Source organism: Chlamydotis macqueenii, chromosome 1, assembly GCF_036417535.1.
Source record: "Chlamydotis macqueenii isolate bChlMac1 chromosome 1, bChlMac1.mat, whole genome shotgun sequence".
Lineage (NCBI taxonomy): Eukaryota > Metazoa > Chordata > Aves > Otidiformes > Otididae > Chlamydotis > Chlamydotis macqueenii.
In genome coordinates this window covers 134,049,134-134,121,222 of record NC_141556.1, presented here as the reverse complement: position 1 = coordinate 134,121,222, position 72,089 = coordinate 134,049,134, and the positions used below count along the sequence as shown (strand labels likewise).

At 43.1% G+C, this 72,089-nt stretch overlaps 1 protein-coding gene across 2 annotated transcripts; it reads left to right on the top strand.

The window, feature by feature from the left end:
* The first annotated feature begins 21,347 nt into the window (after positions 1-21,347).
* On the top strand, positions 21,348-44,259 carry GRPR (gastrin releasing peptide receptor). 2 transcript variants are annotated; one of them, XM_086740297.1, is made up of 5 exons: positions 21,348-21,920; positions 39,263-39,614; positions 40,454-40,467; positions 40,999-41,056; positions 43,230-44,259. In XM_086740297.1, exons 1-5 carry the CDS (start codon positions 21,502-21,504, stop codon positions 43,620-43,622), a joined length of 1,236 nt encoding a protein of 411 aa, XP_086596423.1. In that variant the 5' UTR covers positions 21,348-21,501; the 3' UTR covers positions 43,623-44,259. The 2 variants fall into 2 exon arrangements, with proteins under 2 accessions (XP_086596423.1, XP_010122916.1); XM_010124614.2 differs by lacking the exons at positions 40,454-40,467; positions 40,999-41,056.
* Positions 44,260-72,089: the final 27,830 nt, after the last annotated feature.

Sequence of the window (72,089 nt, the reverse complement as noted above, 5' to 3'; positions counted from 1 at the left end):
AATTGCACACAAAACTGACCTCAATTCTCAATAATTAATTAGGTCATTAACCAGATAAAAGAAATGCATTACTAAGAATATCCATCTTTGTCTGTTTACTTCTCTTGTTCTCTCTCTTAGCAAAATTTGAGCTCTGCTGTATTTTTGAGGCTCCAATGCCATTCTCTAAAAGCTGTATTGTGGAATTGCTCCTTCCATTGTGCTTATTTTTTTCAGGCTCTCTTGGAGCTTTAGATTCACACCTCTTTGTTATAGTTAACTCTGATGCAAAATACAAAGCCAGCACATAATGCAACACCAGTGCTGGAGAGAAGCAGAAGTGCTCTACTAACCAACTCTTTGTGTCAAGGACATCTCTAGGGTGAACAGTACAGAAACATAGAGAAGCTTTGGCAAAATGATGAATGAGCCAACATAAAGGAAGATGCCTAAGAAATTTGGCCATGATATGCTGAAAGAGGACACTTTTTAAATGCCCTGCATCAAAGCAGCAAAAATGTTCAGAAAAGGGAGAGACACTCGAAGGGAAAGCATCACCTAATACATGAAGGGAGTGCACAAATAGCATAAGAGATTGAGTGAGCCAGTAGGAAGGACACACACCAGAAGGAGGGCTAGAGAGATAGCAGGTCAAACATAGCTTTTTTTTTTTTAAAAAAAGGAGGGTTCAGACGAAGCATTTGCAACACATTCTTACCTAATGCATTACACAAGAGAAAGGATGACACAGATGAAAAGTCTCCCTTTGGAAAGGGCAAAAGAAGTAGCAATTTTGGGCAAACGTCAAAGGGTGTAATTGCTGTTTATACTGAATGAAAAATGTTCTGCAAATGAGCCAATTTACATAATGTGGATGCATTTAGTATGATTTATAGCCCTGCTTTAAAGGCAACAGAGTGAAAAAAGCTGTTGTTAGAAAAACCTGCTTTTTATCAGAACAATAATTGCTGTTGGAAAAGAAACTTCAAGGAACATCCAGAGCTTAGAGACCTGGGAGAAGCTACAAGCGGCCATATGTTTTTGGACAGTTAGACAGGAGGCTGCAAGGACACCTTTCCCTCGCTACTGCTGTGGGGCTCAGCAGGAAAGCATCTCACAGCTAGGGTCAGAGCATACAAGGCACTGAAAATACGCTTTCCGACAGTGCTCCAGTGCATGGTATAGGGATGGTGGTGTACCCTCCATCTTCGGCACAAACTTGCAATCCCCTGCCCTGCTGACTCCCCCTAAGCTGCCTGCCTGCCTGTGCTCTGGCTCACCTGTAGTATCTCACTTGGTAATTTCCACCTCCAAACCAAGGGTTGAGTCATGGGATGGGGAGTCGTAGGATGGAGAAGCCAAGATAGTGCTGGGGTCAGTGGAGAGAATACACCGTCAGTCATCCGGTCAGGTGTTGGAGGCTTTCCTACAGTTCAGAAAGTGGGAATATCTTTTCCTTCCTTTCCTTTCCCAGTGGCACTGCCAGCCTCAGGGCTTACACTGCCCTCCTCACGGTATCCCAGCAAACCCTCTCCGAGCTCATAACAGGAGGCAGCAGTCTTGGCTTATAACTTACCACTTACAGAGTACCTGGTAGCTCCGACACACACTGAGGATCGGCATGGATTGCTGACAGATCCTGGGCCCTGTTTTGTAGCAGGAGGCAAACTTTGACCCAATGGGCCTGATCCTTTACCCCGCTGCAGTGCCCGGTGGGTGAGGAAGGTCTGCCCCATCCTCCCACAGCATGCAGCTTACCCATTGAAGTCTCTCCAGCTCCAATTGCCTTCCCTGGCCACAGCTGGGAGCTAATCTGGATTTTTAAAAGTGTTTCTTCATTTCTTGCTGCTCCCATTGTCAGCTGGACCTGCTTCTCGAGGCTGCCCAGGTGTGTGAGTGCTCATGGAAGCACAAAGGCGGACATGGAAAATGCATTGACCTCCCTTTTGACAGCTTTCTCCCCACTTTTTGCAGCTTGCAGCAGTTGCGACAAAACAGCTTTGTTCACCAGAGACCTCAGTGGTGAAAAGAGCTACATCAGTGAGAGGTACAAGGCTTGATATTATATCAGGCTCCAACTGTAACACAGCTTTCTGACCCCAATCAAATTACACTCAAGTGAAGTGGAGAGAAAGTGTAGATAACTCAGAGCAGGCCCCATTACATAGGGGTAACAGGGCTGCCTGAAGTTCATGGCAGAAGAAACCTGGTATGGAAGATCTGGCAGAGCTTTAAGAAAGAGCTCGCCACAGATACATTTCCAGCTCTCCATGGGCTGGGCTGCTCCCCGCCTGCCTGTGCACTCAGAGCATACGCTCAGGGATGAGTCCTTGCTGCTGGGTGTCTTTAGGCTGTTGTAAACCAACTTTGCTGCTGGTAGCAACGGCATATTTATTCTCAGGTTATCTGTGGCCTGTGCTTTGCCCTGGCAAAGGGACCACTTTTCCTGGGAAGCTACTATGGTCGCATTCACATTGTCATTGCTCTCTGCACCGATCCTGCTGTCCTCCTGTTCTGCAGCTCCAGAAGGAAGGCAGCATTAGCTCTTTGTGACTTGCATGAGCCTGATGCCCTGAGTTCTGCATGGCCTGCGAAATGGCTTCCCCTCAGAGCAGAGCCGACCTGCAGCCCTGCTCACCTTCCAGCTAAGGTGGACTTGGTCACATGCTTCTTCTGCTTTGGATCAAAAAAGGTGATCATCTTTTGATTTGCCAGTGGTTACTATTTAGTCCAGGCTTTTAAAGGGGAGACTTTTTGCTTTATTCTGCAAGATGTTGAGTGCTCTTAAATCTTTCTGATTTACATGAAAAATCATAATCCCCTGCACAACAAGGGAATTCTCTTGAACATGTTCTGGTGACAGTCACAGATAAATGAGTGAAACCTAGAACTAAATGTTCTTCTTTTCAAAGTTATCATACTATTTACTTGCCTGAAAATGCAAGGATTAAGTTTCTTCAGCTGAGTGCAAAATAATTTCTGCCAAACCACTGCTTATGGAAGAAAGTTGTTCATGTGTTTTTTTGAGAGGGATAAAAAAAGAATGAGAAAATTTTTGTGAAAATTGCCACAAATAATGTTTTACTGTTTACTTTTGAAAAAAAATCAACCTTAAGCTGAAGACTCTAGGTCTCACAGTGCCAAGAGTTTCTGCTAACTGTGAGTTAGTCCATAGATAGTGCATGTAAAATCAATACCAGATAACTTAATTGTTGACTAATCTTGATTCACACGTTCCTAAGGAAAAATGTCCTATAAAGCCTGCTGTGACTTTTATCTTGTTTGGTTAATGAAAAAAGAAAGATTCCTTATACCCAGACTGTTAATTTTATAGATTGTCCTGTGAAAAAATACTACTCTGCAGAAGTGAGAAGAGAGGAATCACACATCTGATACAAAAGGCAGCTGGGTAATTAATAATTTGAGCCCCCTTTGTAAATATTTTAGCTTTTATAAATGTAGAAAAAGATTTACCTTCACACACACAATCTGACTCATTATCCCTGTCTGGTACTATAGTCTCCCCACTTGTCGTCTAAGCACTATTTAAATAATTTAAACTCATTAGGGACATAATACCATCACTTACAGGGAGCAACATCTTACATTACGTGTAGTCTCACTGATCTCACCTATGGAATAAGGTGTTGACTAACATCAGTACAGATAGTGCAGCAGGGTCCCAGGTGCAATGCTAGCTATAGCAGAAAGAGCAATAAAATATCAAGATATTACTATGTCAGCATGAAAGATCTTATTGTTCCCAGTCCAATTCTCTTTAGTCCTGAACATGTTCCTGTCACACACTTGCTGTGGCATATTCAGGCTATTTCAGAGTATCTATGACTCAGTTATAAATCTTCATGAACACAAACTATTGTCAGCATGGGCACAAGTGAATTCAGCATTTCCACAGAGAAATAAACAGCTATTAATAAGCATACTTCTCATTTCACATGTCAACTCAAATATTGTCTCACATCAGTCAGATAGTTTAGAACCTGTCCAGAGAGAGACTATGGCTGCTCAATGAGCTGGAATGGAATCACTGGAAAACGGATAGATGGGATGTCACTGGGCACAAAACCTGGCAAAGAGACACACGATGCAGTATGACTGCATGAGAGTTTTGGCAGAGCTCATATTGTGTTAATGGCTTACAGGTATTGGGTATTTTTAAGGAGAAGAATCTTTCTTTCCAGAGTGGTTAAGAGTTTTATTTATGAATTCATTCTATTCACTGTACAACCTCACTTCACTCCTATTTTTTTTTCTTTTAATCCCTCGGACAATATGCATTGCTGCTTTGAACAAGCATTTCTGCCAAAGGTCACACACTTAAATTTGGTAATTGTCTTGCAGAGTGATGGGTTAGATTTCAGCTTTCTCTCAGTCCATCCTCATTGTCTGCCTCATACTTCACAGGGCTTTGCTCCAACGGCCATGAAATTGCTGGATGATGACACTGATAAGGAGTTGCTTATCTGGTTGAGGCTGGTATTTCTGTAAACCATTAGTAAATATCAGCAATTCCAGAATGAAACATTTCTCCTCCTTTGTCTGATAAGAATTGCATCTGTAGGGAAGTTACTCAACTTTCAGGGCATAACCCATTAGCAAACAGATGTTTACCTCTTTATTTATAGGCTTGGATGCCTGAATCTAAAAGGAAGCATCGACCCACCTTAGACCAAAAAGAAAATTACATAAAGGAACATACATCATATCCTGCTTCTCTCCCCATGCTTCAGGTGCAGGGCCTGTGACCTTAATCTAAAAATCTGAAATCCTTTCCTTTATGTATAACAAATAATGAATTTGAGGGAGATGAGGGGTAATTTTTTGAATCCCGTTACCTATTACAGAAAAGTACTTCATCTCTGACAGGTATCTGCGGAGAGTTTGCCAGCGCACCAATTCCTCTTGATTAGAATCATTTGGGCCAACCCCAGTGAAAATGTTAATGACTCTATTGAACCAACTACAGGAAGGATAAGACGAGGGAAATTATTATTGATGGGTTGGTTGGAGCAATGGCTGCTGCATTCAGGGAAGGTGCAGAGCCAAAGGTGTTAACAGAGAGTGCAGGGCTCAAGAACGGGAAGAAGATGAAAAGCCAGGGTGAGAAACGTAAGGATGTCCACCCACGGCACTGTGTGGGTGCTCTGCGCCCTGGGAGTGAAATGGGAGCCCTGCCTGCCAACACATGCTGACCTTCCCCATCTTCCCACTTGTTCATTTCTTCAGTGTGCTGAACAAAAGCTGCAGAAACATCTTTATTTTCTGTAATCACACAGAGCTTTCCACTCCAGACCACAGGAGTGAAACCCTGGTTGTGCTGAAGTCAGTGTGCATTTTAGTGTTCGTTTCTGTAGGTCCAGATTCTTACCAGCCATGCTTATTTCCAAAATTTAGCAATCATCGCTGATCGTTCCCTGGGGGCTAAGGTGGGAAGCCACATTTTTCAGAAGGGCAGAGCTTACAGGTGAGGAAGTCTCTCAGAAAGTGTTGCAACTCCATCACTGATGAGCTTGGAGGCATTTAGGGATCCCGCAGCTGCTGCTGGGACCTGCATCTGTTCTTAGGGCTCAGGCGGGTGGACCTGGCCCCTTGGGAATCCTGCAGTTTTGTGAGCCTAATTTGCTGAAGTTACACATTTCAGACTAAAGTTTACAGGTTTGGAAACACTGACAAACATATACTGAAACCCTAAGCAAATTTCCTACAGCTCTAAGAGTCTTTGAACTCCACAGACAAGCTGATACATGAGTTCTCAGAGAGGAAGGCTTTTGCTCATAGCTTTTTATTGTGGGTTAGTTTATCCTCATGAAATACTGAATAAGCACTGTTAATAACCGTTTTGAGTGAAAGAAAAGCTTGGGCAGCAAGGTGAAGTGCCCCCACCTGCTATGTTAGCCCAGATAAAAAGAACACTTCAAATGGCCTTTACACACACAGACGCCACTGTCAAAAAAAAAGGTACTTTCGTCTATCAGCTCCCTCACAGAGATTGAATAATAATATTTTCTAGCTTTTCTGGTACTTTAGTCTCAAATTAGAGCTGTTCAGATGGGAAATGTAGGGTGTCTTTCTGTGTACAACTAACTTGATACTCTTTAGTCTCCAGTTTAGGCAGGGTTTTCATGGCAGGAAAACGGCTGTGGTTAGACATTGGCAGAGAGTGTTCGCAGTTCAGCCTACCAGCATTAATGGAAAATCTCCTATTTGAATACTGTGAGTTTGAAAAAGAGCCACGAAGTCTGTACTGAGTTTTTAGATCTGGTTGAAGCTTTACAGTTGTGTTGGGTTGAGTCTGTCTGAAAATTGGTTTAGATGATAGTGCCATGGACATGGTGTAATTTTACCTGCATCACATTTAATATGCTGGAAACGGTCCATTTGCATTATACATTACAGAGAGCAGCCTGAACAATTACTGCTGTAAAATGTCTTCTTAGTACTAGTGATTTTTTTTCATCTAAGGAACTGAATGTTTTTTTAGATTTCGAGGGCAAAGCATTTAATTATTTCTACTCTTCCTCTAGCATTTTTCACATTGGTATGATCCCTGTATTTTGGCACACTCAGAAGATCAGACTAGATTAGACTGAAAGTATAACCTGACAGAAGGAAAGTGAAGGATGCTCTTGTTCTCAGTCATTAATCATTTCCTAAAATAAGATTTGCTGTGTGGCAGCTTAACTGGTGTGTTACAGATGTTAGTAATTCTGATGACTTTCTTCTGTGTGTGAAGCACCCTACCAGAACAGTAATTTTTCTGAGGGTGGCTATTCTCCTTTACTTTTCTTAAAAATATCTTTCTAAAATAAATACCTGCTGAAATTCTTGTCTTTCCTGTCAGATTTTTTTAGATGGAAGCTGAAGACCCACATGTTCTTCATGGAGTTCACAAAGTGTTCATATTGTGTAAGATTTTAACTCCTGTGCCCAAAAATAAGTTAATAACTTAGCCTCAGCTGTATATCAGCCAGACCTAATACTGGTATTTGAGTGTGCATCAGTCAAGAATTTCTGCAGCTTAATTTAATTTTAACAAAAAGACACATGCAGTCATTTTGGGACAATGAGTATTTATGGTTGATAATGTGCCGCTCATGAGTGTGCAAGATCATTTTTTTGGTTCTCTAGTGTTATCTGTACTGCTCCTAGTCTGCAAAGTGGTTTCGGACTGCCAGTTTTCAAAGAGTCTCACCCTTGCTGTTCAAGCCCACCCTGCACAGGTTGGCTGATGCATCCACACTGTACCACACGGGATACAGGCCTCCTCTGGGTCCCAGCTCACAGCCCAGTACTCACATACTTTGTCATGTGTTTTCTCACTTCACAGTGTCTGAAGTACATGAAGATCTGTGCCGCAGTCCAAAGAATGGTGTTTTTATAGCGGGTCACCAAGACCACGTAGAACATACTTTGGGATGTGGTGGCATGAGAACATTTGTAGAATACATAAGAGTGTCAGACCCACACAAATAGTGTTGGAGGACTCTGTTGGGTTAAAGGAGGCAAACCTCATGAAGTCTACTCACTCACTGACTGTTGAGAATGGTCTCTGGTTTTGTTTGGGAGGAAAACAATTGATTCAGCCTTGGGGTCATGTTTTATGCAGCATGGACAATCAGTGGACCAGAATCCAGGAATGAACTGGAGAGCTGTATTTTGGCTGTATAAACGAACTTTACATCTTTATTGTATTATCTAGCACAGCATATTGTATCCAAATTAGCAATTCAGACAAACTAGAAGTAGACTAATAAGTAGATTGCATGGTGGATGAAAATCGCTCCGAAGTAAGTAAATGTCCTTCGCACACATATCCCAAGAAAAGGGATCAAAGCAAAGGAGTAAAGGTGTAACAAAACTACAGCTCCAGTTTAATGATTGCATAGAAGCATTTCTTGGTAAAGGATCCTCAAAGCATTTGTCAGATGCTTTTGTCTTTTGTTTTATTCAAAGTTTCACTGAACTTCCAGGGTGATATATTCACTTTGTATTTGAATTCCTGTCTTTTCTAATATTGCAGTCTGACAGATAATAGGATTACTTCCATGAAATATAGAAAAAAGCAATAGTTATACTTGTTGCATTTTATCAGAAGCCACTTATTTGGGATTTCTATGAATAGGATGGCACAGTGCTATGCTGAGGAAATTATTCCAAAAGTCATTTATTTTCCACCCTCTTGTCTGTCTGCCCAGAAACCTAATAATTTGTTTATTCAGTTAAATAAGATGGCAACACTGACTTGCCAAAACTTAGAAATGAGTGTTGAGAGCTGTCAATACATACATGAATACAGATAGTGTTTTATGTTGAATTTAATGTAATTTTAGCTGAGGATTTATGCATCTTTCTGAAAGATTTTTTTCCCTATGGCATTCACAGTGAGGCATTACAGCTGCTGCTAGGGCTGTAAACTCCAGGAGTCTACCATCTCTCTTGTTTCATATAGCATAGGATATAGCCCTGACTCAGGGCTGGCTTTTCCAAGTGCACACGTAGGACTGCATGTCAATCTTGTCTCTCTCTGCAGTTGCTATAAATGCAGAACTGAATTTGCTGAACATTGTTATGTGCATTTTTGTGGTAAATCAAGAGAGTAAACCACTGAATTCAGGGAAATTATGCCCCAGTTAGAAAAACAGTGTGATATCAGAATTGGCTCTCTGTCTCATTGCAAGCAAAGCTATGCTCCAAATAAGACAAAGCTTGACCAATTTCACAGTTTCAGGTTCCCTTCTGATGCAATATCTATTCTGGGAATAAAAGCTCAGTTATTTCAGCCTGGTAATTCTATTTCAAAGCCTTCACCTTTCCCTATGTCTTCATTGTAGCTAATCTCATTGCTTGTTGCAAATGATTGATTTTCCCCATTTTTTTTTCTTCATGAGTTCACCATAGGTTAGATGCTCAGAGATATCACAAGACTGTTTTGAATATCTTTCAACCCATGTGTTTTCAAAAGCTGTTTATATGAAGCACTCCTCTGAATACAACATCTCCTTGGCCGGTTAGCCTTGCCTTCCTCTAACAAAGTCTGTTCCTCAGTTGAAACCACAGAGCCTGGAGCAAGGCTGCAGTTTCACATGGGGAAGGCTGCAGAAGACGTCCTGGTATGAGGAGATCCCACCCAGTCCCCAGGTGCTTGCCCAGCACTGTACCGGTGCGTGTTGCACTTTTTACTGGTCCGTTTTTCTCTTCCTTCTAAGCATGGAGGAAACATTCTTGCTAGTTTTAATTTGCAGAAAGTCCAAAGTCCTCTATAATTTCCTGTCACCTTGTGGTCTTCATTCATTAATGGAGCCCACTGAAACCAGCAGATCTTTAGCTGCAAATTTCTTTGACAGTTCTGCTGTAAGATCCACTCATCTATGGAATTATGATCTGGGATGGTCATGATCTATTTCCTTCAACTGTTCATAAAATGATAAAATCATAGTTTGTTGCAAGCTACATTTAAATAAGCTAGAAAGCAACCCAAGAGTCCGTTCATTTCTTTTGCATTAGTCAGTTTAGCTTTTTTTTTCAGGGGATGATGTCCTAGCTTTATTTATTTGAGTCTGAATCTTCTTCCCCTTCAAGAGCAGAATGATGACCATGCAGTCTACAGGGACAAGGACAGCACAGCATACATGGCACACTACAGGGGCTCTTGTGGGTTTTGTAAGAATGACTTTTTGACTGAAAACACAAAATCAAGTTTCCCATTAGGAAATACCAAATTAAGTCTTTAGATCTGGGTTGGTTCAAACTGGAATCCTCCATTTTTCTGAATAGGTTAGAAATGTCTCATTCAGCATCAATTATTAAAAAAAAATTAAATTACATGTGTATCAATCTGCTCCTGCATAGAGCTGTAATTTATGGCTCTATTCTTTTTTATGGATCCAGTTGTATTTTTCAGAGTGCAAATGTGTTTTTTCTTGTGAAGTCAATGATGTGGGTCATCATAGAGGATGTGGTAAAATTTGGCTTCCACTAGAAAGTTATGACAGTTGGCTCCCTCAATAAAACTGTCACACAGTAATGTCACAAAATGGGAAAAGCAATCACTTATTCAGCTGAATTTAAACCAATTAATTTGAATTTGTTGGAGAGCACTGAAATGAAATGTTTCGAGTTGTCCTTGTTTGGGTTGAAAAAAAAGATTGAGCCTTCCCAGTTTATGATGGGAATCTGAGATTTCATTCAGGGGAACTGAATATGAAACTAAAAGCATGGTTCCTTTCACATAAACCCATATTTGTCTGAAATTGTAGTTTCCTTTCATTGCCTTTCTGTCTAGCTAATTAGATCATCTAATAATGGTGTTAGCAGATGCTGACTTTTAATTTTTTATTTCTAATATTCTAACTTCTTAAACTTACGGCACCTCTAGCAGCGGATGCAAACTTCACTGATGAGCAGAGCTGTGGAGCTCTTTCAGGTGTCACTAAGGTGGTGATTACATCAAACCTCAACTCTCTCCTCTGAGCCCAAGAAAGAGTATTGATTGTAACCTTCATCTCAGCTTGGTTTCTCACAATATTGGGATATTCTTGACAGTGATGCATTGGTTAACACATCAGCAGAGCCTAGGGCTCATATCTTTTCTTTGTAGATGAAATACGAGTGTCCATTGGAGGATGTAAGCCTTGGATATGTCAATATGTTAATTACCACAAGAATGTCAAGAGCACTCAAAGATCATTATTTAAAATTTAATCCATATTTTGTCAGATCTCTTGATCTTTAGTCAATGCATAAGAAGTCGGCTGCAGATGCTGGATTCACAAAGCATTTATGTACTTAACTCCCAGTGGTCACTCTTGGACTTATATTCCTAAATCCACGTTTTTGTGGATCTGGGCCAAAGGCGGTTATTTGTCTTTATGATCAGTCTGCAGATGACTTCTGGAGGTATGGATGATAATGTCCATGGTTTTGGTAGCACATCACTGGTTTCTCAGTATAGGACAATGTAAGTACTTACGTTCAAAAACATGAAAAACTAAAGATTGCCAGCCAATACTTCAGCATTGTCCAGTTTTCTGCTGTCTCAGCAGCCTCAGACACTACCATGTGATAACTGCTGGCAAATGCAGATTAAAGCATGTCACGCCACGCAGAGCAGTTCCCATTCTTTAATGTAATTATTGCTACAGATTGTAAGGGACAGGAAGCCCAGGCATTAAAATAAATGACTCGTTCCCTCCTTATCCCTTCATCGCTCATTCCTCGTTGTTTACCTTTAGGTCTGTCTGCATTGAGCTGATGTTTTCAGAGAATTAATGACAGTGATTCCAAGGTTGTTTTTCTTACTGGAAACAGGGTGTTTAGATCCTATCAAATATGAGTATGATTAGTTGAAGTCATTTATTCCCATGAGTATTACATTGTGTTTCTTGTAATTTATTGTCCGTCCCCTCAACCCAAAGACCAAATTTTCTGTCAGTCTTAGCAACCAGCTTTCCTTGTTACTGCCTTGAGCAACTCAGGAATACCAACAGACTTTGGTCCCTCACAGCTTGCTCCCTTTTCCAGATCACTTCTGAATATTTTGGCCTGCACAGAGTGCAGGACTGCTTCCCAGAGCACCCTAGTTGCCTTTCTGCTTGGCAAAGAGTGACTCATTCCTACTCTTGGTTTCCTATTCTGTAACCTTTATTAAACCATAAGTTTCTGAAAACTTTCAGATAGTCCAAGCACACATGTATCATCTTATTACCCATATCTACAACCTCACTGATGCCTAGCTTAAATAGCATTATGTTCTTCAACTATGACTTCTCTCTATGAATATTGTGTTGATTTTTCCCCAACACCATGTATTTCTCCACATAGCCACTGATTTTATTTTTTATTATACTGTCTTCTTCAGACACCAGAAGCAAGATGTCTGTCCTGCAGCACCCTAGTTCTCTCTCTACATTTTTTTGGACATCTCTGTGACACTTGCACCACCTTTCCTTCTGCTACCCTTTGCCAGAGCAAACTCATTTCTTGGCACAAAACCCAGAACTGCCAAATTCGTGGCAGATGTTTTAAGAAACTAGACTACACTGGTGGAAGGTTTTGCTTTCTAGAAAACCCCAGTCTTCCCTTGCTCCTCAGACATGCTCCAATCTTAAACTTAGCTGGAGTTAAGCAATAAGGATGGAGCCAGTCAGACAGATGCTTTGTTGACAGGCAAAGCCACTAAAATGAATCCTACAAATGGGTGGTATGGATAAGTGCCCACAGCCCACAAAATTAAACCCAGAGTTAAATTAAACTGAGATAAGATGGGAAACCATCTAATTTCTACCTCTTTCTCTCACTGCTGTAGGAGGATCCTCCAAATCTGTCACTCATCAGCACAGCTCAGTGGCAGTGGAGTGGTTTGCTGGCATCCCATTTTCCCACTTCTCTGTGTCCTCCCAAGAATGCAGTGACATCCTCTTAGTCATTTCTCTGCCCCAGAAGGTGGACTTGTTTTCAAGGGCTCATGTGGGATGCTTTCCAAACACCTTCGCAACTGGCTCTCCATCCTTCTTACATGGCTTTGTGACCTTATTAAAGATTTTTTTCTGTGTTCTATGGTTTGCTACCTGTTCCTTGCTGGCTTATCTCTCCTGCTGACACACTGACTGCAAAAAAGGGGCAGTCTCTAATTATCCACTCATGCAGTCTCCCCCAGCTCTTGCTACCTGTGGTCAGATTATATTAGGGTTGCTGTCCTGATAAAAGGGACAAGTCCCCATGATTAACACCCGACCCTGTTCTCCAGGACCTTTTCCTCAATAAGAAAATTCATACTCTGCATGGAGCCACGCCAGGGAGTGAGGGGAGCCACCTCCACATCCCACCACCTCTAGCAAGGGGATGTGCCAGCCTGCATGCAGCAGATGTACTGAGAGGGAGCCCAGCAGCCCCAGCCAGCCCTGGAACTCCTCCACAGAGTGGAGCTTAGCCCAGAGCCTGTCTCAGCCCTGCCTTCTAGCAACCATGCTCTTGCATCAGCCGGGGAGGGTGACGAGGGATGTCCAGGGTGCCTCAGCCTCCCCCATGGGATGGAAATGTCCCACCTGCCAGCCCCAGGGAGAAGGGAAGGCATTCCAGCCCTGCTCAGCGGCTTCTGTACAGGCTCCCATTGGATTAGCCTGGATAAATCACAAAGGACTTTCTCAAGCAAAACTCTGCCCTCAACATTGCTGTCATGGTTTGAGTGGGGTATTTTCCCCCGTGGGAAGCCGCTGTGGCACATCACAGGGATGCAGGTCTGAGCTAAGGGGTGCAAGGCAGATGCTGGAATTCACCTGAGGCTTAATCTAGAGCATCATGGGGGACTCGGCTGTGTCTGCTCTCTCTTACTTGTCACAACTGCAGCTATCTTCAGTTTTACCTCAGGAGGAAAATCATTGCTTTTATCTGAGCTCTGCTCTCTTTCTTATGTGAGAAAAGACAACAGAAAGCAATCAGATACTATATGTAGAGAAAAACAATTTGTCCAGAGTTATCATTATTGAATGCTGCTATAGTACGTGATTTTCTTTCTGAAACATCCCTCAAGTACAATATAAAGATGGTGAATGATAATATTACATTGCTGTGTTTCTCCAGTACATTTCTTGGTGATTTTTGCCAGCTAGCTTTGGAAACACTTGTTTGGAAAAAAAGTTTAAACAGTCTTGTTGACAATGAGTTTTACTGTTTTTTTTTTCTTAAAATATGTATTTGATGCTGTGTTTCATTTGTTCCCATCTGCCAGAGTACAATTTTTATTATTAATACTAACAGTATTGCCATTTTTGTCTGTTTTTGTATTAGGTGGGGAATTGTCCTCTCCCAGGACGACTAAGATGAAAATAAAAGAAGTGCATCTTCAGTACATCTTTTCTTGGGAAAAGAGAAAGAATAGCATACATTCAGCAATAATTTATTACACCAGTTGCTTGCCAGTGACAGCACTGGAAGAAAAAAATGTCCCAACCCCAGGAGCCCACAGGAGGGCACTGGGATGTAGCAGGGAAGGGAGCGAAGCTGAAGGCGAAATCATCAGCACAGCTCAGCCCAGGGAAAGAGCTACAAGGGCTGGCAGGTCCTGAATGCTGCTTCTGCATGCCGGGGCCAGGAGGGGAGATTTAGTCTTCTTCAGTCAGCACCTACAAATGCTTGCGAAGTGATACAGCTAAGGGCTGATGCTCTCAATTCGAGGTCTCAACACAGATCTTACGGCCTTTAGCATTCCTGTCTGGCCTTGCCAGAGTTGATATTTGAATAAACACTCAGACTGACTCTGTCCAAATTTCACCTACCAAGTAAAGTCTTTAAAATTGATACTGAGGTAAGCCCTAACAGTCCCAGCAGAGTTCAGGGCTCTCTGGCAGTAGGTCCTGAAAAAAAAGTGTTTATAGGATGAGTTTGTAGCACTGAGGTTGCCGTTACAGGCCTGTTTTGCAGCATGTTCTGTGCTCTGCTCTCCTCGACCGTCTCTCCAGGGAAATACTTCTACAACCCTGCTAGGGGCCAGAAACCAGAGGGAAGTGCTGGCTCCACTGACAGCAGAGAACAGGAGATGTACACCTTCCAGGAACTTTTAACCAAAGTGCCTGGCTATAAAATACCCTTCAGGAAGAATTAGTAAACTGAGGACAAGCTCGTTTTCCTTGCCTTTTCTAATGCTGCTGCCCCCAACCTCCTTGTAGTCAGCTTTTGGATTTTTCCCTCTTACCTGGAAAACAGAATTTACATGGAAGAAGAACATCTTCTTTTCCAGCTCCAGCCTAGACTTTTAATCTGGCTTCCTCCCTGTCCACTGCACTGAAATGTATTTCACAAAAGTCTTTAATCCTTTCTTTTCAGCCTAATCTAGCCTAAATGGTGCCACTAGCCTCACTCTCCTTGGCCAGGTAGTTACTCAGGATGATATATTTGATCATACACTTAACCCAAAATCTTCACTTGCCCTGCTTTCTTCAGCTGCCCTCTGTTCTTCCGCCCACTTTTTCCCTTCTGCAGGATCTTTGATGGCTTCTTCTAATCTCCCTTCAGCTGTCTATGGGATATTGGGATGCTCTTCCCTTTGTACCCTTCTTTGCCCCTCTGAGCTGTCCCCATCCACAAATTTAAATCTTCTTTTCATGCAGATGACTTTCAAATTTCTTTGACTTTGCTTTGCCTCCATCTAAGGATGGAAATCTCGCCCTGTGATGTTTACTTGAGAATAATCAGTTGCCAGCAGGAGCTCAGCATGGTTAAAGGAGATGTCAATGTTTTCACTGCACCTTTCTTGACAGCTTATCCCTCAAGCCTGCTTTCTGCTTGTTCCTGTCTGCATCCACAGGTCTATCTGTCTTGCAGGTGGGTTCTGTATAAGGTATATGCATTGTAGCTTTTCCTATCCCTTTTATAGCTAAGTTTTCTTGCCCAGATGCCTACTATCTTGCATCTTGCTTGCTGCAACGTTCTTTTCTCTGCTCTCAAAAAAATGCAGTATCGCTCCTCCAATCTGTGTAGAGGGCTGCTGCCAATGTCCTTTTCCTTGCAGTTGGCTCACACCAGCACACTGTGTGCACCTTTTCCAAATCCCGCCTCCTTCAGAGCATCTCATGCAGGCAGCTCTTTTCATTCTCAAGTCCCTTTTCATCCCTCGTTTGCCAGGCACAGGCTAGTTCCCTGCTCATGCTGGCCCACCATGCAACCTTCCTCTCTCGCTGTGTTTTCAGGTGCTGTTATGCCTTTGGTTGTGTTACTCTTCAAGCCTGGCAGGAGATTCCTGTAAGTAAATATCTGCATGGTCTCTCCTTTGAATAGTTCCTTCTTTGTGAGCATGCATCCTAGGTGTTATTCAGTTCAGACATCCCTTTCAGCTGTGTCAGTTTTTGATGACTGTCTGTCATTATGAGATGCTGGGAATGAGTAGGGGATTTATGAAGTTCAATAACAATCTGAAGGAGTTGTCTAATTTAGGATGAATACACTATTTTCAAAGGCACAGTGGGAGTGTTTCACATTGTGTGGCCTGCATCTTCATTTGCAGTACAGGCTCTGGATCAGCAAGGCTGCGTGATGAAGGAGAAAACTTGACAATGCTTCATTTCCATTTTTACGTATGCAAGAAACTAGCACATAATTTCCACTCAGGGAACTTTTACACTGTGAGTTATATTCAGTTCCCTCTCCAGCCTCTCTGACCTCCAGTCATGCAGGTATGAGCCCAGATCACTGCTCAAAACCAAAAAAACCCTATATATTTTAATGTAATTAAGTGTCTGTAAGGCTTTGCTGTAAATCAGATCACTGGAGTGGACTGAGTTAGAAAATTAGCCTTTTGTGAACAGTTATTGTTAACTTTGGTGACTGAAACAGTAGTGAACTGAGACAGAGAGCATGATGTGATCAGGTAGGGGTGACAGCAATAAAGATTAAAAATTTACTTGAAGAGATGACAGGCAGGATGCTTTCCACCACTTTGTTCCCTCTGGGAGATGAACAGTTTGCAGAAGGAGAGTATTTGGTAAATCAGCAGATGTTGCAGTCCACAGGCTTAGCAAGGAGTAACCCCTGGTTCACTGGCTCCTAGCCTCAGTGATCCAGTTATCAGGAAACAGCAGCACCCTGAGTGCAGGGACTTCGCTCCTGACACTGGACTGTGGAAAGGAGTTTATCCATCTCCTCCGAGGAGACACGCAAGAGGCTACTACAAAATAAAGTCATACTGTGGCAAGATAACAAATGTGATACCCTTGGCAAAGAGCCATGCTCTCCAGGAGATGATCCCCATCGCCCCTCCATCACCCAGGTGCCAGAGGTGCCTGCTGTGGAGAACACTGCGTGGGCTGCCCACCCTGGTGCAGCTGGCATGCTCCTGCCCTCCGAGTTGACGGCTCTGCCAGTCTTGACCAGCCTCAGGGTCTGCAGGTGGCCGTAGTGGTGTACTTTGGCTTCCATGGCCAGAGCATCTCCCATGGGATCTCACAGGGGCTCAGAAAACCCCCATTGCACTAGATTCTCAAAAGAAGACCACTTTGGAATGAAAAATAAATGACCAGTGTTTTTCAAAAGATCTCTGTGCACTGGGTGTTTGGGTTCTTTGAAAATCTGCCTGTAGCTGTCGCTGTGGTGGCTGCAGCTCTCCAAGCGCCTTTGAAAAATGAGTCCTTGTGTACTTTTCTCAATGCAGATTGCATTTGTTTGGAACTCTGGCTCCATTCCTGGGAGGTGAGCTCATGAGCAACGTAGGAGCCTAAATTTCGTTGTCTTTCACATAGGTTTAACTGCTTTTGAAAATTTTACCCATTGCACTCTTTTACAAATCTCCTCCAATGTGCACAACTAAAGAGTAAGAAGATTGTCTCTTTGCAGCTGTCACTTAGAGGTTGGACAAAGGTTGAGAGTTGAAAAAAAAGCATCTATTGAAAGTATCTGTGGAATCTCTCGTTGTCCAGCCGAAAACCATTGTAATGCAAGACCAGGCTCTGGAGAACTGCATTATTCAGTTCACAACTCTGCCAACAGTCTGTTAAGTAACTGTGCCAGTCACTTCTTTTTTTTGTGTGCACATAAAGGTTACTCCACTGGTGAAATATGGATATTTATGCTTACCTTCCTTTGGAGAGAGGCTTGGGAGCCTGAAATGAACACTACAGCAGAGGTGTCTGTGGTCATACATATGCCCAGACATTTTACCTGCTCAAGGAAGATAAATGCTGGAGTGACATGATTAAAAAGCTGCACCATTTATAATAAATAAAACCTCTCATATGCAATTTATTACAAGACAAAAACATCTCTATGAAACATCCTCAACATTTCTAAGTTACTTCTGGGGAATGTCTGCAGGTGAGGCAATTGTAAACGAAATCTGGGTCCTTCATGTTGGTGGTAGTCATGTGCCCTGAAACAGCCTATCACATATGACATAAGTAATGAATGTTTTTATAATCTAAACTAAGTTTCAAGCTTCACAGGATCCAGGGTTTTCTTTTTTTTCTTTTCTGCACACTTCTTTCCTCACTCCTCACTCTGCCATGCAGCATTTTGCTCTTCCTCAAATGCATTTTCCCAGAGGTGCCACCAGCTTGGCTGATGGGCTCAGCCACGTCCTATGGTGGGTCCATTGCAGAGTCAGCTGGAACAGGGTCTGTCCAGTACAGGGAAGCCCCCTGGCCTCTTCTCACACAGCACCATCTGTTGGCGGTGGAGCAACTGAGGAAAGAACACCCCAGCTGCCCTCTGCAAGAGCTGCAACCAGGAGGCTTGGTCCCCATATGGAGACAGGGGTGGTTGTGTGGGAACCAGGAGCCCCGACTTCTCTTCAGCTCATCCTCGAGGGGCTCAGCAAGGCTGAGTGGGAGGGAGATGGCAGCTGGGGCAGCAGGGTCAGGAGACACAAGGGCACAGGGACGGGTGGGAGAGGGGGCGAGGGATCTCGGAGGCAGGAAGGGGAAGGTTGGTGGGTGCTAGGGGTACAGGGGCACATCCCTGCAGGCCTCATGGCACTCGGCATGGCTGGCAACCCTGGGGCACCTCTGTGCCCAGCCTGGAGGGTGGCACCTGCCCTGCCCCAGGTGCTCCCCACAGTGGCTGCTCCCTCACCTCAGACTCAGCAACCCTCCCAGGGGTCTGCACTTCTGCCACAGCCCTCATCCAGCCCAGCCTTCCCCTCACTCGTTTCTCTTTTCAGTTTCTCATTCTTTGTGGTCAAAACGTTGTCCTAAAATGTGAAGGGTTTGTCAAAACCAAAAATTAGAAAGCTGTAGCTGTAGCCTTGAAGTGCATCCTGGAACGGAATGTGAGCTTTGCAAAGGTGAAGGTGAAGTGAATCATCCCTGGGGTCATGAGAGCCCCTTCCATCACTGACGGAGACGCCTAGGACACAGTGACCTGCCTACATTCACCTCAAAAGAAAAGAACAGTGATCAACACCACCATCAACTGGAAGATAAGTGGTTCCAGCAATACTTCCATTTCCTTGCTGTGCTCATCCCACATAGTTTGCTATGTAACAGTATGAGAGATTTGACTATAGAACAGTTTATAGTGTGACGAATGATGACTTAGTGGTTCTGTTAAAGGGTTTTTGGGAAACAGACCATTTTGTTGTCCATCTGGAAGAATAAAGGCTCATGATGAGAGCTAGAGCTGTTATGTCTCTTGAGTAGTGGGTTCACAAATCACAGAGTCACCAAGTCATTTGAATGGGAAGGGACCACAGGAGGTCTCAGAGCCCATCTCCTGCTCACAGCAGGTCACCACTGACTGCTAACCAGCCTGCTGGGCATGGGGGTCCATCAAGATTACACTGAGTGGCTGCTCCCACTTCTTCCTCTCGCTTCCAGCAATGTCCTGTCTGCTTTATCCCAAAGCTCTGAAAGCAAAGAGTGGGAAGCGTACATCCCTCTGTCATGCAGCCCCTCTGACCAGACTCCCAGATATCCTGGGGTAGTTCTGGGAGAGGTGTCCCACCACGTGGTGTGGCTGGGCTGCTTCAGTAGCTCCCCAGTGTCTCTCCGTGCCTTCGGCCCATCCTGCTGTACCAAACACAGCACTACCTCCCGCTGGCCTCTACCCAGCCTGCCAGACTTGAGCAGAGCTGGCCCTGACCCACCAAAGCACTTTCGCCCTGATCAGACTGTGCACAGTAGCTCTGTGTCCTCTGCTTTTAACAGTGTCAACCTCAGGTCTATTTTTAAAAACAGGCTTTGGAAGCAAAGGAATACCAGAGAATTTGGCTTCCCCTTTGTTCCCTCAAGCTCTCAGCACAGCACTCTCTTGGGCGTTTGGCTTGAAAAAAATATGTAAGGAGCCCTACTTAAAGTTAAGGGTACACATAAGTCCTTTGTTGACTTAGAGTGAACAACAGCAAAGCAGCTGAAAACAATGACCCAGGTCCCAAGAATGAGGCAGAAAAACAGCTACTGAACTCAGAATCCCACCCTGGGACACAACTGCTGAGAGCCTGGAGATTTTCCAGGTGGTGTCCTGAAATGCTTCCTTTATCTAGAAACCAATGACCACACTAAAATGTCTGACTTGAATTGCCTCCCGCCTCACTTCCAAGTAATTCTAGCAGTTGGTAAAACATTCTTTTGCCTAAAAAAAAAAAAAAAAAGAGCAATTGCAAGGGGAAATGTAAATTACAGCTTCATTTAATTCTGCAGGGTGGTTTCCAAATTAAGTGTATTTCTCCGCAATCCAGAAAGTCCTTGTATGCAATCATAAATAACCTAACTGTTATAAAGCAGTAAGACATCAGTATTAGTTATATCTTAATTAAGCTCTAAGAAAGAGCATTTTCAGACTCTTATAAGCCGAGCAAGTTTCTCTCTGCTGCTTATAGGTGCCAGTATGATCAGTACCTCATAACCAGAAATGATCATATTGAATGGTAAACTTTGTCCCTCATTATTTTTACCTCCAAATTAAAACATTAACAAAAAAATGTGCTGAGTTTTGGCTTCCCTGGTTAACTGCAGGTGCATAGTGCCGGTGCTCATTTGCCTACCTTAGCAATAAGGTTGATTTTTATCTTAATTGGCTTTATTCAGTTCATTTGCCCTGGGGGATGAATTTGTCTTCATATCATTATTCCTTTTCATTGGAACAGCTGAACACCAGAGTGCAAATAAAGTATATGTGCTTTTATTTAAGAGGGTGTGATTGCTTTTCTGATCACATTATTTGCAGTGTGAAACGAAATTATTTTTTTTTTTAGGTGAGGTAGTGGACCTCATATCACAAGCTATAAATGGGCAGATTTTTGATTTTAAAAAAAAAAAATTTTTTTTTTTTTTAATAGTTTTTCTCCCCCCTACCTGAAGAGTTAACGGCGATGTCGGTGGGTTTGTCCCCCCTCTGCCCCGGCAGTGATGAGATTGTCCAGCAGGTGGCTGGCATTCTCCGGCGCTCGCCGGCGGCTCCCCCGGCGTTAGCGCAGCCGTTTCAGCGAGCCGGCTCTCATCCTGGGAAGCAGGGGAAGAATTGACGTCCAGAAGATCCTGCCTATAGGATCCGAGCCGTCAGCGGAGCCCCGCTTTTTCCTGACTTTAAATTCAGCTGGCGAGCGCAGGGCTGAAAGCCGGGAGAGATTGGCAATGCAGCGCGACAGCACCTACCGAAAGTTCTTGCTTTTTGTAATCCCCTCGGTTCGGACTCGGTTCTGCTCCGCAGACCTGAAGCTGGGAATTTAGCAAGCCTGGATTTTGAAAATGCCTCCCACATACTGGTCTTTGAATTTGATAAATGGCCTTCCAGAGCTCAGGAATACCTAACAGCAAGACAAGTCAAGGAGGAAAAGGCAAGTTTCAGGGTTCAAGCTATGCTGAAAGATGTTCTCCTTTCACCTTACGGAAACGGTACTTGTTGAGCAAGCTGCAGTTGCTTTTTGGTTTGTTAGTCATCAAGATGTGTCACAAGGTGGAAATGACTTTTAAACTCTTCTGACTGTTTAAAGACAGCAAGCAGAAGCAAAATTAAAGGAAGCAATTTATTGGAGGATTTTCAAAGAAGAAAACTGTCTTCTGAGAAGAGCAAAGTAGGACAATGGCATCTGGAGAGTGCCTTCTGCTTGACCTAGAAACAGATAACTTCATTCTCTACAACATCTCTGTCAACCAGAGTGCAAACGTCTCCCTCCTCGCTGACGACTGGTTCTACCCAGCGTTCCTCTATGCCATCCCCACCATCTATGGGATCATCATTTTGATAGGCCTTATTGGCAATATAACTTTGATTAAGATCTTCTGTACTGTGAAATCCATGAGAAACGTCCCTAATTTGTTCATCTCCAGTTTGGCTCTGGGAGACCTGCTGCTTTTAGTGACTTGCGTGCCTGTGGATGCCAGCAGGTACCTTGCTGACGAGTGGCTGTTCGGCAGAACTGGATGCAAACTTATCCCCTTCATACAGCTCACTTCTGTAGGGGTGTCAGTCTTTACTCTCACTGCTCTTTCGGCTGACAGGTAAGCTGGCTGCTGTAGCCTTGAAAAGAAGTCTGCGTGTTTACGACTCCATAAAATGCACAGTTATGAATGCATATTTTCAGGTAGCAAGTATATGTTTAACCTAATGAGGGAAAAAGAAGAACTTTGGTTAATTTCTAATGGTTATGAGCACTCAACTTGGGGAGGAGGAGACAGACTGAACACAGGATACTTTTTCTAGGCTAAACTAAATGTTTGTGCGGCTTAGTTAATAGTCCAGCTTAATTAAAAGAAAAACACGAAAGCAGATCAAGCTAAAGACCAGAGAGAGAACATACCATTAATGAAAAAAAACTCTGTTAAAATATAGCATGTTCATGTTTGCCAAAAAGATAATTGATCCATACTTCATGAAGTGCAAAGGCACTGGAGCAGCATTTTAAAGTGCAGTTAGAATCAGTTACTTCTACTGGCTTGCTTCCTTAAGGCTAATCACATAGGTAAGGCAATATTTCATTAAATATGTTCCAAATATTCCAATGAAGATGCCTGAAGCCAGGTATCTCATTTTGCTGTAGCCAGCATATTTCCCTTGATTAAATTGTTTGCCCCTTATCCAGTCAAAACTGATCTGTTGTGTTGGTTCGGAAACTTTGTCTTCCAATAATGTTTGGTAAAAATAACATATGAGAGCTATGCTATCTTAGAATATGTGAAAACAAATTTGACTTTAACAAATGATATGCTTCTAATAAGCCAGCTCTATCTTAGATTTCTGTGAGGCTTTGGAAAACTGTCTCAGAGCATTCAGATTTAAATTAGAAGACATTTTAACTTTAATGTTATTTGGAAGGATGAAGCCTAACTTTCTGAAAAGGTTGTAAGTATTTACTAGACTGTTGGATTTTGTAGAAACTCCTATGTACATCAGAGAAGCCAGGAATTTTGTTTCTAATTTGGATGCTTCAGAAAGAGATTAAGGAACAGTCACCATGATCAAGTTCTAAAATCTCACAGAAGTACTAACATGTCTGATAAGAAAAATTATTTCAGTTTTGTTTTGCTCAAAAAAGACCCGGGGATTGTACTTCTTGGTCACAAAGACGTGAAATTAGGTTTGCTTTAGGTAGTCCCTTTCATGTCACTCTGTGTCTCTCCTCCTCCTATTTTAAAACATCATACTATTTTTGTTCAGTTTTCAAGGTAGTTCATTCACATATTTTAGTATTTGGTCTCCGTGAAAGCAGATGACTCCATAGTGTTTCAGAGACAGAACGGTCAATATGTTTATTAACTCCTCTGTATTGGTGTACACATAAAAATAGCACTGTCTGCCCCAATACCAGATGACAAACAGGCCTATGTGTAGACAAAAGTCTTCAAGCAATTTGCTCTAAAAGAGTTGGGAAAATAGGAAAAGTGCACAAATCTTCTAGTAAAGGACCACCTACACTTTCACTCCTGAGTTTCATGTGGTGGCTGGACGCTCCACTTTCCTGCTCTGAAAAAAAAAAAAATGTTAGGAAAATAGTAAGTATTTATCCAGGAAACTCATCTTTCCAAAGCTGTCATGCAAGTTGTTTTAAGGAGTGTCAGGAAAAGAAAAATGCATCATAAAGATCATGTCAGAGAGATTTGTTGCTATCTGATCACATGCCACATAAAGTAAACATTGCAAATGCTTTTACTGAGCAGCACATCAATAGTGTTTTTTACCTGAAGTGGGCAAACAGAACAGAAAACAGCAGCTGCAGCAAGCTTGAGTTTTGGTGACTTCAAATTCTCAACTGGATCCTGTTAACCACTGTGCTGTGCTGGTAATCAAACTTCACTACACTTTTCAATGCCACTTGGCTATAAGGGAGACAGGCATGCATGTGGGAGAAGACTTTATGTTTTCATTCCCAAGGGATCATTTTACCCTCTTCTAATGCATCTGTTGTCCCTTGTAGCAGAAGATAATAAAAAAAAAAACTTTTACCTTTATTAGATCCATGAATCTTAAATACTGTGCATTGAACCACAAGTGGCCCTTATATATTACATTTACTGAAGTTTCTGTTTTGGTATATTAACAGCAGTGCTGGGATAATTTTGTTACAAAATAATACGCTCTATATTTTGTCAGCGCATGGCCCATGAGTCTATATGTATTTTCTTGAAACTGCCACCCTAAACTCTAGGGCCCATTATTAATCATGTCAGAATCATTAGGAAAATAAAATGTACAGGGAAAACTTCCAAGACACCAGCTGACTGTGACCAGCATGGTGATGCCTGTCTGGGTCTGCAGAGGGACCAACAGCCCAATATCCTGCTGTGGCCCCTGGGGCAGGAAGATGCTGAGCCTGGCATCTGGGGTAGTTTCATAGACAACCACTTCCAAGGTCCAATGTGGCATTGCATGTAGGATGAACAGCAGCTCAGCCCTGCAGAGAAACACCTGCAGAAGACAGGGGCATGGTGGTGAGACTAGGGTAACACAAGAACTCAGGAGTCCAGCAGGTAAGACTGCTGAGGCATGGCTCATCTCACTTGGCTTTTGCTGTCTGAGGTGAGGAGCCACGACAGGTTAGCCAGCAAGGTGTCTGCTAATCTGTGGAAAGAGGCACCTCCAGAGAAGACAGGATAAATCACCATATTAGGATACTTATCTCCTTCTTCGGGTATAGAGGAAGTCTTGCTTCCTTGCCCTTGTTTAGCGTGGGTTAAATGCTCATATTTGAGATTGCTTGTGTTCAGTGACGTGAGCCCTACCTGAGATGCTCACATGAGGCATGTGAACGTCCTTGTTCTCATGAATCAAAGCCATGGACCATGTGAGAGAAAAACACAAACCATCTGCTGTGAATAGCATTGCATGCCACTGTCTCCAAGGAAAGGGAGCCTTGTCAGTGCACTGCAGACCTGTTGTCTATAATTCGTCTTCTACAAAAAATAATAATAAAAACCCCTCAGTTTCAGTCTTCTGCCATTAACATAAGCAAATGGGAACGACTGCCAGCATTACTGAAGGTATTGCGGTGATACCTAGAGAGAGACCTGGCATCTCTGGGATCAGAAATCTGCTGTGTGAAGAAAAGCATTGGAGAGTGATACAACAGGGTCATTTCCAAAGAGGTCACCATCGAAGCACAAGAGGAAAGGCAATGGGTAGGTGTGATGGGTAGATACAGTATGCAAGAGATATATGCTACGTGTTACAACAATTGCACAAATCATCTTGGTTGCTTTGGATCACCTTCTGAAAACAAGGGGTCCGGTTTTGACTGACTTTTGCACAGCCCACATCATGGGCGTAAGGGCATACCTTCCTGAGGCACACTTTTATTCTTTCCCTTTCCACTTGCCCATGTGTTAGGCAGGGTTAATAATAGTGAATCTGTCATCTGCTGGTGACTGCAAACGCTCAGCTAAGTGCCAGCCTCCACCACAGAGTACCTAAAGCTGCTCAGTGGTTTGACCCACCAAGACCCAGTGGTTGTCCAGAGGATTGGCTGCCCACGTGCAAACTTTTCTCAAGTAGAAACAGAGGGACAAACTGCTGATTTTGGCTTCTCCTGCAGCAGGAGGAGAGTTAACAATATTAGGACTACTCCGCTGGCTGCAGGGAGCTTGCATCTCTCTAGCTGCAGTGGGTGCTGTGGGCGAGACCTGTTTTCCTGAGAGCTTGGCAAAATTGCAGAGCAACCAGGAGAGGGTTAAGGCCTATGGTGTGCTTACAGCCACCCTCCCCGAGCGATAAGGCACCAGAGCTGAGTATACAAGAGCAAGGAAACAAGCAGTCGATGCGTGTGTATGTGTGTTTTAGAAGGATTGTAAATGAGGTTGGTGGGGGACAGACATCTGTCTGCCCTGTTGCTCTGCTCATTCGAAGGCAGCAAATTTCTTCAGCTGCTGCTCAGCTCGTCCCTGAAAAGAGGGAGTTTGAGTTGGCCCATCGGCCAGCCCTCCTCCTCCTCAGTGCAAAGGGAAGGAGTATAGAGTTGCCTGTGAGAGCAGCCACACCTGGGCCACTAGCCCAGGCAGAAAAGCCAAGGCTGGCTCAGCAAGTGACAGGAAATTAAGGAAAATCTTTGCACAGTAAGAGGAAAAGCAGCCCATTTAATTGCCCTTGTCATGGGAGATGTCTTTATTTAAATTGACTGTTTCTCCCATGAGTGACAAGGTTTACACATTTGCATTTGAATTACCCAACCTGTCAAGCACTGATCATACTTCTCCACTGTTTTGCTGAGATTGTAAAAAATTGAAATGCCCTGGTGCTCACGTGGTGAAACCTTCCTGAAGTAATGCTGTTTTTACAAGCACACAGCAGAGTAAGTGTAAAGTGTAACTGGGGTTCTCAAGCAGCATCTTTACTTTAAGCACCTTGGATTATCTGGATTTTAGTGCTGGAAAACTGCAGCAATGCCTGCCACCTGGAGCTGCCTTCTGGCCTGTTGGTGGAAGGGAGTGATGGCATAGTGAGACACATGGGGTGACATTACAGGTGAGGTTAGGTGGCTTACCTTGGTAAGACCAGCTGCAGACAGCAGGAATTGCAGTTGCGTGGGAGCTCTGAGACCTGAAATGAAGACATTAGCTTTGGAAATGTTGATCTCAGTGCCTGGATGCAAAGATGGATGCAGGGATGCTGCCGTGCTTCCAGCTGCGCTGGGTCCATTGGAGCAGTTCACAGCCACAACTTCTGATGTTCCTCTGAACTTATATGGCAGTTTGTTTATCTAAGAAATAAAAAACTTCAGACAATCCTCTCTCCCAAAAAAAACCAAACAGTGGTGGAAGGAAAGAAGCAAATCTAGAATTTCTAGATATTTTAAATGTGAAAAATCTTTGTTTAGTAGACTCATCTCTTCTGTGATTCAGAGGTGTTCAGCCCCTACTAGTAATATTATATACAGTACCAAAGGAGGAGTAATATCTACATATCAGTTCATTTGTTTTATTTTACAATCAGTGGATTATATCTCCACAAGAGCATTAAGGGAAGTGTGCCACCCTAAAATAAAGCTATGGAAAGCCAAACTGGATTTCCACTGAGCTGATTTACAGAGTGATACCTATTTTTTTAACACCACCAGTTGTAAAGTGTCAGGTCTGTAGTGGTTATGAATTTATTCTGAGCAGTCTAGTCACAGCATTCATGAAATCCCTTCAGGTCACTAAGGCACTGTTTTGGGGCAGTTTACTTGTGCTATAATTTACTGCACAGCCTCAGGAAGGTTTCAAAAGGGTGGCGGAAAAAGCCACTCTGAAATACCAAGACAGCCCCTAATCTGTCTGATGTGAGTTGGCAGAATGAAACTCACACATGTACGTTTTGGATACACTGACATGATCTCAACCAGAACATCAGTCCTTCCAAGCCAGGGAAGAAAAATGGAGAGGCTTCAGATCCCAGCCCAAAGCCCTCCTTCCCACTGAGGCACCGGGCAGCCCCTCCTTGACCCTCACCGCTGGCATGGTGTCCATGCCACTGCTCTTTCTGTGCTGATGGCACAAGGTACATGCAGAGAGATACACGTATCTCTCTCAGCCCATGCACAGTCTCAGATCCTGTGTTGTTGGCCACTGTGTCAATACAATATAAACACTCCTAACACCATTGGGTTTAGCTCAGCCCCTGCATCAATCTACGCTGAGAGAAACAGATAAAACAGCACAGACTTTCTGAATATCTTTATTAGCTGGAGCAGATGGCCAAAACACAATAGATACACTTCTATAACCAGGAGCATTAGAGCACCTATTTATATCACTGGGACTGCTGCGCAAATCCGAGGTTAGAGTCAGTGCTAATGTGCTGGAGACTGTCAATATTTAAGCAATCAAAAGGAAGAAAAGTTGGATTACCTATTGTTTACATTTCAGTAAAAACCTAAAAACCCCAATCAGTTGTCATGGTCTCACAGTACGAGGTGCTGTACACGCCTTTAATAAGGAAAGCGACTGGCCACGGAGAATTTGCCAGCTGTATGCCAGATTGGATGCGGTGGGGTAGGATGCCAGTATTGCTGTAGCAAGCCCACAGTGGTCCCATCGGCTCAGGTGTTGGTATTCAGATGTGGACAACTGCCTGGCCAAAAAGAGTAGAAGGGAGCTGAGCTGAAGAAGAAGAAGCAGGCACAGCCTGTTCCATATATGCAGTGAAAAAAAACAATAGCTGCTTTGCTCGCAGACAGCCCTTGCAATAATCTGATTTCCTTTTTTTTTGAAAAGAGACTCCAGCGCTAGCCCTGCCAAGTCCCCTCGCCTTGTTTCTCACCAGTTCTGCACCCACGTGCCCACTTCACCTCATACCGCGTAAGACACTAGGGGCCATGAGATCCTGTGTGAGCTCCTGTTCGCAGCGGGCTCTTTCATTTTTCCCCACACTGCCTACTGCGTAGGACCTCAAGTGCAGCGGGGGATTTCGGCATCCAGAAGACCAACCAGTGCCCTAGGGCAGAAACCGAGGATGGTGCCTGGCCCCCTCACAGTGCTGAGGCACCAAAAAGCATCAAGCCAATTGCTGTGTTGTAGAGAAAAGCAGAAAGATGGAGTTCCTTGCAGGAAATTCTCCTCTTGATGCCAGGGTAGTGATCAGTTTAACCCATGTGTAGAAGACTGTGGAGGGTCAAAGACAGCAGCATTGTCCTCGCCTGCCCTCCTGCTACAGCCAGTTTCTGCAGCTCTGTGGAAAGGCACGAGAGAAAAAAGGGCCATAACACCCTGAGAGGACAAACCGTTTCTTCATACCTGCAGATAGCCCTGAAGCATGAGATTTAGATATAAATGGTTGAATGAGCTGGAAGAACCAGAGATGCAGATGCTGGACTAGCAGCAACTGCACTAGGCATCCAGTTCAGCAGCATTTCTTGCCTGCACCTGTGCATGGAGGCTGCTGCACCGGATTTGGATTAAAAGAGGTATTTCAGGGACACTAAGGCAACTTTCTGAGTATTCAGACTAAAGGTGCACATATCACCCTGTCCCTCTCATGTGTCTCCAGTATCCTGTTATCTTTACTGCTTAGAAATTATGTCATATTTCGAATTGAAATTTGTCTGACCTCTAACCGCTGCATAGTAATCTAACTAGTAGCACAACTGACAAGCTGAGAGAGTTGGAGTTGTTCAACCTGGAGAAATGAAGGCTTCAAGGAGACCTTATTGTGACCTTTATATATATATATATATAAAAGAAAGAGACATTTTATGAAGGCCTATAGTGACAGGAAAAGGGGCAACAATTTTAAACTGAAAGAGGGTAGGTTTAGATTGGAAATAAGGAAGAAACCTTTTACGATATGAGTGGTGAAACATTGGCACAGGTTGCCCAGAGAGGTAGCAGATGCCTTATCCTTGGAAACATTCAACGCCAGGTTGGACAGGGTTCTGAGCAACCTGGTCTGGTTGGAGATGTCCCTGCTCCTTGCAGGGGGGTTGGACTAGATGACCTTTGAAGGTCCCTTCTAACCCAAACCATTCTATGATTCTACGATCTTTACAAATCCCATTTGATCCAAACCATGCTGTGATTCTACGATAAGAGTAGTCAAGGATAGTATTAGATTGTTCAGCCCAAACATGCAGCTGAAAGTTCATATGGTTGTGATGGTTTCTTATGACATCTGTGTTTACTGAAGCCACAGAAAGGACTTAAGCATCAGATAGCTGACTTACTTAACTTTATACTACCTCAGGTACTGAGTACACTAAAGCCATGACACAGTGAGAATGGCACACGATATCTCAGTTTGTCAGGTGCAGAAGAAACACACTAATTTTTTCTCTTGATCTCCTCTTTCCTTCAAAGATCCCAAATTTTTTGGCATCATATGCTCACTTGGGTCCTAGATATACTATTTTACACCTGGCTCAGTTAAAATGGCTTCTGCAAGACTATGGCCTTTTATCCCAATGACTCTACAATATTTTTACAGTCTAGTCAGCCACTGTGTCATCTGCACACTTTCCCAGCAAAGGTTTTATAGCCTGCTCAAGGCAGCTGATATACACAATAAATAACACTGCAGATAGAAGAGGTTCCTAGGATCCAATAGAAATGGCTCCACACACTGCTACCTTTTTACAGGCGTGTTTGAGGACCTACTGGGGAGGTCATGGGGTTTTGGGTTCACATCTAGCCCAACTGCACCTCCCAGATCAGGACTGCTAATTTTAACCCTTGTCTCATGGGACAGGGGCTGGGATTGCATGGACACGGACAGGGGAGGAAGGATTACGTGTGCCTTGGCACGAGCATGTGCATATCCACATGCATGGTCCCCCATGCCAATGTGCCCATGCAAGTTATCCCTCCCTTGCATGCCAGCATGGCCCACACCCTTTTTACATTACCTACAATATTTTGACACAATTGAAAAAAAAAAAAAAACCAACTAAATCTGCCGTACCTTAAACAAGACAGACCTACTAATTATCATCTGTCAGTAGGATTAACCTCTCCATTATTCTATCTACAACTGACCTTGGGCAACCCAAGTACTTGCAGTTTTCTCAGTCACACCTTCCAGCTTTCTGAACTTCACAACTTTGGAGCCACTTCTTGAGAATTTCTCCACTTTTTCAAGATTTGTAAAAAAAAATTAACACCAGTTGTTCCCCAGCTGGTTCTTTTAATATTTCTAGGTGTAAATTAATCAGACCTGCTGATGTGAGAGTGTTTTGTGTTAGCAGATGTTGGCTCATATCTTCTTTAATACAGCTGACACGTTTTCTGCCACATCTAGCATGGCACACGTGGTATAGAGATCTCCTCCACATTTGGTCTTAAAGACAAATATCTAGTCATTGCTTTTCACCTTGTCTCATCATTGTTCATATCTTCACCATGTGTATGCTTGACTTACTGATTGTTTTTGTTCCTGATGTATTTAAAAATGCGTGTTTGTCTGTTACACAGTGACCTTTGATATTTTGTTGGTCCTCCAGCTTCCCTTATCAGTCACCGACATTTTCAGACTCCAATATTTACTGTCATTTACTTTTGCTTTTCTTTCCCATCTGTTGTATATTGATTTTTTTAATTACTTCTTTGAGATTTTAGTGTGACTCCTCATTTTCTCTTATTCAGGGCAGCTTTTTGCCCTGCACAGTTTTTTTCAGGGCAAGGTGGGAGAGACATGGGTTCAACTACTAATATATCATTAGCATTGCCCACTTTACATTTATGTTCCCAGTCAATTGATCTGACAGCTGCTTTTAACTTTAGGAAATCTGCTTCTCTAAAGTTCAATATGTGTATATATATAGCTTTTTTTTTCTTTCCACAAAAGTAAGATAAGCACACCATGGCTGCTATAGCTTAAGCAGCATGACTGCTAATTTTTACGTCAATGATGGACTCTTCTTTGTCTGTCAGAACAAGGCACAGTATTGATTTATTGCATATGGCAGGCAGGACTATTTGGGTTGAGAAACTGTGATTTTTAGAAACTCCAATGAATTTATACAACTGAGTCTGTGAGATATCCAACAATTACATCACGTGTTTAGTTTACCCAGCAATGCTGGTTTCATGCACCAAAGGTGGTGCTTTCAGCAGAAATAGGATTGATTCTCTAGTGAGATGAGGGGTCCATGTCTGAGACCCCAGCTTTATCTGCCCTGGCAAGAGTTCAGTCTGCAGGTGCACCAAGCCCACAGTCCCATGCCAAGCCTGGAGACTTGGGCCAAGACAGCAAAGCCTTGGTTGGAAAGTATCACCAGGGCTTGCTCCTTCGCATGCCTGGTGTCCCAGGGGCCAGCTTCATCGCGCCCAGCCCAGCTCCCGACACACAGTGCATTGCAAACCCAGCACTGGCAAGCTGCTCCACCAGGACATGAGCATGAGCACAGGCACGTCCCTCTGCCTGTACTTGGCACTGAGCATGTAGAAATGTGTGCAGAGATAGCTGGTGCGGAGAAGCTGGGGCATTGGCTGTGTGTGGGAACTCATTGGTTTTGAAGCCAAAGGATGTTTTTAAATGAGTGGATCCCAGCCCTCCATCAGAGAGCAGATCTCACATCCAATTGCAAGGACTGCAACAAACTGTGAGGCTGGCTCCATTGAAATCTTTGACTTGGGATCAGAGTTTTTGTTCAGAGACTTGGCTGAATATATCTACAGGGAATAAATATCCTGGGCATAAAGTGCATCTTTTTAATAAGGAAAGCATCATCCTTGGGATACCCGCTGTTTCCTGCAGCAACCTTTACATCCATTGTTTTCCATATGTATAGTTAATTTCTGAAACATTTTATGCTCTGGATGGTCTTGATTAGCAATAGCACAGTCGCTATCAAATGGTTACTTAAGCTCTCCTTCCCAAATAAATAGTGCGGTTCAGTGGTCTCTAAAACACTCCTCTGTCTCAATTTTGACATTAGTCATTCCTGGACTGAAATTCCCATTCGTCCAGATTCCAGGGTAATGTAGCAGAATGCAGGTATACAGACTGAAATTTGAACATACTCTTCAAAAAGTGAGAACTATGCCACTTCCATCAATGCATCCTTTTTCTTTCCATTTAAATGTTAATTAATAAAAAAAGAAAGAATGTAGGCAGTACCTGCCAATATACCTAAGAATTGCCCATTAGAGATGTCTTTGTGCCCTTATGCAATTTACTAAAGTAAAGATTTTAATAACAGATGTTCAGCCAAGAATCATGCATAATAATTATAATCTTAACTAAGTATGCAGAAGGCAGATAGATCCAGAATAGATTGTTGGAGTGCGTTGATGAGTTAGACAGTCTAGCAATTTTGTGAATTTATTGAATTATTTGTCTTCAGAGCTATAAATATTCATAACATGTATAGTTGAAACAACAAAGAAAGTTTAAGGCATTGCATTTCTTCTAAATTTCTTCAGATATTTAGTAATACTTTTTCTTTGCTTTCCAAGTGGAGCTTCACACTCAACAAGGCTCCATGTGCTTCATTTATGCAGTCTTTGTGTAGCATCAACTTTTTCTCTGTTGCTTGAGGCTTTTTTGCATGATAATTGAGCAAGTCCTTCGTGATATGTGGGCAAAACAATAATATGATGCCAATAGAACATAATTACAAAATTTTAATGAGAAGGTTTTTGTTCAGTCTATTCAAGGGCCAAGACCAGATCAATGTGCGTGCATTAACCTTACAGATGGGAACAGATGATTGGGGATCAGAGGAACTGTGAATAGCACATCTTTTCTCCCTGTTTTGCTTACAGGTGGGAACAGAAGAAATATGGGGACGTGCTGACTGAGAGACAGTTCTTTCACCGTTACAGTGAGAAGTGATGGCAATATCAGGATCTCATTTTCTAGAGCTGGGAAGAACTCAGCATTTTCACTTCACAGCAATTTACATGACTATTTTTGTAAGACATCAGTCCATTCCAACTAATTCTTGTTTCTTCAAATTTGACGTTTGCATTGTCCCAACATCTCAAAATAGAGCTTCTTACTTGAGAGAAAAAACAGAAAGTGGCAATATGGCAAATCTTTCCACCAGCCCAATGCAGACTAAACAGTGGGGTTCATAATGAAGCAAGGGCAGGCAAGCTTCTTGAAATTTTGTTTGAATAGATTTTAATATGCTTCAGTTTTATTAACCATTATACAAATTCAGGAGTGGGGCCCAGGATCTTTTTATGTAAACAGCGTAGGACGCAGTAATGGATGATACTATTTGGAGAAAACCTTCCTTGAAACATAAGTACTCCTGAAAATTCATTTTGGAGGGGCAGTGTCCTATTCCCCTGTAGGAAGGATGGGGAGGATTTTTTTCTTTTCTTATATTTCTTGCAAACATGAGGTTCAGCTGCAGGAAGATAGGTGTGTGATAAGGAAGGGCAGTGATAAGAAAGGGCAGTACTCTGTGGCAGAGCCCCTTCCAGCCATTTTCTCTTACTACACACCTACTGCTGAAAAAGTAAGGAAGAAAGAATTATGAAAGGAACTTAGTGTCCCTTTTCAAGTCAAATTCAGTAGATGAGAGGGATGTAGTGGCCAGTACATAGATGCTATACAATTCTTGCTGTCGTATTTGGTCCTCAGGAACATCTCAGACAGCCACCTACCTGTGTGACCAGATGTCTTCTCTGCCATGAGGAAGGGATGTTTCTTTCCCATCGCCACTGGCAGCAGCTGCAGTCACACACTGGTATGTTGTACTATATGACCCTCAGCTCACGGCCACAAAGGTACTGTTATTACAGAGGACACAAATTATTTTGACTGAAATTAAGACCTACTGTCATACCACTTGTAAAGATACTGCAGAAGGTGATATCTTCCAGCTTAAAAAAAAAAAAAAAGCCTGTCTCTTATTTTTTTTCAGCCCAAGTCTACAATATATGCAATGAGGGCTGTTGTATGGGCCATCTATACTAGTTTTAATTGCTGACGTAAGAGATAGGGGAAAGGCATTAATACAAAGCAAACATAAAACAGGAAAGCAAGCTCGGGCTGCTTACAGCACCAGCTTCCTCGCATAGCATAAAGTTACCTCCATTAAAAAAAAAAAAAAAAAGCCAGACAGTGAGGCACATGGAGATAAATTGATTTAAAATCCCAGGGAAACATCTGATTTTCCTCACGTGCTTTAGTTGTTTTAATTTATTTTTTGTAGCTGTTGTCGCAGGTACAATTAAGTGAATGAAGGTGGCAGGAAAAAAGCATGAGAGATGCACTGAAGTTGCTGCCTTAAGGATAAGGTCCTTTCTTCCCCAGTGTGAGAGCAAAATTGCAACCCTTCATATCTCTATGCTTAGGAATGTATAGGCAATATGACTTTGAAGGCAAAGCCTGTTTATACTTCAGCTGGTGTGTATTTTCTTGGCTCAGCTGAAGAGCACAAAGGTGGCTAAAATATTTTGCACCAGCAGAGAAACTGTATCTAGGAAACTTTGACATCCATTTGGGGCCTTATTTTGATCTGTGTCTTTAGAGAGTGTATCTGTAACTGTCTTTTTCATGATAAAGCTACTTATGTGTTTATATTTGAAGTTGTGGCTTTGGGGCTAAGTGTATGGTATTAACCAATGTTTGCATAGTCAAAGTTTTAGAGTACATTAGGTGGTGTTATTGTTAACATTATTATTATTAACACAAGGATAATGACACCATTTTCCAGTTTCTCTGGCACATTAACCTTGGTGGGTAAAGAATTTACCACAGAAAAACCTTGTTTGTGTCACATTTCAGCAGCTTATGGTCATTTCAGTAGGTTCACCTGTGAGAAACAATTATTCAGTGAGCACAATAGAGATCCTAAGAGACATGTATAAGACACTTTCCAAGACTCAATGGAGAGGCTCACACTCTGTGGGGTCCTATCAAGCCCAAATGAATTTTGAGGATTTGGTTAAGGAATGATCATCCATTATATGTTATCGAATTTTGGCATTCCGTGTTGAGGCAACACATTCACAAGACTCATCTTGGAGGCTTGGAGACTAGCTGGGAGAAGAGGGACGGCTCCAGAGTCACGGTAGCTGGTGGAGGGGAGGATTACCCTGTGGCATGAATCCTCATAGTGCCTCATGAACAGTGATTATATTAATTGCACTTAAGATAACCCCATATGTAATTTCTTTGTGTGGCTTCTTTGAACAAGACTGCGAGATACGCATCCATGCAGGCCAGAAGGTCATTGGCAGCTGCTGTGCACGAGGCAGGTTGCTGCTTCACAAGCACAGGGGGAACAGAGAAGTTCAAAGACTGAACAGTAGGAAAGGTCAGCTCTCTTTCATATTTCCTATCAGATTGGCAACCCAGTCATTTTCACCTTGGCCGTTTGACAACTGGAGAGAGATTGGAGTTGACAGAAGTTCTTGACTGTATCATTTTTTTATTCAACTGAATCTTCAGAAGGCATATTTTTCTTTTCAAGTTTTAGCCTTTGTTGTAGGGCATGAATCATACCTCTGGTTTTTAATATTTTTTTAAAATCTCTTTAAAAGCAGGTTGGGAAAGGAGCAGCTAAAAAAAAGCACTATCAAACAATAATTAGAGAGACTAAATGTGAGAGCAAGCAAAGGTCCAGGGCCATGTCTGGCTCTACTGCAGAGAAGTTGAGCACACAATGTGGCATGTACTCTCAGAGCCCATGTTACTGCATGGGTTGAAAATAATGCTGTTTTAAGACCTTTGCATGAGGGCTCACTCGGCTGGCCACCTAGGTCCATGGCGTGTTCATCCATGTCCTCTTCAAAGTGGGCTGGATTATTCAAATGCTGAATGTTAAGTATGGGAAAGTTGCGTACCTCAGACTGATGCCGAAGTTTAGCCATCTGAAATTAGCTATGAAACTAGTTGCCTTATTGTGTGGCTTCTGTCTGCAGAAAGCAGAAAGAGGGGCAACGCCAGAGGACTTACTGCCCTCCTCCTCTCAGGTACGTATTTCTGGCCTAGAGGACTCAGCCCCAGAGTCTCCTCTTTCTCTCCACTGACTACAGCAGATGCCTAGGCAGGTGCCCTGCACTTGGGCAGCTGTAGTAGATAAGATGCACGGTACTTCCAAGGCCTCAGGCAGACACAGGGAACTGGATTCAGTTCACTCAGCTTCAGTCGGCCCTTGGGTGGCTGTTCCCACCGTAGCTTTCTACTCTCGGACCGTGCTTTTCACAGAAGACAAAATGAGTGCTATAACATGAACAGAAAGAGTTAAAAGATGCTTGCTGGAGACACAGACGGCATGGACTGGATGTCACTCATGTCCCAAAGGGGTGGCCTACCCTAGCAAACTGGGAGTGTTCATGACTAGATTAGCTGCTGTGAAGCTGATCACAACTGATCTGACAGGCAGAGCGGGAAAACTTGTATTTCAAAACCTATTTTCTAGCTTGTTTTTTTTCTGTTTTACCTTTTTGTGCTTTCAACCTCATGCTTTGGGTCTACCCTGAACACCTTGCAAGCAAAACCTCTCTCAGATCTTCTTTTATATCTGCTGTAGGAGGTTTTAAAATAAACTAAATGCTTGATAATCAGTGCCAGCATTCCTAGCCATTTCTAATTATGTTCTTTCAAAATTATGCTGTTTGGAAATGCCATCTCTAATTAAAATGTACTAATAACTTGAAATTGCATCATTTTCTGACTCTTCTTACTCTATGAATGTTACTAAAAATAAACCAGAATATCTCTCTGTATTCATCAACCCATTCATGTTACTGGACGTCAGTGCTAGAAAATATTCTTTCGGCTGGCTATATTATATAAGAAAATCCCTGAAATAATTATTTAACATGTTATGTTGATAAGCATACAATCAGCCCCTGGAGAAATACGTTTGAATTAACTAAATTTATGAATACCTTGATATGTAATCATTTTCCATTTGCATTTATCTTCCTTAGGATTCACTGATGATATTCAGTTAGCTAGTGTTTCTGTCAATAATCTATAACTGGTAAATCACACTATACTTCGAGCTATTTCAGCTACATTGTTTTAGTAATCTGCCTAGCTTTTGCCTTTTATTACTGCAATAGTCATAACATCATATTGTTTAAGTGCTGTGATTTTCTTCACCTGAGATGATGATCTTGCACTGGAAGATTGTGCTTTGTAGTGTGACACCACTTAATCCCCAGCTTCAGAGTGCAAGTTAAAGAGGTGCTAAGCAAGCCTGAAAAATATTGTGTCTGGCTGCTGCAGCTCTGTAGCTGAAATAAAGGGGAGCCAGAGAGCTTTGAGAATAAGTGGTTAAACAGAAGACTAATAAACAAAGTGTTTGCAGTCCATTAAAGGAAAAGTCACCTACACAAGACACTTGTGGGATGGTATGAAGAAATATCTGCGACAGATGAGATGTCCAGATACAGTCTTTACAAAAATAAATATAAATAAATGTAAATGTAAGTATGTATATACTTATGTATACATGTATATACATGCATATGTATAAATATATGCATACATATATTTATGTGTATGTATATAAAATACACACACACAGATGTACACACATACACACATATACACATACATAGAAGGAAAGGGTAGGCATACTGAACAGGGTATTGCTTATAAGTAGAAGTTGAATGTGTGCTTATCCTGCAAATAAGGCAATTACCCACTTAAACCAGTGCAGAACAGACAGTCCTCTCTGAAATGCTGAGCTTTAGGGTAACACAGGCTATAGTACATAGAGAATCAGTCATATACATGAAGGTCCCTGGTTTGGGCTGCCAGGCTGATGGACCCTGTGGCATGCTCCTTGGTCTCTGGCAAGGTGTTATTCTTGCTACCTCTGCCCCAGCTCCAGTGTCCAATTCAGCTGGCTGAAGGAGCCAGGATCCTGTGAGGAAATTAGAAATGGACTCTGGAGCACTCATGTGGGAATGGGGGATGCCATGCCAAAAGTCAGCTGGGACAGCCTATGACCCATCAGTCAGTCCCCAGAGAGCTGACAGTGGCCAAGGGATGAAATGGGCTCTGGGCAGTGTGAGGTAGATTCTGGGAAAAAAAAATCCAACAGATTATAATTGTTATGATAATGACCCTAAATAATAACTTATGAAATCTGTAGATATTCCTTTCTAATTAACTTTTTTTTCTTCTACTGTTTTCCTTAAACACATATGTGAAATGTGATTTACTTGGAGTGTACACTCCTGCCGGAGCAGGGCTCCAGCAGATACGAAGCTCTTCTGTTTTCCAGTCCTCTCATTACACACATCAGGGCCAAATAAGTTTGCTTCTTTCGTTTTCTTGGATTCTAAAGTAGAATTTCCTGAAATGCTGAAATCATGAAAGACAAAATTACAAATCAAAAAAGTCTTCTAAGTATCTAGCATAGCAAGCAATAATATTTTCTTTCTTCAAGAAAGTCAGCTAGCAGCTCTGACTACTTAGCCTGGGTGCACTGAGTTACGAACTGCTCTTAATTGCCAGCTACACCACCAAACAGCAATTGAAACAGGCAACATACTCTTTGCAGTTGGTGAAAACATAAGATTTGGTTTGCAGGAGGCCAGCATGCTCAGAGCTCAAAAAGAAATGTGTGGCAAAACCTCCATCCAGTTTCCTTCAACACTATACTGTGAAGGGGTGTAAAGTGCCATATGCTTTTGAAGTCTATGATTGCACTTCCTATCTCAATGCTGTTGGGACACGTACATATTAATGTCAGGCAGCACTGTGCTTTGTTGGATCGATTACAAATTAAATGAATTCAGAATCAATACACATGAAACTGAATGGACCCATGACAGTGGCTCTAGTTTAAAATGAGAAATCTATTGAAAATATCAAAATTTAAAACATTAGAAAAAAATTCACAGTCTTGCGTAAAGAAGGATTTTGCTTGGGTTTTTTTTCTTAAATGGAACGGACAAGCAAGAATACAATGCCTGAGGTTTGAGGTCAACAAATTATTTATTTCTTTTTTATTTTTTAGGTATAAAGCTATAGTAAGGCCAATGGAGATCCAAGCATCCCATGCACTGATGAAGATTTGTGTGAGAGCTGCTATAATCTGGATTGTATCCATGTTGCTTGCCATCCCTGAAGCAGTGTTTTCAGATCTGCACCCTTTCCATGACAAAGGGACTAATAAAACCTTCATCAGCTGTGCTCCTTACCCGCATTCTGATGGGCTGCATCCCAAAATTCACTCAATGGCATCATTTCTGATCTTTTATATCATTCCCCTGTCCGTCATTTCAGTATATTATTATTTCATTGCTAAGAATTTGATCCGGAGCGCTTACAACCTCCCCGTGGAAGGAAACGTGCATGTGAAAAAACAGGTAGAGACTTGACTTTCTTCAAAAATCCACATTGCCCTTGAATCTGGGAGTAAAAAGTGCACATCTAGGGAAATTTACACCGGGACAAACTGCATCTGTTGTGCTAAAATTAGCATTAAATCTATCAAAATTAATAGATTAAGTGGGCTAAAAGAATTTAAATGGTTGAAACAAGCCATGGCACTCCACTAAATGGTTAAAGCATCTTCTCCTGTTTCTAAGTTCAGAGACTTTGGCAGGATAGTTACCATGGCAAACACAGCAGGACACCCATGCCAAAGCCAGGGAAGGTATTGACTGGGATGCAGGGAAAGAGGCAGAGCTGGGCATGTGTTTGGAGATTGAAGCTGAAGGATGACACAGCAGAAAATCAAAACGTCCTAAAGTTGCTTTGTCAGAGAGATAAAGCCTTGCTCCGCAAAGCAGTCCCTCTTCACACAGAGGGAAATTCTGGCTCTATAATTCAGTCCACCAGACTGAAAAGCAAACGGGACACAGCAATGGGGGAGCGGAGGTGGGGGAAGCCCCTTCGGTGAGGGCCCCCCAGGGCCAGGAGCACTGGTCAGTCAGGGAGGGAGGTGCACAGCTGCTCTGTGAGAGCGGTGATGCCTCCTGTGCTCACCACGGCTCCGTCTCTCATCTGCTGGTGCTGTGCCATGTTGAGAAACCAGTACAGGCTAGAGAGGAGCTGCGGGACTGCAGACCAGAGGAGAACAGCGGTGGGTGCAGGGTCTGCAGGAGGGAGGACAAAGCAGGAGGACAGTATGGGGTCCTCACAAGTGCACTGAAGTTACGTGCCTTGTGGATGGTGTGATCTTTGCAGTGCGAAATCTCAGGAGAAGAGGAGAGCCCAGTCTTCTTCCCTTAAACCCTTTGGTCACTATAATTGTCCTTCTGAAAAATGTCTCTTTTTCGAGGGCCTCTGGAGGGGAGTGGTGTTGGACAGAACAACCTGCCCACTTGCTATTTGCCCTCTAACAAGCCAAACTGGTCAATATTCTTCTGGTCCAATAGCTAGTAGCCTCAGGTTTCACCTTAAGTCAGTCTTTAGTTTATATAAGTGGGTTATTTACTACAAATAATGCAGTCTTTTAACCTTCCCTTTGTGCCCTTGAAAGCAGAATGGCTTCTGTTACTGTCACTCATGCGTCGGAGTTTTTATAAAACTCTGCACACTGTCCCACTGCGGAGCTTACAGTTGGGCTGGTTCAGTTGAGATCGTGTACTTCAAGTGAGTTTCATGCTGTGGTTGAAAATGTGTGTCTGAAAATGTGACAGTACTGAATGAAGTGAGGGATTTAGCCAGGATTTGGCCAAGCTAACTCCAGCCTTTCAACTGGAGACTGTGTCCTCTTGACTGCTCCTGTTGCAAGCAACTGGAGAGAGTCATCTCCACAGGGACATCAAAATCCCACATGAGCAACTGGGTATTTCAGATCAGTGCTTAAACATGAATGCATCTAAGCCTTAGGTTGTCCCAGTAAGAAAGCAAGAGCAGGGTAACTTGTTTTTAAACAACTTATTTACCTTGATGTATTTACCTTATTTACCTTACCTCTTCCTTTCAACTGAAGTGTGCTTCGACCTAAGCTAAACTGACACAAGCCATTCTTCAGCTGAGCAAATGTCCCTATAATTTGCACCCAGCTGACATCTCCACTGTAGGCTGACCTAACACAATCATCTCATGTAGCCTTCAGGTACTGAAGTGAAACAGTAGGGCTGGAAAGCTGTGTTTTCTGCCCGTTAAATGATGTGTGACCCCTGAAATCTTTATCCTTTTCCCCTTCCGAATGTGTGTAAATCTTTCTTCCTGGCCAGCCATTTTTCTGCTGATTCAATGACTGTTTTGATTAGTGACAATGAAGTGAGTAGTAAAAGCAGCCCTTTCCCCCATCGCTTTTGGGGAGAGAGCTCTAAAGAAAGCAAAAGGCCAGGCTGCAGCCTAGCACCATCAGTCCATCATTCCCGTCCTGCAGAGAATTCAGGAGCTATAGGTCTCCATCTGAGATAACTGGTATCGATTTCTTTATTGCGTTGCTTCCTTTCTTTATAGCGCAGATGTGGCCCCAATAGCCCTATATCAAATTAAGGATACATTTTAAAAGAATATATGGTTTAGCCAAGGAGAGCCCTTTCTCAAAGGATTTAATTTTCAGCCCATTCTCTGGAGACATTATCATCTGGTACGTGTCAGTCCTTCCTAAGCTCAATGGCTGATTTTCCGTCAGTGCCATTAAAGGGGCACAAAATAAACTCAAAATGGGCTTGTCAGGTCTCTCCTGCCTACTCTCTGCTTGCAGCTGTCCTGAGGAAAGATCAGCCTCTGTGAGCTGCTGAGTTTCTGATGTACCTGTGCAGCTCGGAACGGAAGCGTCCCATGCGCCTGGCCAGGCATTGTTGCTGCACCAGGGCAGGAACAATGGCAGCAGGGCTGGGGATAGGGGCAGTTTCAGGCCATTCAGGTCCCACTCAAATACAGTGGGCTGCAACATATTCTCTAGGAGTGCCTGGGCAGAGGTGCAGGGCTTACCAGAGATGAGAACATTACAAAGCCCTGAAAAGTCAGTGGTGTTACACTCTTTCCGTGCCTGCAAAGTCCTGCTGTGCAAACTCTCCCAGGGAGCAGTGTATTTCAGCAGGTCTTTCTGAGCAACTTTCTCTGTCCTCTCCTTTCGGGTGACCTCCATCACAACTCTTGTCTTGGATAGGAAGAAAGATGTGTTTTTCAGTGTTGTTGTTATCTTAGTGTGCAGCACTGCTGGACAAAAGGCAAGGTAGGGTTTACCTCAGCTACCCTTGGTTGAGCAATACCTTTGGGCTGACTCCAAGCTCGTACACCTAAGTAAAACAAAAGTGTGGCTAGTCTGTGTGAAGGTTATACTGTGTGCTGGCTGACATTGTAAAAGCACCTTTCCCTTGCAAAGCTCAAATTATGCTGAGAGAGGTGGTCATCCACCTATTCACCACCTACATCTGCCTTCTACTCGTGGCCCCAGCTCCTTCAGCTGAAGGGTCCACCTCACCGCTGCCTCAGTGTTTCTCCAAGTACAGAGTTTCCCCTCTCGGTTTCTCCAGCTCCTTCAGCCTCTGAGTGCTACACTTGGTCTCTAAGGGCCATAAGCTGTTGGCAGCGCCTTTGTGTACATATACCACATGGCCCCAAGGCAGAGAGTCCTGCCTCTGGGCTCTGTGAAATATCCCAGACCTCTATCCCATAATTAATAATAATAATAGTAATAATAATGTTAATATGTATAAATTACATAAGAACATATGTTTTATATGGGGATAATTAATGCAGGTGTCTGCACTTTTGTTGCCTCAGCTGGGATTTTACGAAGTGAAAGCCATTAGAGTTTTATCCCTAAACAAGAAAGGAAAGACTACTTCCTTACATAATAGATTTTCAGAATTATTTCTTTTTAGGGAAAGAGGATTGAGGACAGACAAGGAGGGTTCTTGACTCTGTGTTTACTTGCAGTCCAGATTGCCCTGCTTTGACCCTGCTGCCTGCCACTTGCTAGCCCCAAAGCTGCAGCACCGGGAACAATAGTTAGCTACTGGTTTCAGCTAGGAATAGCTGCTAATCCACATTTCTCTTTCTTCTTCCAGATTGAATCCCGCAAGCGCCTGGCCAGGACAGTACTCGTCTTTGTGTGCCTCTTTGCCTTCTGCTGGCTTCCCACTCACATCATCTATTTATACCGGTCCTACCACTACTCAGAGGTGGACACCTCAGTGCTGCATTTCATTGCCAGCATCTGTGCTCGGATCCTGGCTTTCACTAACTCTTGTGTCAACCCATTTGCTCTCTACTTGCTCAGTAAGAGCTTTCGGAAACAGTTCAACAACCAGCTGTTCTGCTGCAGAGCTCGCCTCCTTATCCGGTCCCAGAGCATGGCCAGGAGCACCACACGAATGACCTCCCTCAAAAGCACCAACCATTCCCTGGCCACCTTCAGCCTTATCAATGGCAACCACCTCTGCCACGAAGGCTATGTCTAAAGGGCACAGTCAGGGACCACCACATCACGTACCTAGCACAACTGCTTGGTTTTGCTCTGTGGGGATGGTGAATAGCGTGCACACACACACATACACACATCCACGTGTGCATGTGGGGAAGTCTGATGTGCTCAGAGAACTCAGAGGAGCTTGAAGCATCCTACATTTCATCCTGGACTGAGGCGTTGCCAGATCAGTAGGTCGTTGAGCACCAGCCCACCGGGAAGTGCTGCGTTGCTTCAAGACATGCTGCTTTTAATGAGAGCAAAGTGAGCATCTTAAGATCAAACTTTGTTTGGCTCTACAGGTTCTTCATCACTTTCTACTCAATCCCGAACTCGGGCAGACTTGCACAAAATTTATCAGAACAGTGACATCCAGCAGTTCACAGTATAATATATTTTGTCACCAAAATAAATCCATTTAAATAAGGTAAATACTTTTACAAAGGAGTTCAATGTAGGTTATTTACAGACTTTTCAAGTATTTATTAATGTTCTGAGTACAGTATTAATTCATGGTATAAAAGATACCAAGAGTTTACTGGGGCATGTCAGTGGCCCCATCTGAAATGAGCAGTATCTTGCACGACGTCAATGTGAAAGCAGTAACGTGAATAAATGTGAGTTGGAATATGTTTACAGTATTCAAATGTGTGAGGTTTTGCCATGTTGTGGAGGAGACAGCAGGACATTTTCCATGCATTACTGTTTTTCTCTTCCTGCCTTCAAGGTGTGAGATAGTGAATGTTTCATCACCTAAGAGGTACCACAATGTTTGAACTGTGTTTGGCTAAGGGCAGGCAATTAACAGAAAAGGAAACACAGCTATTTTTCATGCAGTAGTGCATTGTAAAACATCCTAATTTTTCAGTAAAAGCAATGCAAGGTCCTGTCTCCAATCCATGGGTTTTTTCCTTCTATCTTCACAGAAACCTGTGGAAACAGAGTGCCAAAACTGGCTAACAGATTGGAGACTCAGGTCTTCTGTAATGTTTACTCCAGAGCAGTTCCTGCGTCAGGTATCAGCTTTTCTGGAAACAGGAGCACAGTGTCCTGCAGATAACAACTCTTGAAGTGCGTGGGCTATAGAACAGGCAAAGAAGCCACACACCTGATAAAGAAAGCTGCTGTGAAATGAGGCCATAAACCAATCACTGTAGCAGAATATTGAGTTTTTAATGGGCCTCATTATCTTTGATGATGACCCTTTTCCTTACCATGGCAAAAGAAAAATGAAAGCTAGTAAAATTTTGTGTTGAACTTGCTCTGTGAATGTAGAAAAAGTCATGTGTGCCATGTAAAAACATTCAGCCCTGCATCTGCAGCTTCCCAGGGATGCTGATGGGAGCTGCTGTCTCCAGGGACTACAAAAGCGCTGCAATGCCAAAGGCAGAGCTCTGAAAACTCTGATTTTGCCTTTGAGAGCAGTTCCTTCTGGGTGAGGTTCAACACACAGGTACGTGATCCCAGGATGTGGCCACACCACCATGCTGATGTGCTGCTAAGGGCAGTTCTGCCCTGTCCCCCCACCATCCCTGACCACCACCACCTGTGTCACCCTCTCCTGCCCCAACACCCCAGTCAGCCTGAAAACTAATGTGATGGGGTTATTTTCCAGCTGAGTCAATTCCCTTTCTTATCTGACTGCGTAGCTATGACGTTAATTTCAATTTACTGGGCTATTTGAGGTCTTCATTTACTAAAATTTTCACCAGGATGACGCTTTCCCTGAGCTTTAACATGAAGCCACACACAGTACCAGAAGCCCAGTCTGTGACCATTTCAGAGAGTTTGGCCGAGTTTCAAGCTGTTTATGACATTTCAAAATGAGAAAAAATTACCTAACCTGAAATATTTTTACTAAAGATTTTCTTCAGCCTTGTAAGAACTTAATGAAAGACAAGCAAGCATTACATACTTCAACAGCAGCCACACCATCTATGCTACACGATGTGTCCTCCAGGTCAGTAACGAACAACAGATTACCGTTGCTCTCCAAGAGTATCCAACAGTTTCTGAGGGAAAGGGGAAAGCACAGCTATGATGTGAGAAAATCGTAAATACAGGGAAAAGAGCATTGCTGTAGCTCCCTCAGGGCTAAGCTGAATACAGACCCTGCCTCCCTGAGAAAGATGCTGTTTTGAACACAGGAGAGTTAGGAAGATGCAGCACTGTGGAATTAAATAAGTGCTATTGCTTTTACCCTATTCTTCCTAGCAGAGTTAGCAACTCCTCTAAGGACAGGAAAGATGGTTTTGGCTCTGATCTGGAAAGTGCTTTCCAGAAATGCAGCTGCAGGTGTCCACACACGTCATAGCCTCACCATTACTTAATTTTCTGAGTATTCCTTTTCTCTTTGTTTTCAGAGACGACAGGCAAAACTCTAGGAAGAGTTCCATATAAAATGTAATCTTTTCATCAGAATCTAAAATGCCTACAACTTCTTTTAATTTTTAGCAACTTAGATCAGACCTTTTCAGATGAAAACTTGAACATAAATTTTCATTAACATTCTTCATTTTATTCAGATCTTCCCCTCCAACCCATTTAATAGCTTTAAGACAATTAGGTGGTTCTTTAGAAAAAAAAAAAATATTGAAAAAAGGTTCCTGGCAAAAAGTGCTCTGGAAAGTATTTCACAAACTTCCACTCATTTTTTTTTTTTATACCATAAAAAGAGCAACTCTGAGGTTGGAATTGTTTCTATTTCATCTCTGTGTTAAAATAATGAAAAAAGCCAATGCAGCAGTTGAGGTCAGGGAAGAGAGAGTTCAAGAAAGTTTTCTTCCATATCCTAGCATGTAATTGAAGTATTTGCAGCTGTAATTGTTTGGGTTTTTTTTCATTTCTCACTCCTTGTCTCATTACCTTGGTTTCAGAAACACGATGTACTTTACACTGCTGCAGCAGTCTAATCCCTTATCTAGAGTTATCGTGATGTTTACTGGCACACCTGCAGCGCTGATTCTTTCAACCTGCAGCGTTGTTTGCAGCGTTTCATGTGTTTGATAAATTTTCAAAGCACCCAAGATAAAACCCCTGCCCCAGCAGGCGACACCAGAGCCGTGTGCTTGGATACTGCCCCGTCCTGGGAAGCTTTGTGGTCCTCAATGGGGAGGGCCCCTGGCTGTGGCCCTGGGGTGGCTCTGCGCCTCGATTCTTAGCTCAGCTCTCTCCACCCAGAACTGGGAGCATTGTGGTGGCATCTGAGGCCATTTTGTTTGGAAAACATTGCATTTCAGGGCTCTGGAAGATGGCGCTCCTGAAATGCCTGGCTCCTGGAAGGCTGAGTAGTTTTCCAGTTCTGGCCCACACAGACCTCCCCCAAAACTGGAAATACATGAAATTCCCCTTGAACCAGACAGCCCTTTGGGTTCTATCTGCTCCGTCCTGGCCAACATGTGGCAGTTGTGTCATGTTCAACCAGCTGCAGGGTGTAGGTGGGGGAAAAATGGTCTCTGGGTCAGGATGCTGTATGTTACACACCGGGGGAGTATTGCTATTTACTACAGTGCAGCTATGTTTTCATCCTGGTCAGAAGTACTACAGGTCAGAGGGTTATTAAAAATATGTAGCTGCTCTTAGATGAATTGGAGTGAAATGCAAAACTAATATTTAACAGGGACATAGTGAGTTATGTCCATGCTTCCTCAGGAGAAATTAAATAGGACAAAACATTTTTCTTCATTAGGAATTTGAATTTTCTGAGATTCCTGAATTCCCTTTGCTCCCATTGAATGTGGTGGGAGGTGAAGATGCTGAGTAAATCACAGCTTTCAGCTGTTACTTTAGTTTAGGATTATTCAGTGCAGTTTAGAAAGTATAGAAACTTTCTAATTCTGACATCAGGTAAAGGTTTCAGAGTTCCTAGTTCTGCCTACATGGGGCATTTGTGTTGTGGTGTTTCCAAGTATTGCTTTTTAGGAGATGTTTAAATATGAAAAATCAAAGGTGCTTGATTCTGCTGCATGGCAACAATAGTTGTAAGCAAGAAAAAATGTCACATGGTGGAAAGGAAGGGTTGTATTGTTGAACACAAATATTTATTTATGGAAATATTTGTTGAACACAAATATTTATTTTATTAAAAAACCACCAAAAATATATAAGGTAATTATTTTTCTTTTTTTAAACAAACAAACAAAAAAAAAATTCAAAGAGCCTCTATTTACCTAACCAGAAAACAGGAAATCTGTTATTGATATGTGTAATCCTGATTCTCCCAATTAGCTTGATTTATATGGAATGAATGTCATAGTTAAAAACTGGAAAGATTACAGTTTTATGCATGGTTTGGCAGAAATAATATACCTTCTTGCTCATTTTTCTGACAAAATACATTTTTTTGACAGCAGAAAACCATCTGTGTGTATTCAGTTGGGACAAAAACTGTATTTCAGCTTTCTTTACAGGCAAGAACTTCAATGCTGCTTATCTGAGCAGTACACAATCCCCTGAATGTTAACTGCATGCCTCTTTGTTAGTGCTAGGCACCACGACGATAAGGGGTAGCTTATCCTCTCCATCCTGGGAAACCATAGCAGGTGATGGGCCTGTATAATTCAAAATATATCATCAGAGATTTCTTCTATTGCCATTTCCAAGAGGAAGAAGGCAGCAGTTCAGGGAGACAAGGAAACAATTATGGCATTATTCAAAATTGAAAGTTTCCTGCACGTTTACTGAAATACTTGTGTTATCCTTACGCCATTTAAATTTTTTTTTCATTTTTATGACACCACCTTTGTACATTATACTATCTTTTAAGCCTGAAAAAAGTAAACGTAAAGAGACAGCTGATTTCGGTCTTCTGTAAAGTGTATTTATTTAGGAACAGAACAGTTGTTGTTGGGCTGTAAAATAAATTTTAACTTGTGTACCTACAGACACCCCTCACAAGAGAGTTCAGCCAGCCTGCAGCTGGGTCTCCACGGCGGATGGTGAGCCAGATGAGCTGCTCCTGCTGCAGCCCTCCCTTGCACATGGCATTTCTTGCACATGGGCTATACAACTCACATGCACAGATCGCAGCCAAATTGCTCCCCCAAAGCCAGTGGCCCTGCGTCAGCTTCATGCCTGCGCATATCTTCTGGGAAGACCACCTTGTACCCAATCCCTCTCTCTTCCCAAAAGAGCTGGCAGGGTTTTGCCCCTACTCATCTGGCATTCAGCTGGGGCTGTAAGAGGCTGGGTAGGAGAAGAGCTGGGATATGCTGAAGGTGGGCACAGCCTCCCATCAGGAGGGAGAGGTGCTGCTCGTCTCCAAATCACGCTTCAAGTATGCCAAGTGCATTTAGCTTGGGTCCATGTTACAGTTCTCCTATAACTTATTTCTTCTCTGTAACAGTTTCCCTAGGAAGCCTGAAGGTTAATTGCACAAACCACCTTGAAAGTCTCAGCACGTTGAAACTGGCGGAGCTGGATAGGGATTCAGGCGTAACCCACGAGTCCTCACTCAGGTGGGGCGTCTGTGTAGGTCATGCCACAAAAGGGATGAAAGAGCCCCCCTTGGAAAGAGTTCCCCTTTGGAAAGTTCATCACTGCTGGCCAGCTGGATGAGTATTTATGTGTCTACCTTGCACTTCATAATAATTGGTCACTGCAATTGCAAAATCTTTTAAGAAGAGAGTCTGAATAGCTCTCTGCTTAATGCTAAGACTATCAATGAAGACTGTATCTAATTTTATATTAAAATCACATCCAAAACTCATTTTAAAAGTGCCTAATTGCTTGTTTATGGAAATACCTACTTCAAATGATTTCTGTGATTAGTTTGACTATTTTACCATAAGTGGATATGAATTAAAGAGAATTGATCATAGAATTCATTAGAAATAAAGAATTTAATCTATCTTAATGTAAATTAATTACACTGAATGGTAAAATGCCTGGATTATGCTGAACATCTCTTTGTAAGTGCTGCTCTGTGTTTTCAAGGCAAGTCAGTCCCTTAGGTCCACCCAGTCTGTTGCTTTGAAGTGGATGGACCTCTGCTTTGTGTCAGCACTTCCAGCTCCTGAGTCAGACACACCACCATCTCCCTGCAGCTGCTTTTCAGCAGGAGGTGGATTTGACACCAGTCTCTGCACCGTGAGGCAGAGAACGATGATTGTAACACCTGCCCATTGAACAAGTCTTCTTGTCCAAAGGGTTTAAGGACTTTTGAAAAAAAAAATGTGGTGTTTCTATCTGTGTTTTGTCACTGGCCTAAAACCAAGCTAAAGGTAGAAATGGGTGGCCTGCTGGTCTTGGAGGTCAGCAACAAAGCTGAGCATAGTCCCGAGGGGTGGGATGCCTCTCTTCTACCTCTTGCCCTGAGAAACCAGGCACCCACCCTCTGCGAGCTGCCATCTTCTCTCCACCATCCATGGAAATGGACAGGCACATCCAGTGCACGTCATACCTCCTGTTTTGGACATCTCCCTTTGCATGAGACACAGCGCCCCATCTCTCACCACCCAGACCAACTCTGGATGACCAGCATAGGCTAGATGCCTAACTTTTAAATGGCTGATGTCTGTCCAGCCCAGTCTCAGCCCAGGGCCCCTCATTGGCCTGTCCTGCCTCCATGCTGGCCAGCAGAAGGGCACATGTGACACCCCATTCTTCTTTTCTTGCTAACTGCTACCTACAGCCCTGTCACCACCTCTGATGCCACGTTAGGCAGGCTGTTAAGATGGTTTAACAAGCAGAAAGAGGCTTTTACTCCTCATGAGTCACCTTAATGAGGAACATAGGAGACCTCTTCAAACAATAGTTCAGGCCTGTGCTCACTTGGGTGGCCCTCTGGGGTGGTCTAGCTCCCTGCTCGCATGATAGAAGGAATTGCTGTGAATACACTTCTAATGGCCACAGTCATCCTTCAGGACAGTTCTAGATACTTTGCTTAAGCTGTGTTAGACCGTAAGTCTAACAGAGCAGTGGCATGTCTTCCCTGTGTCATATGGTTACTCATGTAGCAGACTGAATAGGGGGAAAACTCAGAATAAAATACCTTAGTGCCACAGACTTGTTCGGGAGAAGATAATAAAAAATCCAGAAAATTCTCAGACCAATCTCATGCCTGCAGTGCTTATACTTTTGCTAGCTATGCCAGAGGTCGAAGGTGAAGAACAAGAGCAATGGCTTGTCATGGCACTTGGTCTGATGTACAGTAATATTATATCTGCCATGAAAGGGACAACCTGTGGAAACAACGTAATTTATTGATGTCCAGAAGGAAATGTGATGCTCTTTGGGGAAGTTGGGTGTGTTTCTCCCTGTAAGTGTTGTGTTGCATTTCAGAGAAGAGGTAAACTGTGCTGTACAATCTGAGGGCTTGAGTCTAGGTTGAAAAAGCCTCTAATTTTACAGTTTTAAAACACTTCCCTCACTCAGCAGTTAGGAGTCTCCAAGGGGAACACATCTCATTTCCAAGAAGCAGAGCCCTACAAATAGTAGGTAAGCACTGAACTTCAGAAGGGCATTTCAAGTTCAGTTGGTTGCTCCTAGAGGAAAAATCATTGTGCGCTTCTAGTTGTTCTGAATGTGCATCCAGGACCAGTTCCTGGCAGGCTAGAGCAAGCCAGGAATTGATTCAGGAAGTGTAGCAATCCATTACCATGACATGCACTTAGAAAATATCTTTAAAAGACCACACAGTATTTGTTTTCCGTAAAAACTATGACAGAGAGAAGCCGTTACATATCATAGACTGACTTTACCAGCAGTGCACTCTGAAGACAGCTGAAGACACAACCCACTGCATACCATTTTCCAATTGCATGTGTGCAAAAGCTTAGTTATGGACTACGAGACTGTACATATTTCATAAAGTGTGTGTAAATTTAATATCTCCTATGAATATGACTTATTGCTTTGTAAAGTAATGTATGTATGCATTAAGCCATCTGTATGGAATGCAAATGTCTTGAATTGCTGTGTACAGAGGGAATGCAGTTTATTTTACTTGAAACATGCTTTGTTTCCTCGTTTCCCGAGGCTGTGTAAACTGGTATGAAAACCACTGAAAAGTAATTTCCTTATCGAATGAAAATTTGCATAAATGTTAATGTCTCAGCCCCTTGAAACAGCATTTAGAAGGAAATTCAGAAGAAAAAAGTTAAAAAGTGAAAGCATGTGTTCTCATTTGGGTTTTTTTCTTTGCCTTTGGATATTTTTTCTAATTTTATATGCCATGTTTTTAAAAATGTTCATGAATGGCCTCTATAGAAATATGGACTCAAACTGAACACTCTATCAAAAGGTAAATATTGAATTACACAAAGGTTATGGCTAATAAAGCATGATAGACAAAATAAGAAGGCTTTTGTTGCTTTTTAGTTAGAAAAAAAACCTCAAGTTTCATAAGCATTTTTATTCAATTTGGTTTTTGTCAATTTTCAAGCATTAGAAAATGTTATCTTCCAGCGAGCAAATAGGCAACAGCAGAGGCAATGTCACAAAAAAAAACCCCTAGGAATTCTCTTTTCCTCTGGAATCCCCATTCCAGATCCAGTTTGCTCCTGTGATCAACACTGGACTGACAACAGATGTGCAGACTCTAAGGACTTGGCAGAGGTTTTTTAAGTTTTCAGTACTCCCATTTCTGCCACCACAGTTGTGCAGCAGCAACGGAGGTGCAGATGCAGTGTGAGAGAGCTGTAGATGCAGCAGGGGACAGAGGAGGCCACAGCAAGAGAGAGCAATGAAAAGCTGCAGTCGGTGCCGCCTGTAAAAATAAAAGCCTCAGAGCAACTCGATGAGAATAATTCTATGTGCCTAACAAATTGGTTTGAAACTTAGCTGCATTACGTCGATTAATTACAGGAAAAATACACTAGCTACACTAGCGTCAGTGAGCTCTGCATCTGCCTCACTGGAAAGAAATTTTGAGTGGTTGTCGTAGTTCAGCCCCAACGGGGACCAGACTACGCAGTCTCTCTCTCACTCCCCCCACTCTCCGAGAGAATAGGAGGAGATTTGACAAACAAAAAAAACCAAACACGCGGGTTGAGATTAAACAAAAAGTAAATTTAACAGTAATGACAAGTGATGGAACACAAATACAGTATAATAGCTCACAACAGATCTCTACATCCAGTCTCTTCCAACTAGGAGAGCCTCCCTTCAGCACCCTCCTCACTTATATACTGAGCATGATGTCAGATGGGCTGGAATAGCCCTTTGGCTAATTTGGGTAAATTAACCCCAGCTGTTAGCTAATTAGTTAACTATCCCAGCCATAGGGGCTACCAGCTTCAGTTCTCCACCCAGCTCAGGTAAATATTAACTCTATCCTGGCCAGAACCAGGACATTATCCACCCCTTATTCCATACCATCTACATCATGCCCAGATTCTACACTTTCCAATTAATCATCAAATTTTTCTTCCTTTTATCTACTTGTATGCAGACACACAGATGTAACTCTCTTAGTCCATGGTCCATCCTTTCAAAAGGTCTGTTGAGTTTATCCAGTCCATAACTTTGGGCTCCATCTGTCATAACAGGCTCTCAGCATAGGACAGATGACACAGTGTTTCCTCAGGTAGTCTGTCTGGTGCAAGTGACTTAGCAAGTTCATAGTCCGGAGACTGAAGATCTGTTGGCAGGTGCTAGTAGCAAGAGCCAGTTCTGGTTGCATCACTGCTGCAATTTTTCCTATTTTATTAAAGTTCATTCTTTGTTGGTATAAACGATTTTACTATAATACTTTTGACACAACATAAGTATCTCAGGGCGTGGAGCAGGAAGAAGCAAGGAGGGACACATAATAGCTAGATAATGACATACAGTACTGTATAGTAACCGACATCAAGCACTTCAAATTATTGGCTCTTTTCACCTAAAATTAGATCTCCTTGAGGTACACATCGGACTTTCCCATCCTCCTGCATTACCCACCAAGTACACCCAGGTCCTTGAGCAAAAGCAATCCCATGCATGGGTTTGCCTTTGCCCAAGGGAGAAATGACCCAGACTGTCTTCCCCAGTATATTCCTTACATGCACCACAGGGACTTTATCCCCTTCTACAGTATGTAGAAGTTCAGATTGGGCAGGGCCAGCTCGATTGGTGGACCCCCGAGTGTTGACTAGCCAAGTGGCTTTTGCTAAATGTTTATCCCAATTTTTGAAGGTTCCACCACCCATTGCTTTCAGAGTTGTTTTCAGCAGCCCATTATACCTTTCAATTTTTCCAGAGGCTGGTGCGTGATAGGGGATGTGGTATACCCACTCGATGCCATGCTCTCTGGCCCAGGTATCTATGAGATTGTTTCGGAAGTGGGTACCATTGTCTGATTCAATTCTTTCTGGAGTGCCATGTCGCCATAAGACTTGTTTCTCAAGGCCCAGGATGGTGTTTCGGGCAGTGGCATGGGGTACAGGATATGTTTCCAGCCATCCAGTGGTTGCTTCCACCATTGTAAGTACATAGCGCTTGCCTTGGCGAGTTTGTGGGAGTGTAATGTAATCAATTTGCCAGGCCTCTCCATATTTATACTTCAGCCATCGTCCTCCATACCACAGAGGCTTTAACCGCTTGGCTTGTTTGATTGCAGCACATATTTCACATTCAAGGATAACCTGTGCAATAGTGTCCATGGTTAAATCCACCCCTCGATCACGAGCCCATTTGTATGTTGCATCTCTCCCCTGATGGCCTGAGGTATCATGGGCCCACCGAGCTAAAAATAGTTCACCCTTATGCTGCCAGTCTAGATCCACCTGAGCCACTTCAATTTTAGCAGCTTGATCCACTTGCTGGTTGTTTTGATGTTCTTCAGTGGCCCGACTCTTGGGTACGTGGGCATCTACGTGACGTACTTTTACAACCAGATGCTCTAACCGGGCAGCAATATCTTGCCACAGAGTGGCAGCCCAGATAGGTTTGCCCCGACGCTGCCAGTTGCTCTGCTTCCATTGCTTTAACCATCCCCACAGAGCGTTTGCCACCATCCATGAGTCAGTGTAGAGATAGAGCACAGGCCATTTTTCCCGTTCAGCAATGTTTAAAGCCAGCTGGATGGCCTTCACCTCCGCAAACTGACTCGATTCACCTTGGCCTTCCGCAGCTTCTGCAACTCGTCGTGTAGGACTCCACACAGCAGCTTTCCACTTCCGATGTTTTCCTACAATACGACAGGACCCATCAGTAAATAGGGCATACCGCTTCTCATTTTCTGGGAGGTTGTTATATGGTGGGGCCTCTTCAGCACGCGTTACCTCTTCCTCTGGTGGCTTTCCAAAATCTTTGCCTTCTGGCCAGTCTGTAATTACTTCTAATATGCCTGGGCGATTGGGGTTTCCTATTCGGGCCTGCTGTGTAAGTAGTGCAACCCACTTGCTCCATGTAGCATCCGTTGCATGATGCGCAGAGGGGACCCTTCCTTTGAACATCCAGCCCAGCACTGGCAGTCGGGGTGCCAGGATGAGCTGTGCTTCAGTACCAATCACTTCTGAAGCAGCTCGAACTCCTTCGTATGCCGACAGGATTTCTTTTTCGGTTGGAGTATAGCAGGCCTCAGATCCTTTATATCCCCGGCTCCAAAACCCAAGGGGTCGACCACGAGTTTCCCCTGGTGCTTTCTGCCAGAGACTCCAGGTAGGGCCATTCTCCCCAGCTGCGGAGTAGAGCACATTTCTTACCTCTTGCCCTGTCCGGACTGGCCCGAGAGCCACCGCGTGAACAATTTCTTGTTTAATTTGTTCAAAAGCCTGCTGTTGTTCAGGGCCCCATTTAAAATCATTCTTCTTTCGGGTGACTTTATACAGAGGGCTTACAATCATACTATAATTTGGAATATGCATCCTCCAGAAACCCACAACGCCCAGGAAAGCTTGCGTTTCCTTTTTGTCAGTCGGTGCAGCCATAGCTGTTATTTTGTTGACTATATCTATTGGAATCTGACGACGCCCATCTTGCCATTTTATCCCCAAAAACTGTATCTCTCTTGCAGGTCCTTTCACCTTACATCGTTTTATGGCAAGCCCAGCTTTCAGGAGGATTTTAATTATTTTCTCCCCTTTTTGAAAAGCTTCTGCTGCTGTGTTGCCCCATACGATGATGTCATCAATGTACTGCAGGTGCTCTGGAGCGCCACCCTTTTCCAGTGCAGTCTGGATCAGCCCATGGCAGATGGTGGGGCTGTGTTTCCACCCCTGGGGCAGTCGATTCCAAGTGTACTGGACGCCCCTCCAAGTGAAAGCAAACTGCGGCCTGCATTCTGGTGCCAATGGGATTGAAAAGAACGCGTTGGCAATATCAATGGTGGCATACCACTTGGCTGCCTTGGATTCCAGTTCATACTGAAGTTCTAACATGTCTGGCACAGCAGCACTGAGTGGTGGTGTTACCTCATTCAGGCCACGATAGTCCACTGTTAACCTCCACTCTCCACTTGATTTTCTCACTGGCCATATGGGACTGTTAAAAGGTGAGTGGGACTTGCTGATCACTCCCTGGCTCTCCAGCTGATGAATCAGCTTATGGATGGGGATCAGGGAGTCTCGGTTGATACGATACTGCCGCCGGTGCACAGTTGTGGTAGCAATTGGCACCTGTTGTTCTTCAACCTTCAGCAACCCCACAACAGAAGGATCCTCTGACAGACCAGGCAAGGTGGACAACTGTATAATTTCCTCCATCTCTAAAGCACCTACACCAAAAGCCCACCGATACCCTTTTGGGTCCTTGAAATATCCCCTTCTGAGGTAATCTATACCAAGAATGCAGGGAGCATCTGGGCCAGTCACTATGGGGTGCTTTTGCCACTCATTCCCTGTCAGGCTCACTTCAGCCTCCAATACAGAGAGCTGTTGGGATCCTCCTGTCACTCCAGAAATACAAATGGGTTCTGCCCCATTATATCTTGATGGCATCAAGGTATATTGTGCACCAGTATCCACTAGAGCTTTGTACTCTTGTGGGTCTGACGTGCCAGGCCATCGGATCCACACAGTCCAATAAACTCTGTTATCCCTCTCCTCCACCTGGCTGGAGGCAGGGCCTCTCTAATCCTGGCCACAGTATTCATTATTCATTTCTTTTAAATATGCATGAGAGGTCCCTTCAAGAGGGTCAGAACTAAAGCTATTCCTTCTACGCTCCCTATTGGAGACTGGTGCAACAATTTTCCGGGGAGAACTTCTATTTGCAATGGTTTTTCCACGCAACTCACGTACCCGCGCCTCTAGGGCAGAGGTAGGCTTCCCATCCCACTCCCTCATGTCCTCTCCTTGGTCACGCAAGGTAAACCACAGGGTACCTCGCCGCGTAAACCATCTCTTTTGAGCAGGGAAACGTTTACTCCTAATAGCTGAAATATTGGCCCGTACCGGTGGGGAATGGGACATATCTGCTTTGAATTGCTGGAACTCCTGGGATAGTTTCTCCACAGCCAAGACACAGGCCCTTAGGGAGGAAGACAGGCTTTCCTCGTACTGCCGGAGTCGGCCAGCCAGTTCATCCACTGTTTCTTCCTCTCCATCTTTCCAGGTCATAACTGCCAATGAGTTGGCATATGATGATGGTGCACTTCGAACAAACTTCCGCCACATTTGTCGTGTGCACCTGACTTCATCTGGATCCTTAGGTAACTGATCATTGTCCAGGTCATCATAAATAATCTCCAGCACAGCTAATTCCCTCAGGTACTGGATACCCTTCTCCATGGTAGCCCACTTGCCTGGATGACACATTATATCCTCCTTGAAAGGATACCTCTCCTTCACACCTGACAGGAGTCGCCTCCAGAGGCTGAGGGCTTGTGTCCCTTTTCCAACTGCTTTGTCAATGCTTGCTTCTCTAGAAATGGATCCCAGTTGCCTAGCTTCTCTGCCTTCTAATTCCAAGCTATTGGCCCCATTATCCCAGCACCGCAGCAGCCAGCTGATAATGTGCTCCCCAGGATGACGGCTAAAATCTTTTCGCATGTCTCGCAGCTCGCTCAGGGATAGAAATCTGGTGCTCACTGTCTCCTTTAGGAGTTCTTCCCCTGAGGAAGAGCCTGCCTGCCGAGTTCTTCCTAGGCATGTAGCAAATAAACCTTCCTCTTCTTCCTCCTGCTCCGTCCTAAAAGGGGCTTCTTCTTCCCTCACTAAACGAGCTGACTTCCGCTTCCAAGTCTTCTTGGATACAGGGGCAACTGAAACTAGCACAGGTTCACCCTCTGATTCAGCTGCAATGCCTGTTGCTGGGGTTTGAGTACCTACATTGCAGGTCAGTTTGTTCTCCCTCACACCATGCCACGTATTAGTATCTTGCCTTAGGGTAAATCTCGGGAGGAGATTCCCAAAAAGTGGGTTTGCAGCTCTAGACAAGACTTGGCACACATTCAAAATACATAACAACAACATCATAGTGGCTTGAATATCCCCCAGATCTTTAAAGTTCTCAAAAAGTGGCTTAACTACCCTGGAAGGGAAAGAATTCGGGAAGCTGTCCACATAGGAATACCAATTTATCTCTAAGGCCATTGATGTCACCATGTCATAGATGTATATGGCATAGTATAACAGAAGGATAATTCTCATCATTTTCCCTGAGGTGATAAACACCACCACTGGGAACACATAGTACATATAGGAGCGTAGACAATACAACAACATAACCAACCACTGCAACATCATGACCAATACAACAAGCACGTATAAACAAATTTGTTTCAAGCAATAAAGAAAGTCAGATCTGTTATTATCTCAACCCTTCGTGCCCCACGTTGGGCGCCAAAAATAACTGTCGTAGTTCAGCCCCAACGGGGACCAGACTACGCAGTCTCTCTCTCACTCCCCCCACTCTCCAAGAGAATAGGAGGAGATTTGACAAACAAAAAAAACCAAACACGCGGGTTGAGATTAAACAAAAAGTAAATTTAACAGTAATGACAAGTGATGGAACACAAATACAGTATAATAGCTCACAACAGATCTCTACATCCAGTCTCTTCCAACTAGGAGAGCCTCCCTTCAGCACCCTCCTCACTTATATACTGAGCATGATGTCAGATGGGCTGGAATAGCCCTTTGGCTAATTTGGGTAAATTAACCCCAGCTGTTAGCTAATTAGTTAACTATCCCAGCCATAGGGGCTACCAGCTTCAGTTCTCCACCCAGCTCAGGTAAATATTAACTCTATCCTGGCCAGAACCAGGACAGTGGTCTTTGCTTTAACATCCATACCACTTCAGACATTTGTTACACAACAATTTTGGCTGTCCAAGAATCAATTGCAGCTTGCAGCTTGAAAGAGATAGTGCTCTTGTTGAGCATTATTGAACTCAAGGTCATCAATCCATTCTGCCAAGCCTTTAACATCTTTTCCATTCTTGCTACAAACAACATTGTAAGCTGGACGCAGACATTAGGGGTGTAAGTGCTGCAGGAGGCAGAACGTCGTACTAACAAATGCTGTTTGTTTGAGTCCTTCATACCTCAGTTTCTTCTTGGCATGGTTTGATCCAGATTTATGTTGCTGCTCACGCTTTGTTCCATATTTTATGTACTATTAATAATATAATTTAAAGCTTAAAAAGTATAGGTAACTGACAAAGGAGTGTTTATTGGAGGAGTTCTCTTCACATTTTGCACTATCCACCATTTAATTCCTTAATTTCTTTTTCCATCTTATTGATTACAGTTCTGTTATATATTATTACACAAAATTGCCTCTTATATTGCATTTTGTGCGAGTGGTCGATGTATCTTAATAGTAAACACTATGAAGCAAGCAGAATACTGCTTTTAAGTAGGTATTTTCAGACAGTGTGTCTATCAAAGCTCAGACCTTTCACTGTGAATTTGCCATGAAAAGGTATGGAGTCAAATAATCTCTCATTAGAATTTTTTTTTTTTTTTAATGTAGCACTTTGCACAAATTGGCAAGTCCATGGTACTCCTTGGAAAACCTGTAGTGTGGAGAAAAGTGTTGCAAGATCTCTCACAGCATTGCATGTGATGAAGTGCCTGGAGATTGCAAATTCTACATACCTGCAGTCTGGTTTCTCTCTGCTCAGGCAGACAAGGCTAGTACGAATAGAGCTGGCATACAAAAGAATAAAGAAATAATTAAGTAACTTTGCATAGCTTTTAAGACTGAGACTTTTAAAGAAAACTGCAGGCCTACTGGTATTTTCAAAAATCCTGGAGCACGAGAAATTATCTGCATAGCTTTAAAATGTAAATGAGGCATTGGATGTTAATGTTAGACCATATCTTCTAAAATGGTACTAAATTGGCATTGCCTTATGCTGCCTTGCATTATTTTCAGATAGTAGAAATGTTCCAGAGTTTAACTTCTGCCTCTGCCCACTTTTCTGTACTTTTCTTTGTTTCTGCTGCACAGTGTTCAATGTTAACATTAATTACCAGTTCACACATATTGCCATTTGCATGGGAGATCTTGCAGACTCTCTACTGGAAAAATATATTTCTGCGATGTTTCCCACTCCAGGCTCAGGTGTTTATTAAGATATTCATTAAGAAAATACTTCAAATCTCTGCCTAGTAGCTCCTCAGATTATTGGGTTTAATTAAGTTTTCTGCCACACGTTTAAAGGAGACCCTCACCAGGCAATGGAGCTAATGAAGCTTCTTTTCCCACATTGTATTTATATTAGGAGGATTAGGTGTGCTCTCATTCAGAGCTGGTCAAATGTGACTAAGGATGTTTTTACTGGGAGTTACTTTAAGGTCCTTCAGGCCACTTAATCAATTCAGTTTAATTGATATGATTTAGAACTGATCCTTATGCTTTCCCTGCCCCCTTTTAATGTAGGGCACAGTCCTGCAAAGAAATGGCTAACCTCAAATACCTACCAGTCCTGCTGGAACAGAGAATATTGGCCTTTTATTTATGTAGATTAATATTTTATTTATTACCAGTTTGAATTTATTAGTGTTAACTGTTCTGGACTTTGTTAAAACTCCAAGAAAGGCTCCAGTAAACTTGGGACTGCAGCTTTCATGTAAGAAGGGAACAGATCTGTTAAGAAGTCACTATACAGTCACACAAACACTAACAGATCTTAGAAAGTACTATAAAATTCAAATTAAGGCAGAGGATCTATAAATAAATTCTCTGGCACTGAAAAAGGAGATCTAGCATATGGTGTTGGGGGTAACAAATAAATGTTTGCTGACAGAAAAATGTGCTCTCCCTGCTGTCTTGCCAGCCCAGGATAACTTTCTGCAACAACATTCTCCAAAGTCTGCTCGATACATAGAACGTTTCCAGGAACAGAAATGAACTTATGCAGGAGGGACCAACTGAAATGTTGCTACAACCTAGTTATGGTGTTTCAGCAGCTGAGAAATTCAAGCTGAAACATTTCCAACATTGGAGATAAAATGTTCCCTAAGGAAAGGACACGCCTCCTATTTGTTCAATCTAATCTCATTTAATGTAGTCCGTTAACAATCCTGAGTCCGAGGCTGTAGTGGCAGATCAATCTCAAAAAGTCTCCTGAACCCTACCAATGCACCTAAGTCTTTTTTCAGCTCCATGTAAGAGAGCACACAGGCAACGCTATGCCATAGTTTAGCCCCGCTCGGGACCAAGCTACGCAGTCTCTCACTCACTCCCTCCACCCTCTGAGGGAATAGGGAAGAGATAATATAACAAAAAGCTCGAGGTTTGAGATATGGACAGGGAGAGATCCTTAAAGTTACCATTACAGGCAAAAAAGACTCGACTTGGGGAAAACTCATACAATTTATTATTAATAAAACCAAAGCAGGATAACGCAGGATAACAAAAACACCCACCCCTTCCTTCTTCCCAGGCTTAACTTCATTTCAAATTATCTTCACCTCCTTCCCCCTCTCCCCACCTCTGAGCAACACAGGGCAGAAAAAAGAATGGGGATTATGGTCAGTTCATCACATGTTGTTTTCTCCTGTTCCTTCCTCCTCAGGGGAAGAACTCCTCACATTCCTCCCCTGCTCCATCATGGGGTCCCTCCCACGGGCTGCAGGTGGATCTCTGCTCCTCAGTGGGCCTCCACGAACTGCAGGGGTATCTTGGCCAGGAGTAGCATTACTCCTCCGCCTTCTTCTTCACTGATCTTGGCGTTTGCAGACATTCCTCTCACAAGAAATTCTTCAGAATCAGCTCAGGCAGATGCCTCTCAGGTTCTCTTCACATCTCATCTCCTCTCCACTTCTTGCCACCGGGCTGGGCCAAATTGGGCCCAGTTGGCCGCCCGGCAAGAAGCCAGAGGGTGAGACCTGCAAGGCCCACAAGGCTCGCACCTCCCCCTCTCTGCCCCTGATTCTGCTTCTTCACTATTATTTTCCCCTTCTTAAATACGTTATCACAAAAGCATTATCACTGTCACCAATTGGCTCAGCCCTGGCCAGCAGCAGGTCCTCCCTAGACCCGACAGTCCACCGGACCAAAGGCAAACTTCTACCAGCTTCTCACAGAAGCTGCCACTGTAGCCCCCTTCCCACCACTACACAAAACCAACATGCACTATAAAAGCATACGTCCACCTGTACGAACCTATGTCACTCCGCTACACGTACAGCAAGCCTTTTACTGCAAACAGCAGGAGCTGAACCAGCACTCATTAATGTTGTGAGACCCTATAATGTACCCTTATTAATTAAATGTGTTATCTCTACTTTGCTTTCTGTAGCAGGGCCTTGCCACTTTATGTATAGTGTATGCATGCAAGCAGGTATGTATCACGAGCATCAAAACTGGTGAGTCACCAGTTGATGATTGGGAGGGGAGATCAGGGGAGCAGTTGCGAGCACACTGGGTGTACAAGCACTGATGTAGTGGAAAGTCCCTCTAAAACAGTCCCTGTTGGCTCTTTCCAGCAGCACTGACTTCTTAACTGATTTCTTCTAGATGTCATGTCAAAATAAGGCTTCAAAGAAAACTATGGAGAAGGATGAGTGGAGTCTTCTCAAGCAATGCAAGATGCATTGAGAAAAGCAGGCCGAGTTTCTGTGCCTGGGGAAATGGGCAGGGAGATAAGTGGAAAAAAAAAAAAGTGATGGAGAAGTCCATGAGGAAGGCTGAAGTTTGCAAATACCACAGACCGGTATTATTTTTAGTGGAAAAATACAGGGTTACCCTACTCTCTTTCTCAGAGTCAAAATATCAAACACTTCTCAGAGCATCCCAGTCCCTGTCATTACCTCAGGCGTGGGCACTGCGGTGAGCTAGAGCTGTGCCTTATCTCGCCTTGGCTGAACTCTGTTCTTTGAAAAGAGAGAGTCACACTAATTTCACTGCTGCTAAGCATTTAAATCATTTTCATTACATTACTTGAATGTGCATAAATGTTACCCTGACTTCTATGAGTACAGGATCAGCTTCTCATCTGAGCACAGCTGTTGGCAGTGTATGGAGGACGTTAAGGTGGATCTCAGTATAATTTCTGAACAAAAGCATAGGCACATGACTAAAGGCAAAAAATACGATTCTTTGGTTTTAGGTTTTGCTTCTCATTACAGTGAATTTGATGATTAAGATCTGTGCAGTATAGACAAAATGCAAATACCAGAAAAATACTGGTTCTGTGCTTTCGTAGGCTCTGTTATGATAAAAGCTACATGTCCACAGATATCATGGGAGAGTTGTACTTTATACCAACATGAAAGAAAAAGCTACTGTTAATTTTCATACTTTGAAATTATGAGTTGTAGGGAACCTTGACAGCCCCTTTATAAAAGTAGTCTTTTGAGTAAGCACCTATCAGTCTCGCCAATCAGTTTATAGTCCCAATGACAAACAAAGTTCATCTTCTCCCTGTGTACTGCAATGATTATGAGCTGGATGCACGGCAGCACACAGCACCACCTCTAACTTGCTTTAGGGATGAAGTCTGTCAGCTTCAAGGATACTGTGAGAACCCATTAGACTCTTCTTATAGAAAGACACAAGGAATTAGGCTTTGTTTTGGATTTAATATAGCCTTCTTCCAAAGTGGAGGAACAGGGGTCTGTCTTGAATACTGAAGAGAGACATGTGAGCATGGGTCTTCCCCTGGATGTACCTGAATGGTCCAACTGATGGGTTCTGTCATGTTTCTGTGGCAGTGTTGGAAGGACAGAGATGCTGTGCTCCACATCAGCAGATCTCTTTGTGTTTGGCACCCTCAGATGCTTTTACTTTCTGAGCAGGGTCTTGTCAGGGCACTTTTCCAGAAAAGGTGAAAGACAAGGAAAGATAGTCAGGGTGATGTGGATTCAGAAATGTAAAAAAAAAAAGTTCTCAAATTGCAATTTTTAACAGTCATTTGAGTCATGTACATGATGTGTCATTCCTATGATAAGTGTTTGTTGATGGTAAATTCTCACCTTAAAGGGAATATCTCAGTAACAGATATCGGTAACAGACCATCTTGAGGCATTCTGAGGCAGCTCCCATTTGTTGATGCCACCAAGGCTGAAGACTTGGATCATAGGCTCAAACTTCTCTACAGTGCTTTGGTGAATACATGTCTCTGATAGTGGTTAAAGGGCAGGGGAGCAGCATTCATGCTTGAAGTGGTAAAGTGGTACAGGTCTATCAGCTGTCACAAGCCTGTTACAACTCTGTATCCCCAGTATTATCTAGTGTCATAGGATCATAGAATGGTTAGGGTTGGAAGGGACTTTCAAAGGTCATCTAGTCCAACCACCCTGCAAGGAGCAGGGACATCTCCAACCAGATCAGATTGCTCAGAGCCCCATTCAGCCTGACCTTGACTTTCCAGGGATGGGGCATCCGGTTCCAGTGTTTCACCACCCTCATTGTAAAAAATTTCCTCCTTATATCTAGTCTAAATCTACCCTCTTTTAGTTTAAAACCACCACCCCTTGTCCTATCACAACAGGCCCTACTAAAATGTTGTTTTCCATCTTACTTATAAGCCCCCTTGAGGTACTGGAAGGCCGCTATAATGTCTCCCTGGAGCCTTCTCTTCTCCAGGCTGAACAGCCCCAACTCTCTCAGCCTGTCCTCAGGAAGGGTGCTCCAGCCCTCTGATAATTTTTGTGGCCTTCCTCTGGACTCACTCCAGCTGGTCCATGTCCTTCTTATGTTGGGGGCTCCAGAGCTGAATGCAGTGCTCCAGGTGGGATCTCACAAGAGCAGAGCAGAGGGGCAGAATTACCTCCCTTAAGCTGCTGGCCACACTTCTTTTGATGCAGCCCAGGATGCAATTGGCTTTCTGGACTGCAAGCACACATCGCCAGCTCACGTTGAGCTTCTTGTCCACTAGTAACCCCAAGTCCTTCTGCCCAGGGCTGCTCGCAGTGCATTCTCTGTCCAGCCTGTATTTGTGCTTTGGATTGCCCCAACATGTGCAGGATCTTGCACTTGGCCTTGTTGTGGCTTATTCCGACATTGTATTTTGCACAAAGTGGGGATTTTTAAAATGCTTCCATGTAACTGTGGTAATTGTTTTGTCTCACAATGCCTCTAGTCTGCCTACAGCTTATAGTGACGTATGTGCCTTCTGGCAGCTAGAGGTAGGTGTAAATTCTAGCTGGTACTAGCATGTTCCAGTATTTTCCAAAGGAAACTCAAAGATTTTATTCTGTCAGTGCCTACAAAAAAGTCTAGGAGCCTTTCCATGGCGAGCTGCAAATGCAGCAGCAGGCAGGTATGGACATCATGACACCAGCCGTTGTGCAAGTTCTTTGACCAAGAGATCTGGCTATAAATGCAAGGTACCCCACTTTTCTCACTCTGGGGTCAGCAACCTCACACTTAACCATGGAGACAGAGGATGCATATGCTCTGTTGCATTAGAGCACTGCAAACTAACACTCCAGATTACATTCCAGTTACTTGCTTACATGGTAGCTTTTGTAAGGAAAACACTAAACATCAGTTGTACTGAAAGATTCAAGGGCACTTTTCAGTGGGGACATGATTGCATTCAAGATTTATAGCACCTTGCATAAAATCATGATTTACTGCTTATGCCATGGAAATTTCAATTCCCGTGATAATCCAATCTTCTTCAAATCTTGTTAAGAGATGCGTTATTATACCTCTTGAAGTAGATCACAAAGCCTGAAATTCCCATTAGATTAATTAAGTAACACTTTGAAGGCATGCTTCTAAGACACTTTGTGAGAGCTCAAGATGAGAAATAAATTTCATCATGACACCTGCTCTGGTACCACCTTCTAAAATGCCCAAGCCTTCCAGGGTAGCTCATCACTCATGTGCCATGAGTAAACGGTTATTAGGTATTCTGCATCTGTCCTTCCTGTCTTTGCTGAATCTTTTCTTGAATCTCTGTAGGCATAAATTCTATTACTATTTCTAAATTGTCTTTCAGAACTTTTTAATCTTTTGGATTTTTCAGTAGTTATGCAAATCTCTTTGCATTTCTGAAGGATTATTTTAGTGTTGTAAATATCAGAAATTTTACTGAAATATAATTTTTAATCTGCACCTTAATAGTGAATTATTATCTGCAGGAAATTAGGCTATCATCCAGTACATTATGCAGGGAACAAGGACAGTGAGCAAGGAACAATTACAGGAAACAGCAGTGAGCAAGAATCCTTTGCATAAATGCAAGATAAATATTTGGGGTATTTACTGCTTGTTATCTTGATTATTTGCTACATTGATATCTCTCGAGGTACTGGAAAAAAGTGAGAGAAAAATCTGTTGCGTTATGGTTTTGTCTGCCAGATCTTGCTGTCATTCAAAGTGACATGCAACAGATGGAGGGGTAAACTCAACTTCCCACTCTTGTGACGTGCTGCCAAGCCACAAATACCTATTAGTTCTGTCCCCCTAGTGGATGTTTGTGTTTTGGGAATTAGATGGAGTGAAGAACAGCTTAATAAATAATTTCTTTTATCTCTCCCAGTGTTGTGGTTTTGTTTAGTGAGGGGGGTAGTCTGGTCCCGATCGGGGCTGAACTACGACACCCAGCTAAACTAGAACAGGCAATGTTAAAGGGTCTCTAGTGCTCCCTTGACTTTGGAGGTGATATTTTCCCCCACTAGAAGCTAGAAGAAGCAATAAAAAATGTTCTTTTGTTTACTTTGCTTTTTATGTTTTGGACTGCATCCATTTGGACAGCCTATCAAGTATCCAACATTACCTTTCTCTCTTTTGGAAGTTTCCCAGCTAAAAACCATCCAGTTTGCAATGTGCGACACCAGCTTCTGGTGGCATACCCCATTCATGCTCTGCTCCAGTTCCCTCTCAGGTCAGCTGGCCTCATGGCCCCCGTCAAAGGGAATTACTCCTGATACTTGAATCCGAAGGCTTTTGCAGCTAATGAAAAAATACTCTTGGGTCTTGGTGACCCATAGTTCATGCCCTGATTCTTGAAAGGTCTAGTAATAAGTTTTGCTGCCTCACACGGTGATGTGCAGTGAGTGGTGTTCTCAGAGCTAAGTCTTCCTTTCACAAAAATTTAATTACTTCAGTTCACCAGGTCAAAAGACTTAGGAAACAAGATGCTTAGAGAGATGTGACAGAAGGAGCAGTGAATGAGCAGGACATTAAAAGGGCTTCTTCCCTGCAGCAGTTCCTGTTCCACTGACTCAGAAGGTAGCAGCCAAGAAAGGACCAGAGCGCCCAGAGTCAGGTGCTCAAAGGGAGCAAAATATGTCAGACTGCCATGAACATTCGTATAGACATGGTCAGCATGTACCTGCTGCTCCTCCTTGCTGCCCTGGGAATTTATTCCTTCTTTCTTCTTCTGCAGTTGTGGTTACAAGAAAATACTACGGTCTACATGTATTAAGCATTTAGTGATCCATATGCAAGTTGAATTACAGTTTTACATACTTTACTGTAAATGTAAATGATACAGGTTTAAAATATGTAGAAAGCTTCTATGTAACATTTTGGTTGTCTGATTATTCCAGCTGTTTATAGATGATCTCTGAGCCAATTAAATTACAACAGATGTAAAGTGGATATATTCTGGAGACTGGAGACAGGGCTTTGCGTGTTGCTGGCTGCAGGTGAGAGAAGGGAAGAGAGTAAACCTGACTATACTGAGAGCCGGAACGTGTGGTCTCCTGTAATGTGCTGTAAATAGTGGAGAGCTAAAGGTGAACAGTGCTGAGGACACGGGGAAGTGTCAAGGGGTAAAGTCCTACTAAAGCAGTTTGCTGGCTGCAAATAATGGGTTGTCTCAGTGACAAAGAGTGGTAAATGAAGCTTCCTCACTTCCTTTTTGCCTGTGTAGCATTTGCTCCATTCTCTCTACCTAGGCAAAAACCATCAAATAAACTGGTTTAGTTGCTTTTATGTTTCCCTACTACAAGACAGGACCCCAAGTTTCAATTAGCCTCGTATTGCTGGGGCAGTCCCACACACGTGGGGCAAACATTTGCAGTAGACTTTGTTTGTTCATGCAATATGATGTTAAAAGTCACATTAACTATCATGATTACAAATTTTCAACTGCTGTTCTCTGTCGCAGTGACTGGCTCAACTGAGAAGTCTAGAAAACACAATAAACTTCAGAGGAGACATTCATGAAGGGGTCTCAGTAGCTTCATGAGCATGAGCCAGTGCTGCCTCGGGTGGCTGAATACAGAGATTTTGCCAAATCCCTTTCTGAAGTGCTCTTTTCTGTGTCCAGCAGTAGATCCTCCCTTGTGACTTATTCCTTGGATAGCCTCACTTGGTGAACGCTTTCTGTTTGATTCACACTTCATCCCACTCCACTTTACACCACTATCCCACTCCTTTCCTGTAAGAGGGTGAGATGCTTGTGACATGCCCTAAACAGGTCTTATCTCACCACACCAAACATGAGGAACACCAGTCCCCTCCCCGAATCCCTTTGGGAGCCTCATGTTGGCTCTGGTTTATCAGGGAAGAGGGATCCGTCCACTATGAGTGCCTTCAGCACATTTTTTATCCCAAGGAAACACATTAGCTTATCTGCCTTCTTTCTTTTCCATCCAAGCCACTACTCAGTTTAATACCTTCCTTCCTGACATGAGCCCAAGTGTATCTGCTCTGTAGAAAGGGATGCGTACTCCATCTTCCATGAGTGATGCAAGTGCTGAATATGAAGATTTGGTGCGTAAAAAATGATGATCGATAAAGTGAATTCTCAAAGTTTTACAAAGGGAGTTAGATGAAGCGCAGGCTTGGCACAGTGCAGCATCCATGGCAGAGCTCCATCGGTAGCAAGCAGACCTTGGAGACCATGCAGTGATCCTCATTGTGTCTGGTGGCAGTCATTCCCTTTGTATCATCCAGAAGGAGAAGCCCACTGTTGCATCCTGGTCACTCCCCTGTGTGCCCAGGCACCAGTAATAGCTGGACAGCAGTGATGAGGATGGGATACAGAACTGTGCTGCTTCTTGTACCCCAATTTCTGGCTCCAATGTGACCTTTTTCCCTGCACCATCTAATGGAGTGGGGGAAGTTCTGCAGGCAAGCATCTTTATAAATGTACAGTCATTCCAGTCATTCATCTGTGAATACCACAGACCAAGAAGATGGAGGAGGAACAAAACCATGAATGTCATCCTCCTCCAGCTGCCCCAAGGAAAGTGAGAAATTTATGCTTTTGTGGCTAGGTACTCCTACTGAGAGCATCTTCTTCTCTGTGCTAGGAGGGTCTCAGACACCTAACGAAGCATGTCGCTTCTTGATGCTGCAACTGGGACTGTACACTGCCGTGGCATTGTGCCTGAGAAAAAATGTAATTGCTGAAGCCTGGACTCAAATGCTGATGAAAGAAAGGATCTGCATACATGTATGTCTCAAAGCAGACATTAAAACTGAAATATGGTTGATAATACAACAGCCCCCCTGATTAAATACAAAGCTACTGTATATAATGTAAGAGGCTTGAGAAAGGGGAAAACCTGCTGACTACGAATTAGCTGTTTAAGAGGCCATCAACAGGTCCTTTCTAAAAAGTTCTTTATTCGGCAGGCCTTTACTGTATTTGGAGAAAGGACAGTGATGGGGATGGAGAAATTCTTATCTGTGCTATGGAGCTAGTGGAGCAAACAAAAGACAAAGAGAACCACTAAAGGCTGAAAAAAAATCATGAGGAAAGCCAGAGAGACCATCTACTCTCATCTATTAAGAAACATCTTTTTTCTCATTGCAGGTCCTTAAATTGCTAAGTTAACAGACAGCCTTTGCACTTTTTAGCACTTTGAAAGGATCTCTGCTGGAACTCATGTTATTCCACATGTTCATAAGTCATCCGGAAAAATGATGTAATGAAATTTTCTGATGATACTCTATTATTTAAGGCAATAAAATGGAATTCAACTGTGAAGAGTTACAGATGGCTTACAACACTGAATGACTGGGGGAAAAAAAGGCAGATGAGATGCTGATAAATACAAAGTATTGCGCGTGGAGAAAACTGTTCTTAACTATGTGTGGAGAAAACTGTTCTTAACCATGCATAACAGCGATGGGCTTTAAATTAGTTATCAGCACACATCAAAAAAGATCTTTGACTTACTATTGACAATTTCATTAAAATCTCAATGCCATGCTCAGGATCCATCAAAAAGGGAAATAAAACATTACAAATTCTTAAGAAGAGAACAGAGAACAAACTGTTCTGTTTGATTCTCTTGTTCTGTTTTGATTCTTTCTTCCTCCAAGAGGATAGAAGTAGAAATACAGAGGAAAAGGCAAGAACAGTCAAAGGTATGGAATAATTTTTATATGAGGAAAGGTTAAAAAGCTCAAAATGTTTCATCTTTGAAAGAAAAGGCTCGGAGAGGAGCCTGCGTACATTCATGACGTGTACACAGTCATGAATGGCATCTAGGTGCGAATAGGAACTCACATTCACTATTTCTCACAACAGCATTTGTAAAGGTCAAGTTTTTAAATTCTCAGGTAACATGTTTAAAACTTTAAAGCAGATGTTGGAGAGGAGTTGTAAAGGGAATAATTAATCTATAGATTAATCATCACACAGTCTTGTGGTTGCCTGAAGTTTAGATTGATTCAGAAACTGATGAGTTAGTGGGGAGAAAGCCCACCCAAGACTACTAAGCAGTCTTGGTATTATCTCTGTCTCAGGAGGTATCTCTTCACACAAGCACTATTTTTATACCACTTCTCTGAATCTCTTTTACCAGCCCAAACCAGGGACAAGACACAGGATTAGCTGAGACTCTTGCTCAAGACACTGTGGTCAAACCCTTGCAGCATTTCCTGTGGCTTTTCTCCATTGTCTTCTCAGGGTAGCTCACTCTTATGGGATACTGGAGGCCTAGATCAGATTTTTCAGAGCATCTCAGGGAGCAGAGATGCAAAGCTCAGGCCACCTTGACAAAATCAAGTGCCATCCACCTCTCAGAGTCTTTATGTCTCTCTGTGGGACAAGGGTAAAACTAGAGCCAAGTATCTGCCCTGGGCAAGACAAGAAGAAAAGGTATCCTTGGGGACATAGCAGAACAGATACTTTGTTCAGATTAAAAATCTTCTCACAAGAGTGATAGTCCAAGAACAGACCTATACAGGTGCTCCTAAAAACCAGCATCTCCATGTCACATCATTATTTGAAAGCTGCTTGGAAGACTAATGGGATGAATTCCCCCCTTCTCTGAGCTTTCTGAAAGCAGACACTTCACAGGGAGCCAGCCTTTTCTCACCTGGACCCTGAAGCAAAGAGCCCAGAACAGCAAAAGGAGCCTCACTGTATCCGTTCCCCTGCAACGGCATTTTGTCCTACAAAAAGCTGGAGGTCTCTCTCTTCTCCTATGATAGACTCAAAATCAATTTAAAGAGCTGTCTTTTGAACTACTGACTCAATATAACACAGGACAGCTCACTCAGAAGGAAAAATACCAAAGAAATCCATATACTCGCATATGGCTCGAGGGCCTGTTGTTGGCATCCACAATGCATAGCACAAGTTTCAATACAAAGTCTTAGTCTTCTTGGCCCAAGTTCTCCATAAAAGTTTACTCTAAAGATGATCTAAGACCTCTTCACAAAGTGTGTATGTGCGTGTTGCTCTATACACCAGTGAGATTCAGACTTCTACTGATTTCAGACCAAATAGATGAAATCCATAGATTCTTCTGAGGGCAAAAGACAACACTAAGGATCATGCCCCCAGACTGTTACTGGAGGCACTTATTTCAAAGAGTCTAACCGGTGTACACAGACAAATGCTCTTTTTCACATTGAGATGCCAGGCTTTTCAGACTGAAACAAAAGTTATAGAATCATAGGTTTTTTCTGTTTCTATAATTCAAACAATATCAGAGAGCATTTCTGGGCAGTAGGTGTTAGATCAGTGATGTGAGCAACCACAAAGGCACCTGATTAGAAGGGGAAATTACTGAACAGAAGAAAATATCTGCTGAAATATATTGATAGAGAATATGAAAATGCCTGCCAGCCTAGGAGCTGTGAGTCTGGGAACCGGGCTTGTGAACCAGAAACGTCCTTGAAAAGTGCAGCTGGCCTCTTTGAAGTACAACCAGAGTACCTAGAAACAAGAGAAATACTGAGATATCACTGATAAGTGCAAAAACAAGGCACTGTAATGGCA

Bases quoted from the DNA above. Each gene is read 5' to 3' on its own strand.
- GRPR (XM_086740297.1), top strand. From the start codon at position 21,502: ATGGCATCTGGAGAGTGCCTTCTGCTTGACCTAGAAACAGATAACTTC. The intron at 21,921-39,262 runs GTAAGCTGGCTG...TTTATTTTTTAG, and splicing joins ACTGCTCTTTCGGCTGACAG to GTATAAAGCTATAGTAAGGC. The intron at 41,057-43,229 runs GCTTAAACATGA...TTCTTCTTCCAG, and splicing joins ACTGGGTATTTCAGATCAGT to ATTGAATCCCGCAAGCGCCT.